Genomic DNA, 72,089 nt, shown 5'->3' with positions numbered 1-72,089 from the left:
ATAGAAGTGACTATCAGACCTCTGGTCACTTTGGCCTTCTTCCAGTTCCCAGAATGTACCATCCTCAGTCCTGCCTCAAGGTAGTTACATAGTGTTCTTTCTCCCCAACTTGACCTAGTTAATTCCTACTCCTGAAGATTTCAATTCAAATACCACTGTCTCAGGGAAGCATGCTCAGAACTACCAGCCTGGGTCAGAACCATCTTTTAGACATTATTATGGCCTCTTGTCTTTTTTCTTTCACATCACTTACCCTGGTTCAATATTCAAGTCAATATTTGATCAGTCTCTGTCTCCCCAACCAAACTGTAAACTCCATGAAATCAGAAACAGCATCAGTTTTTCCATCACCATTGTAGCCCCAGCACCTAGCACAGCAGTTGGCACAAAGTAGAGGCTGAATAAGTCAGTAATGGTGTTTTACTGTGCAAGGCAGGCAATAAGAGGTAAAGAAAGACATTAATTCTATGCCTCATATAATAAATGTAAAAGGACTCAGAGGAGGAAAAAATCAATATGAATAAAATTTCCAGTGACATATTTATGAACCTTTTAGGAACCAGACCAAAAGGTAGTTAGGAAAGGATAGATAACTCCATGCCATGTCCTCTGCAGTGCTGTCAGCTTTAACCTGAAAAGATAAACCTCCCAATAATAGATTCTATAAGAAAACTTTAAAAAATGGAACAAGAGAAGAATAGCAGTTTATATTAAAATGCTGTAGTTTCAACTGAATTGCCATTAGAGTTCTCTGTAAAATAGATCTACACCCCTCCTATACTACCCAAATACCTAGAAAAAATATATTAAAAAAATAATGAATCACAAAATAAAAAGCATGTATGATCAAATTGACAGAGAGAGTACAAGGTAGAAAAGCATGGTCCATATCATGCACAAGAGAAGATTATTCCAGATATACAAACAATTTTAGAGATGCTCTAAGCCAGGGGAATAATTGCAGTTAAGGGCCACATAGTAAATGTTTTAGGGCAGGGTGGGGAATAGAGTGAGGCTGGAGAAGTGGTAAGTGAGCAAAATTTAAGACGCTCATGCTCAGGGTCAAGCAAGTGCAAGGTCAGTCTTAAAAAGGAGCACCTCCTTAATATTGCACCCAAAGCACCTCTCTTTCCACACCTTAGTCCCGGCCCTGATTTTAGGTTTTGTGAGTCATGCAGTCTGTAACAATTTCTCAACTCTGCCATTGCAGGGTGAAAGCAGCCATGGATATGTGAATAAGTGAACATGGCTGTGTTACTATAAAACTTTATTGATAAGAACAAGTGACAGGATGAGTTTGGCCTGAGGGCCATAGTTTGCTGACCCCTGCCCCAAGCTCAGGAGCCACAAATACAAGGAACACAATTGGGCAAGAATAAAAAAGACCACAGGAGACCCTCCCTTTCAGGGTGGTTTTCCCTACTCCATACTGAGCAGTGGGCAGCAGTAGCATTTCCCAAGTCCTGCAGAATTCGTGACATGTTCCAAAATGTCTTTTTTGTTTTCTCTCACATTTGAATGTGGTCACATTTGGCTGACTGTAGAGTTTCGGTGTAAAAATAATTTCCCCTCAGAACTAGAGACACTGTCTGTTGTCTTTCAGTATCTTGTATTGATGATGGAAAATTCATTGATATTCTGCCTCATTTTTTTGTCAGTAACCTCTCTTTTTTCCTCTGGGAACTCTTAGGATTTTCTCTTGATCTTCAGAGGGAAGAGAAAAATCTGCAAGAAAGAATAGTGAATGGGAAACATAAAAAAAAAATGTCAGGACAGGATCCAATAATATGAGTGAATTAATAACTTCCTTTATCAACAAACAGAAAAAAACTATTTTTTAAAAAAATCCAGTCATATGCTTTTCAGAAGAGCCGTATCTAAAACAAAATGACCCCAAACAATTGAAATAAAGTTTTCCAAAAAAATTATCCAGGGTAAATACTAGTAAGAAGGAAGCAAGTATGGTGATGTTAATTTCACATGCAGTAAATTTCAAGATGAAAAATTTTGAATTTGGAAAAAGAGGAATATTTTATATTGATGAAAAGAACAAGCTACAAAAACAGCACAGTCAAAACTTTTACCTGACATAACTTGGAAAATATAAAATAAAAATATTAATACAAAAAGAATTTGACAAATGCCCAAACCCAGTGGGAAACTCATATATATCAGAAGTTGATAGATCAAGTAACAGAACTTAAGAAACAACGAAAAGAATTTGAATAATATAATTAACAAACTTGATTAAAAATATATTTTAACTCCCCTCAAAAAAAAGAGAGCATGCACACTGTTTTCAAACACCAATGAAATAGCTACAAACATAAACATAAACCCAGTCAAAGAGAAATATCTCCAATTCCAAGAAATTCTTAAAAGCAGAAATCATAATCTTGATTCTCTGATATCAATGAAAAAAAGTTAGAAGTTAAAAAGATGACAAAAATGCTTACAATGTTTCTGAAAAACTCTTAAAGAGGAAATTAAAACTAATATTAGAAACTGCTTCTAAATAAACTAAAAATGAGAAAAAAAGTTATCTAAAACTTAAGTAATATACCCAAAGTAATACTTAGGGGATAATGTATCAACTTAAATAATATATTAAAAATCAAGAACAATTAAAAATAAATTAACTCAAGACACTAGAAAAAGAAAAACAGAATAACTCAAAGAAAATAAAAGCAATTAATAAAGAACTAATATAAAACTTATTAAATAGACAGTACAACTTGTTCACTAAGATTACAAGTTATTTCCTTGAAAGAGCAATGAAGTAGATCTTTGGCAAGTGTGATGATGACAAGAGAGAAACACCAAATAAACCACATAAGGAAGGGAGACAGCTGTAGAGATGGAGGAGATTTGTTTTAACTTCTGGAGGTTATTGAAGACCAATATCTCTATGAAGTGAATGATCTTATTGGAAAATATACATAACAAAACTTTTAAAGGGAGACAGAGAGAGAAACTACATAGATGAAAAAAACCAAAGTTAGAAGGTGTCTAAAAATTTTATGCAAAAAGAAATGCTCTGGGGAAAGGTGACAGTGGCAGCATAGTTTTAAATCTCCACAAATCCCTCCCAAGAAACAGAGCAACTAGGATAGAGGTGAAATCTGCAGGAGGAGTAGAAATTAACTAGGTAAACTTGGGAAGAAGAATAATTTATGCAAATGCCCTGAGACAGGACAGATCGTGGCATATATTGGAAATTGAAAGAAAGCCAAAATGCCCTGTGTGATCCCCATCTCTTGAATATGGGTGGGAACTGGGCTTGCTTCCACCTAATAGAACATGGCAAAGGTAACAAAGATGGGCCTGATTACATGTGCCTGATTTCATTCCATAAAATTGCAACCCATTTTTTTTTTTAATCTTTATTTTTGGCTGTGCTGGGTCTTCGTTGCTTTGCATGGGCTTTCTCTAGTTGCAGCTTAAGGAGCTAATTCGGTTCTCAAAACAAATTGTTTTCCCCAAAAGAATTGTATGATTTGTATGACAAGAATACCCTATAATTGTAAAATAACTTGTTAAATTTCTGTTGTTTGACCTAATTTCACCAATTGTTTACTTAACAACTGATTATGCGGAATCTACGTGGAAAAAAGATGCTCATTGAATAACTCACATGCAAAAAAAATTGTGTAAAGAATTTCTCTATGTGAATAAATAATTCTGATTTTAAAAATTGTCCTAACTGGGAAAAAAGGAAACTGAAATCCTCGGTTCAACAGTCAGTCCAGGAAAATGGACAGCTGCCAACAGCAACATGTGCTTGAAAGTAGATCCTTCCTCACTCGAGACTCCTGTGAGACTGAAACCCTGACCAGTTCCTTGATTACAGTATCATGAGACCACAAACCTGAGTACCTGACTAAGCCATGTCCAGACTTCTAACCCACAAAAACTGTGAGCTAATAGACACGTGTTGTTTTCATCTGCTCACTTGTGGTAATATCATTATGCAATACATAAATAAGTCATGACCAGAAGGCTAATCATCACTCTCATGAGGGAGAGGACTGTGGAAGTGATGGTGTGTGACTGCCAAGGCTAGGTCTTAAAAGGCAATGCAGCTTTTCATCTCACTCACTAAAATACTCTCTCTGGAAGCCTTCAGCCACCACGTAGGCAGTCTGGTTGCCTTAAGGTTGACACATTGAGAGTTTTCCAACCTAGTGCATGTAGAGGGACCACATGAAAAGGTCCTGAGATACAGAAAAGGGAGAAAGCCCAGCCATCCTCAGTTGTGCCAGCCCTCCACTGATCCAGCTCCAGCCTCCATCTGAGACCCTAAACCGAGAGCACCAGCTAAGTCCTTCCTGAATTCCTGACCCACAGAAACTGAGAGAAAGAACATTTTTTTAAAGCTCGAGTGATTTATTTTTTTTATACAGCAATGGGATAACTAGAAGAGATAATAATAACAAAACGTATCGGTCTAAGTTGGAGAATACTAGAAAATCAACTCATTATTTTGAATATTAGTTAATAAAAAAGGCAGAATCAAGCATTTATTCTGCTTTTCTTGTATGAACTATATATCCAGATACCCAAATAGTTTATGATGGGCAGTTTCCCTCTACAGATGTATTTCTGCTAAGAGCTGAAAAAGAGTGATCGAATGAGTTAATAAAATGAATGACCCCCAACTGAATTAATAGATGTAAACATTAAGCTTCCATGGCTGTCAATATCACAAAAGGAGTGAACACAAGACATACGTGCCTCCTGATGGAAGAACATACCACCTATGACGTAGTCTTGCCAAGAGACTAAATAAAACATTTAAGGATCAAGCCTCTAGATTTAAAGGAACTACCAATTGACAGGAAATACAGAGTCTAGAGGAAGACGGGAACCTACATCACAGGGATGCATTCAGCAAAAGCCAGACCTGTGGTGTCCAGTACTTTTGCTATGAGTCACATGTGACACTTTGAGCAACTGAGTCCAAATTAAGAAGTGACATAACTGTAAAATACAACACTGGATTTGTGTCCCAAAAAATGTAAAACATCTCAATAATTTTTATATTGATTACATGTTGAAATGATAATATTTTGGACATACTAGATTAAATAAAATATATTATTTAAATATATTTTACCTGTCCCTTTTTACATTTCTTATTGTGGATACTGGAAAATTTAAAGTTACACATGTGGCTCTCATTTTATTTCTATTGGATAAAACTAATTCAGACCACAGGAAACTATATGGCAACCTAATTTCCTCAACAAGTAAGTTGAAAAGATAAAAACTATAAAAGAAAAACAAGATTAAAACAGACTTTAAAAATATATCAGACAGGGTTTCCCTGGTAGTGCAGTGGTTAAGAATCCACCTGCCAATGCAGGGGACATAGGTTCGAGCCCTGGTCCAGGAAGATCCCACATGCTGCGGAGCAACTAAACCCCCATGCCACAACTACTGAGCCTGTGCACCTAGAGCCCATGCTCCACAACAAGAGAAGCCACCACAGTGAGAAAGCCGCATGCCTCAGCAAACAGTAGCCCCCGCTTACCACAACTAGAGAAAGCCCACATGCAACACTGAAGACACAACACAGCCACAAATAAAATAAATTTTAAAAAATATATATCGGCAATTCCAATACATGGACCTTATTTGTTTTTTTAATGTTTGTTTTTTTTTAATTTTTAATTTTATATTGGAATGTAGTTGATTAACAATGTTGTGGTGGGAAAGTCTTCAGCCACAAATCAACTCTCACTGAGCATGAGCATTTTCATAATAGAGAGAAGCCTTTTGAATGTAATGAATGTGGAAAAGCATTCAGCCAAAAGCAGTATGTTATTAAACATCAAAATACCCATACTGGAGAGAAGCTTTTTGAATGTAATGAATGTGGAAAATCCTTCAGCCAGAAGGAAAACCTTCTTACCCATCAGAAAATTCACACTGGAGAGAAACCTTTTGAGTGTAAGGATTGTGGGAAAGCTTTCATTCAGAAGTCGAACCTCATCAGACACCAGAGAACTCACACAGGAGAGAAGCCCTTTGTATGTAAGGAGTGTGGGAAAACTTTCAGTGGCAAATCAAACCTTACTGAGCATGAGAAAATTCATATTGGAGAGAAACCCTTTAAGTGTAGTGAATGTGGAACAGCTTTTGGTCAGAAGAAGTACCTCATAAAACATCAAAATATTCACACTGGAGAGAAACCCTATGAATGTAATGAATGTGGAAAAGCCTTCTCTCAGCGAACGTCACTTATTGTACATGTGAGAATTCATTCAGGTGATAAGCCTTATGAATGCAATGTATGTGGAAAAGCCTTCTCTCAAAGTCCATCTCTTACGGTGCATGTGAGAAGCCATACTGGTGAGAAACCCTACGGTTGTAATGAGTGTGGGAAAGCTTTCTCTCAATTCTCAACCCTTGCTCTACATTTGAGAATACACACAGGTAAGAAGCCTTATCAATGTAGTGAATGTGGGAAAGCTTTCAGCCAGAAATCACACCATATTAGACACCAGAAAATTCATACTCATTAAAAACCTGTGGATATCATGAAAAGTGTTCATCAGGAATTTACATCTCATAACATATCAGAAATAATCATTCTGAAGGAAAGCTTCACAAATGAGAGAAACAAAAGCTAAAAACTTAAAGGATACCAGAGAATTCATCCTGAAGAGGAAGACATTTGTATGATAATATCCAGTAAAAAAAAAAAAAACAACATACAGCACAGTTAATGCTGAAACTTTAGATGCATTTCCACTAAAATTGGGAATGGAAAACATGTTTAACATTGCCATCTGCATGGATCTGGAGATCTTCACCAATGTAACAAAAAAAAAAAGTTGCAAGTATTAGAAAGGAAGAGACCTTTATGGTATTGATTTAGCAGGACAGAAGAGATTCTGGAAACACCTATGCATTTATTAGAATTTATAATATAGAAATGGCATCAGGAGATGAGAATATAATGGGACTATTTAAAAAAATGATTTGGAGGTAATTTGTTCTCCAAGGGACAAAAAAAAAAAAACACGAACTATACACAAAGGTAAGATCCAAGGGGGTTAGGTTAAAAACAGTAATATGAAAAAGCTATATACTAAAATGGTTATGACCTTGGGAATTGGGAAACATTCCTTATAGCAAGTTGAAAAACACCTAGCAATTCTACTCTGAGTTTGTATGCTCAGGATATGTGTACCAGGCTATTTACTGTGGCATGATATGTAGTAGTCATAAATTGGAAACAACTTAAATGCCCATCAGCAACAAAATGGAAAATACTTATGATGGAATACTGTATATCTGTAAAATGTAATAAATGAGATCTATATGTATTACAGAGAAAGATCTCAGAAATGTTGAGGGGGAAAGATAAAGTTGCAGAATGACATATAATATGCTGACAGTTTTGTAAATTTGAATAAAACTTCCCTCAAAATTTCAGTGCTGTATATTGGTGATGGATACATATATGTATGTATGTTTTTTTTTAATGTTTTTGAAATGGTTTGGAAGGATACAGACCAAACTCTTGATAGTGGTTGCCTGTGAAGAGTGGAGAAGGGAAGGTAATGCGTGTGGGAGAGGGAGGGATTGGATTGGTTAGAGGGGACTTCAGTTTTATATATAAACGTCCATTTCTCTTTAAAAAAAAAAAAAGACTGCAAGAAAATATATTGAAATACTGGTTAATTCTGGATTGTGGTATATGGATATCTTGTCTTATTTTTTGTACTTTTCTGTATTTTTAAATTTTCTCAAAATTAACAAGAATGGGGGTGAGGATGGGAACACTGTACCTATAGAAATCATGTTCTAATGGATTCATTCGCAATCAGCTACTAAACTTTTTATAGAAAATATTTCTAAAATTTTATCAACGAGTGGATGGACTTGCTCTCTATGTAGTATGAAATTATCTATTTTATTAAAATTTAAAATGACAGCAAAAAACAATGTTGTGTTAGTTTCAGGTATATAGCAAAGTGATTCAGTTAGACATATACATGTACTCTTTTTCAAATTCTTTTCCCATTTAAGTTATTACAGAATATTGAGCAGAGTTCCCTGTGCTATAGAGTAGGTCCTTGTTGGTTATCTATTTTAAATATAGCAGTGTGTATATGTCAATCCCAAACTCCCAATTTATCCCTCCCCATCTCCTTTCCCCTTTGGTAACCATAAATTTGTTTTCTAAGTCTGTGAGTCTGCTTCTGTTTTGTAAATATGTTCACTTGTACCATTTTTTTTAGATTCCTCATATATGCGATATCATGTGATAGGTATCTTTCTCCGACTGACTGACTTCACGTAGTATGATAATCTCCAGGTCCATCAATGTTGCTGCAAATTATTTCATTCCTTTTAATGGCTGAGTAATATTCCATTATATATATATACCACATCTTCTTTAACCATTCATCTGTCAGTGGACATTTAGGTTGCTTCCATGTCTTGACTATTGTAAACAGCGCTGCAGTGAACATAGGGGTATGTGTATCCTTTCGAACAATAGTTTTCTCTGGATATGTGCCCAGGAGTGGGATTGCTGGATCATATGGTAGCTCTATTTTTAGTTTTTTAAGGAACATTCATACTGTTCTCCATAGTGGCTGTACCAATTTACACTCCCACTAACAGTGTAGGAGGGTTCCCTTTTCTCCACACCCTCTCCCACATTTATTGTTTGTAGACATTTTCTTGATGGCCATTCTGACTGGTGTGAGGTGATATCTCATTGTAGTTTTGATTTGCACTTCTCTAATAATTAGCAATGTTGAGCGTCTTTCCATGTGCCTTTTGGCCATCTTATGTCTTTTTTGGAGAAATGTCTATTTAGGTCTTCTGCCCACTTTTTGGTTGGGTTGTTTGTTTTTTTGATATTGAGCTGCATGAGCTGTTTGTAGATTTTGGAAATTAATCCCTTGTCAGTCACCTCATTTGCATATATTTTCTCCCATTCTATGGGTTGTCTTCTCATTTTGTTTTTACTTTCCTTTGCTGTGCAAAAGCTTTTGTGTTTAATTAGGTCCCATTTGCTTATTCTTGTTTTTATTTCCATTACTCTAGGAGACAGATCAAAAAAGATATTGCTGTGATTTATGTCAAAGAGTGTTCTTCCTATGTTTTCCTCTAAGAGTTTTATAGTATTAGGTCTTACAGTTAGGTCTTTAATCCATTTTGAGTTTATTTTTGTGTATGGTGTTAGAGAATGTTCTAATTTTATTCTTTTACATGTCACTGTCCAGTTTTCCCAGCACCATTTATTGAAGAGACTGTCTTTCCTCCATTGTGTAGTCTTGCCTCCTTTGTCGTAGATTAATTGACCATAGGTGCATGGGTTTATTTCTGGGCTTTCTATCCTGCTCCATTGATCTATATTTCTGTTTTTGTGCCAGTACTATGCTGTTTTGATGATTGTAGATTTTTAGTATAAATGTGGACCTTATCTGTGATTCAAACAGACAAATTGTAAAATGTCATTTAGGAGACAATTGGAAATTTGAATACTGATTTGATTATAACAAGGAATATATTCAAATAGTCAAGGAATTATTGTTATTCAAAGAATAATATTCCCTGGAATATTCAGGGAATGTATTCAAGGAATTGATATATTTTGTTTGATAAATGTACTGTGGTATGTTTTCATAAAGAGTTTTTAATCTCTTAGCGATCCATATTGGATTATTTACACATGAAATCATGTAGCATCTAGAATTTGCTTTGAAATAATATTTAAAATTCAAGCATACCTCATTTTTTTGCCCTTTGCTTTACTGCACTTCACAAAACGTTTTACAAATCAAAGGTTCATGACAACCCTGTGTTGTCAAGTGATAATTAGCATTTTTTAGCAATTAAGTTTTTTTAAATTAAAGTACATACATTGTTTTTTTTAGATATAATGCTAATGCATACTTGAGAAACTACTGTGTAGTGTAAACATAACTGTTATATGTATTGGAAAACCAAAGTATTCATGTGACTTGCTTTATTGCAGTTTTTGCTTTATTGCAGTGGTCTGGAATGAAACCTACAGTATCCCTGAGGTATGCCCATACTAGATTTAACAATTGACTGTCAGTTGACAATTGTTAAGCTGGGTGATGGGAGCATCAAGTTGCATTATGTCATCCTCTCTATTTTTGTATATGTTTGAATTTCTCAATAATAGAAAAGTTATTTTAAAAGAAACAAACAATGCAAATGCACAAGGCCAAGTCCTTTCACAGAAGAATTCTAACAAGAAATTGTTATGTTGTATGAATTTTCCAGAACATTGGAAAAGATGCAAAGCTTCTGAACTCATTCTTGGAGATTAGTATAACTCTAATATTAGAAGCAGACAAGGGGGGCTTCCCTGATGGCACAGTGGTTGAGGGTTCACCTGCTGAGGCAGGGGACACGGGTTTGTGCCCTGGACCAGGAAGATCCCACATGCCACGGAGTGGCTAGGCCCGTGAGCCATGGCTGGGGAGCCTGCGCGTCTGGAGCCTGTTCCCCACAACAGGTGAGGCCACAACAGTGAGAGGCCAGCGTACCACATAAAAAAAAAAAAAAAAAGCAGACAAGGATATAGTATTAAAAAAGAAAAGAAAACTCTAGACTAATATCATTCCTGAACATACCTGTGAAAGTCCCACGTATAAGAGTAACAAATTGAATATGGAAATATATTAAAGAATAATCCAACATGAGCAAGGTAAGGTTTATTCTAGGTAAACAAGGTCAGTCCACTATTGGGTAATCACTCTGTGTAATTTACGGCACTGAAAGATTAAAGGAGAAAATAGTATTTTAGAAAAGTCAATGCTCATTCATGTTTAAGAAACAGATTTATCTCGATAGCAATCTAGAACATAAAAATCAACTTACACTTTTTACCCTACTTACTTCTGAATTCTATAAATGTTCTAGATAACTTATGTGTTCAATGCTTGTTTAATTTTAAAAAGTTTAAGTCATGTACAAAAGTTATATGATCAAATTTATGGCATAATTTTCCAGCTCTCCACTTTTATATTTCCAGCAGCACAGCCTTTGTTGCAAGATCAAAAATAATATAAACTTCTTCTAAGTGGGTAAAAACAAATAGGATAAATAAGTGTGAAATGTATAAATTTATTTCCTCTTTGATTTTGAACACATATCCATATTCTAATTGGAATTCAAGGCACCCATGGGGTATTTATCCCCTCCCAAATTATGTAAGTCATCACATTTCAGTAGATTCACACACATCATTAATTAGTTTGAATAATTTCATTGAGAAGAGCCTTGTGAATTCCTAGTAAATGTAATGATTGTGGCACACAGCTTTAAAGTCATTCTTTTTTTTTTTTTTAATTTTTGGCTACGTTGCGTCTTCGTTGCTTGCACGTCGGCTTTTTCTAGTTGCGGCGAGAGGGGGTTACTCTTTGTTGCAGTGCACGGGCTCTAGACATGTGGGCTTCAGTAGCTGTGGCATGTGGGCTCCATAGTTGTGGCTCATGGGCTCTAGAGCGCAGGCTCAGCAGTTGTGGCTCATGGGCTTAGTTGCTCCGTGCATGTGGGATCTTCCCCAACCAGGGCTCGAACCCGTGTCCCCTGCATTGGCAGGCAGATTCTTAACCACTGTGCCACCAGGGAAGTCCCTAAAGTCTTTCTTAAAACTTGAATGTTGTTGGCACATGAAGGACTACACTAGAATATCCAGAATGTGGGTGTAGAATAAGGAAAAAGTCATCATCTGTAAGTGAAAACAGAATGTAATCATAATACCAATAGCTGAAGAGACAACTTACAGATGTGTTGTTGGTAGAGTTGGAAAATGACCAATTCCTGTGTCAAGAAGACATGGCTCAAATGCCACTAATGTAAAATGAAACTGTTCCTTCTCTCCAACTGCACTGTAGCTTGCCTGGCACGTTGAAATGGTACCTGTGGAATTTGTCACTGTTTTCCAATACTCTCCAAGAGGAGGCTGCTTTGATTCTAGAAGACCAAGAGCTCTAATCTGGATAAAAGTATCCCCAGAATAAAGAAAGCTAATTTCCCAGACTTAGATGACTTAATGGAGATATCTTTTGAGAGCATCTAACACTCTATGTCCTATTCTGTATCTGTCAAGCAAATTATTAACATGCAAACTGGTTTTAGAGGGAACCTGCTGTACAGATAACAGGATCCCATTGTTAAGTCAGGTTTATTTCACATGGCAATTTATTAAATTTTCCCTTGAGGAGACCAGTCTATTGTTTGTCGGTTTAGTTAGTGTTTCACAGTCCCATATAGGTTGATCAGCTTTCAGCAACCTAATGGAACTACTTTTGGACCAGCTCTAGTACCATGGAGATACCCTTAAGCTATTTTTTTTTTTACATGAAGAACATAGTAGCTTCCCTTTTGCCTTTCTCTTCATTTGCAATAGATATTTATGCTCAAAATAAGAAAATATCAGTAGTAAATATCCAACTTACTAATATTTATTTAGCGTTTGGACATTTTCTAAAAATGCATTTTATTTCTTTGCGTATCCCAATAAATGAACAACACCAAAAGAAGAAAATTATAGATGACGAAATTTTGCAAGAATTGGAAAGAAATTGTTTCTTTTCAAAAAATGATTTGTCTATTTCCAGCAGCTTGATTTGTGTAGACTTGGTCTCAAGTTACCCTGTGACTATAGAAACAGGATCAGAACTCACTCTGGGGACAGGAAACCAGCACCAGGCAGAATGAAGCTGGGGAAACTGAGATCTACAAAGACTGGTCTGAAACAAATGGCCAGGAAACCCCAGAAACAAAACTGAAGAATGGATAGCGACACAATTTTTTCTAATTATGGAAGCATTTGGGGACCAGGTATCCTTGTAGGCATCAGGACACAGGAAGGAGAAATCCAGATAGTAGTCAAAACTCAGTAGGCAGGGCTTCCCTGTTGGTGCAGTGGTTGGGAGTCCGCCTGCCGATGCAGCGGACACGGGTTCGTGCCCCAGTCCGGGAAGATCCCACATGCCGTGGAGCGGCTGTGCCCATGAGCCATGGCCACTGAGCTTGCATGTCCGGAGCCTGTGCTCCACAGCGGGAGAGGCCACAACAGTGAGAGGCCTGCGTACTGCATAAAAAAAAAAAAAAAAAAAAAACTCAGTAGGCAAACAGGTCGTCTCATAATTGTCTAATAGAAATCTCAAGCTTTAACTGCCTAAATTGAACTCTTATTAATTTGATTCCCCTAAAATTTTTTCTGAAGTTGTCCACAACTCATTTAATGGAACCACCCAGCAGTTAAAGCCAAAGCCTAAGAATCATCATCAATTCCACTCTTCACACAGCCTTCAACAATCTCCTCCTCTCTTGCACACACATCTTATGTCTCAACAAGGCCTGTTAACTCTATTTCCAGATATCTCAGATCTGTCCATTTCTTTCTCTTTCCACTCCTGCGATCTTAGTCCAAGCCACTTCCATTTCTCATGTGGACTACAGTGGTCATTTAGCTGGGTTCCTCACTTACTCTCTTACCCCTTACAGTCTGTTCTGCATACAGCAGCCATCCAATGCAAAGTTGATGAGCAGAGCTGAAATAGCCAATTCAGACCACGGGATCAAAGCCTCATGTTAAGGATGACAAAACAAGACAGAGTGTGGATTCCTGAACCATTCTATCATCTCTGCACTGCTTATTCTCAGAGAAAGAAGTAAATTTAAATATTATTTAGGCCATTGTGTTTGTTTGTTTGTTTCTGTTACAGCCAACTAAGTGTAACTGCATCCTAATACAGATTTTATGTGGAATGATGTGCTCGACAAGGGACATGGATTTAAAAGAGGTAACGTCTGTCCAGTGTTTCTTTGCCTTCCATGGAGGACCCTGTAGACAGGGTACCATCAGCCCACAGGGGGCTGCAGCCTGTGTATCCTGGGCCCTAAGAACAGCAGGTAAGCAGTGGTTCAGGGTGGGATGTCAGCAGAGCAAGGCTAAAGTATGGTTTCTGAAGCGATGTGAAATGACCTTCAGAAGGAGGGAAAACTAATTCTTGGGTTTCCCCATAAGACTGTTTGCCCTTAGAAGGCAGAGATTCTATCATATCATTCTCTGTAAGCCCACGAAGATCTTGAGTATAGTAAGTACTCAGAAAATTGAATAAAGGTCTTTCTAAGATGCAGCCATCCCTTTGAGCCCAGGCTGAGCTTGGTCTCCCTCTTTATCAGTGAAAATTATGAATATTTATATTAACTAAATCAATTACAATTCCTGTGTTTACTATTCAACCTCTAGTCAAAAGGTATTGCCGTCTTTTGTTTATATACCAGCTAGAATAGTACCACATGGAATGAAATGCTTAATAAATGCTTTGGAATGATAGTGATAACAATTTATTGAACAGAAGCTCTTCTTAATTTTTTAAAGTCTAAGCATTAATACATTTAAAAGCATCCAGATGGTACCTGAAAACTATTATTGACAATATAAGAGCCAATACTGTATTAGATTCAGTATAATGATACAGTGAGCACATAATGTAAGATTATAAAGTAATGAGGGTAGTTGAATAAATATATATGAGAGTAGGTCATTGTTTAGTGATTACTCCTTAGAAATACTCGTGATCACTCTGGAAAAAAGTGTAAACATTTTTGCTAGCCAACACACATTTTTTCTGAGCCTGCATAGGGAATAAATGTGGCTTTGCTTGCTGTAAAGTAGCAAAACTGGGGAGGATGGGGGAAGGATGGGAGGATGGGTGGCAGAAACAGGCCTTTAACCTACATATCCTGCTTGGGTTGCTTCTGAGTACCAGGCAGGCCACTAGGAGTTCCATTGACGTTAAGATTGCCTCAGGCTGTTGGAAGAAATTATGACGAGAACTTTAGGAATGATGGAACTACCTGGAATGGTGAGATTATTACCCTCTAATAAGGAAGGAGACAGAAGAGGCAAAGTCTAGGTACAGATTCCTTCATGTAGAGAGAGAATGAATTCACTCTGAGACAGGAGACCCCTGAGGCACCTGGACTTCTAGCAGGTAGTGATAAGGAGATTATTGTCATTACCCACGCAACAGTCATTTCTTTTTTTATAATTTTATAGCAGTATAGTTGATTTACAATGCTGTGTTAGTTTCAGTTGTACAGCAGAGTGATTCAGTTATACATATAATACATATATCCACTCTTTTTGAGATTCTTTTCCCATATAGGTCATTATAGAGTATTGAGTAGAGTTCCCTGCACTATACAGTAGCTCCTTGTTGGTTTTCTGTTTTATATATAGTAGTATGTGTATGTTAATCCCAAACTCCTGATTTATCCCTCCCCCCACCCCCGTGTTTCCCCTTTGGTCACCGTAAGTTTGTTTTCAATATCTATAAGTCTGTTTCTGTTTTGTAAATAAGTTCATTTGTATCATTTTTTAAATTAGATTCCACATATGAATGATGTCATATTTGTCTTTCTCTGTCTGACTTACTTCACTTAGTATGATAATCTGTAAGTCTTAGTTCACTTAGTATGATAATCTAAGTCCATCCATGTTGCTGGAAATGGCATTATTTTGTTCCTTTTTATGGCTGAGTAATATTCCGTTGTCTATATGTAACGCATCTTCTTTATCTACTCCTCTGTTGATGGACATTTAGGTTGTTTCCATGTCTTGGCTATTGTAAATAGTGCTGCTATGAACATTGGGGTGCATGTGTCTTTTCAAATTATGGTTTTCTCTGGATATATGCCCAGGAGTGTGATTGCTGGATCATATGGTATTGATAGTTCCATTTCTAACCCCCTTCCTCCTTGATGGTGGAGTTTTCCTCCTATTCCAGAAACTGAATATGTCAACATTCTCACCTTTGCATTCTCCCTTGCATCTAGGGCATGGGCATACATCCAACTCTGGGCAGTAGGGCCCAAGGGAAGTCTGTTGGGGGCTTCTGGGAAAGATTTTTCCATCTAATAAAAAGAGAGACGTGCACATGAAACAAAACCCCACTTTCTTTTCTTGCTTCTGCATGTTTTTGTGTGAAGTCATGACACCTGGAGCTGTGGCAATCATCTTGTGACTTGTGTGACAAAGACACTTCTTTAATAACATTGAGGAGAACAGAGGGGGAAAAAAGAAAGAGCCAGGAATCTTGATATTTTTGAGTTACTGAACCCACCCTCGAAAAACCTACCCCAAGACTTCCTGTTGTTGATGAAATTAAGCCCCTATTCCTTAAGCCACCTTTAATAGCAATAGTATCACTCCTGCCACTGAAAGTATCCTATCTGAGAAAAGTGAGGGGAGGTCTGTTTATTGAAACAAGGTGGTACCATCCCAACACCCTCTAGGTAAGCCCTTGGAAAGTTGTCCCAAGTATCTGAGATGAGAGGACAATGAAAGCCAGAATTCTTTTTTGTTTGTTTGTTTTTTGTTTTGTTTTTTTTTGTGGTACGTGGGCCTCTCACTGCTGTGGCCTCTCCCGTTGCGGAGCACAGGCTCCGGACGCGCAGGCTCAGCGGCCATGGCTCATGGGCCCAGCCGCTCCGCAGCACGCGGGATCCTCCCGGACCGGGGCACGAACCCGCGTCCCCTGCATCGGCAGGCGGACTCCCAACCACTGCGCCACCAGGGAAGCCCCAGAATTCTTTTTAAAGGTGTATTACAAGCTCTAATCACTAGTGGTCCAAGAGCCTTACCCAGCACTACCATTTACAGAAGTACAAAGCCACTGCATGAGCACAACTGCAGGGCATGTGGCTGCAGAAGGATGACAAGCAGGCTAGAAGAGGCTACCATGCATCAGAGCAAAGAGCAGAGAGAATGACCCCCAATCCAAGAGTGGTCAATGCATTGAAATGAGTGTCTTAGAAACCTTGGGAAAGGAGGAGCTGTAATAATTTGGAAGGGGAAGAGAAGACTGTACATACTAAACCATTTTGTTTGTTTCCCAAGTTCTTGATTATCCCACAAGGTTGGTGTGACTTGGAGAAACAAAAGGAAATCTAGAACAATGACTTCTTATACGAGCGTCTAATGTATCATAGGTGTGGCTCAGCAGAACAGAACATTTAAAAAGCCTTGGCAAGAGCCATGGGCTTTAATTAAATCGGATTATTTTAACTAAATACTATGTAGAGACATGCTGCTCAGTTTTCAGGGTAGCACCCCTGTTCATTCTTACTGAGTCTGGATGAATTTATATGCAACTTAGAGTGTGAAATATCTCTGGGGAATTCAGCCCATGTGCCCAACTCCAGAATTCTAAATTTTAGAGCAGGCCACAATGAAAAATGGGGACAAGCTCTTTGGGACTGATAGTTGGCCCCAGGATTAACAGCCCTGGACAAGGATGGGATCCAAAATGTTCCCTAGCATCTGATTAACAGGTGCTATATGTGAATGGTAAACTCACCATTGGGAAAGAAAGAGGTAGCTAGCCCAGGCTCAGATAAATTTTAAGGTAGATAACAGGTGGTTTCTTCCTGTTCTATGGCAGATGGAACTGTGAAATAATAGGTTCAGACTTCCTTTGGAGAAAACACTCTCACCCTTATGTCACAGGCAGAAACAAGAGGGATAATGGTTAAATGAAGAAAAGAGATTATTTCTGTTTTTACTGGTGTTACTAGCCAACATCTGTGAAATATAACCATTGGGTCTTCCAGCTTATCTGGCCAAAGTGTCAGTGCCACACAGACTGAGGAAACAAAGTAGAGATGGGAGGTGCAGACCTCTTTTTCTGGAAAAGGAGAGAGAAACTGTGATATCTGGAAAAGGAAATTGGTCTTTCGGTTTTGTTTTAGGATGGGAGAGACTGAATTATGTTTGTACACCAGGGAGAAGTCAGCAGAAAGGGGGCATTTGAAGGTTCAGAAGAGAGAAGGGGTGATGACTAACAGGAATGGGACCTAAGGAGATGGCGGGGGGGAGGAGGCAGGAGGTGGATCCAGAGCATAGGTGAGGGAGATTAGCCCGGGCCAGAGAGAAAGGCACCTCTTTCCCTGAGCCTGGAGAAAGAAGAAAATGTGTGTAGAGGCTTCTATCTGTCAGGATAAACCTAGTTATGCTGTGGTAACAACCTCCAAAATCAAGACGGTTTACAACGAGAAAGGTTGATTTCTCACTCACATTACACGTCCAGTGCCTGTTGGCTCTGATTTGGTTCAGTGTCACCCACATTTCAGGATTTAGGCTCATGGCTCAGCCCCTATCTGGAACCCTGCAGTCTTGGTGGCAGAAAGAAAAGAGAGAATAGCAACCACGCCTGAGTTAAAGCTCCTGCAGGGAAGTGATGCATATCAGCTCAGTCCACATTTCATGGCTAAAGCAATTCCTGCGGTCATGCCTGAGTTTGATAGGATGGCGGTGTGGAAGAACGACTTTGAATACGGGTGAACAATGCAGAAGAGAGGGGCTTTGAACATGGGCAAATGATATAATCTACCACAGGGTCCATCCTGCTTTTGTTGGTGATAGAAATAGCTCCATTCAGCCAGTAAATATTTACTAAGCCCCTGCTGTGTGCCTTGCACTACAGGTGGCTCTGAGAATAAACTTCTAAAAAAGACAGACCACTGCTCTCATAGCTATTATAGTTTAGGGAGTTCCTATTGATGACCTTGGTTTTTCTTACATAGGGGACTCTATCATCTGCTAAGAGGAAGAGAGTTGTTTGAGGGTAAAGAGTTTGAGGAGAGAGGTAAACATTTCAAAAAACTGCTGAGCAACATGGGAAGGACTGATGAATGGGGGGAATAAAAGGACTTCCAGGCAGCACCGCATTGTCCCGCTGTGGATGACAGATTCATGGCTGTGTGATGTTTCCTACTGGTGCTCAGCAGCCTGGATACTCTAAGGGCCAAAAAGGTAAGGATCTGAGGGCCAACTAGGAAATAAGGGGCCCACAGATGATGCTGACACTAGAAGGAACAGGGCTAGGTCTAGATAAGGAGGAAAGTGAAGTCTTATGGGCAAATGCTGAGCAACAAAGTTCCAGGAGGAGAGTGAGTGAGTGAACGAGAAAAGCAGGATATGCTGACCAGAGGAAGCAAGGCTGCAATTTAAAGTTCCACAGGTGGAGCAGTTCTTGGTAGAGAAAAAGTCCAGGGTGTGGACGTTGGGTGCGAGGTGGTTGATCTTTATCCAGGCCTTGATTGTTCCTTACAAGTTGTTCCTGTATGTAAGGGTCATATCTATATGCAGTTTTATCTTGATTTTACAGTCTAATGCTGAATATACTGGGAATTATGAATGAGCTACCTGTATTGTTTTATTTCACCCAACTCCAGATCCCAGTCACTTCACAGCTGCTTTGGAAAAGAACAGAGGACAAATGTGACATTTCTTTCTGAAGTCTTCATGCTTCTTTGTACATTACTATGTATATACTAGGTGTTTTTATATTCCTATTGAACTTAATTGTATTCCTTTTCCTGCTTCCTCCTCAATAGCAAGAAACTCCTTTTGGGGCCTCCCTGGTGGCGCAGTGGTTGAGAGTCCGCCTGCCGATGCAGGGGATACGGGTTCGTGCCCCGGTCTGGGAGGATCCCATATGCCGCGGAGCGGCTGGGCCCGTGAGCCATGGCTGCTGAGCCTGCGCATCCGGAGCCTGTGCTCCGCAACGGGAGAGGCCACAACAGTGAGAGGCCCGCATACCACAAAAAAAAAAAAAAAAAAAAAAAAAAAAAAGAAACTCCTTTTGACATTGGGCTTCTATAAATGTTCAGCAACTTCAACAACTATCCTTTCTTGTTTTTTTTTAAATTTTTCTTGGAGTATAGTTGACTTACAATGTTCTGTTAATTTCCGATGTACAGCAAAGTGAATCAGTTATACATATACATATATCCACTCTTGCTTAGATTCTCTTCCCATATAGGTCATTACAGAATATTGAGTAGAGTTCCCTGTGCTATACAGTAGGTCCTTATTAGTTATCTATTTTATGTATAATAGTGTGCATATGTCAGTCCCAATCTCCCAATGTATCCCTCCCCCCCTTTGGCCCCTGGTCATCATAAGTTTGTTTTCTACATCTGTGACTCTATTTCTGTTTTCTAAATAAGTTCATTTGTACCACTTTTTTTAGATTCCACATATAAACAATATCATATGGTGTTTGTCTTTCTCTGTCTGACTTCACTCAATATGACAATCTCTAGGTCCATCCATGCTGTTGCAAATGGCATTATTTCATTATTTTTTACGGCTGAGTAGTGTTCCATTGTATATATGAAACACATCTTCTTTATCCACTCCTCTGTCCATGGACATTTAGGTTGCTTCTATGTCTTGGCTATTGTAAGTAGTGCTGCAATGAACATTGGGGTGCCTGTATCTTTTTGAATTATGATATATGCCCAGGAGTGGGATTGCTGGATCATATGGTAGTTCTATATTTAGTTTTTTGAGGAACCTCCTTACTGTTCTCCATAGTGGTTGTACCAATTTACATTCCCACCAAGAGTGTAGGAGGGTTCCCTTTTCTCCACACCCTCTCCAGCATTTATTGTTGATTTTTTTTTTGATGATGCCCGTTCTGACTGGTGTAACATTATACCTCACTGTAGTTTTGATTTGCATTTCCCTAGTAATTAGTGATATTGAGCATCTTTTCATGTGCTTTTTGGTCATCTGTATGTCTTCTTTGGAGAAGTTTCTATTTAGATCCTTCACCCATTTTTTGATTGGGTTTTTTTTTTATATTGAGCTGCATGAGCTATTTGTATATTTTGGAGATTAATCCCTTGTCTATCACTTCATTTGCAAATATTTTCTCCCATTCTGTGGGTTGTCTTTTCATTTTGTTTATGGTTTCCTTTGCTGTGCAAAAGTTTTCAAGTTTATTTAGGTGCCATTTGTTTAACTTTTTTATTTTCATTACTCTAGGAGGTGGATCAAAAAAGATCTTGCTGTGATTTATGTCAGAGACTGTTCTGCCTATGTTTTCGTCTAAGAGTCTTATAGTATCAGGTCTTACATTTAGGTCTTTAATCCATTTTGAGTTTACTTTTGTGTATGGTGTTAGAGAATGTTTTAATTTCATTCTTTTACATGTAGCTGTCCAGTTTTCCCAGCACCACTTATTGAAGAGGCTGTCTTTTCTCCATTGTCTATTCTTGCCTCTTTTGTCATAGATTTGTTGACCATAGGTGCATGGGTTTATCTCTGGACTTTCTATGTTCTTCCATTGATCTATATTTCTGTTTTTGTGCCAGTACCATACTGTTTTGATTACTATAGCTTTGTATCAGTAGTATAGCCTGAAGTCAGGGAGCCTGATTCCTCCAGCTTTGTTTTTCTTTCTGAAGATTGCTTTGGCTATTTGGGGTCTTTTGTGTTTCCATACAAATTGTAAGATTTTTTTCGTTCTAACAACTATCCTTTCTCTAAGGAGAGCAAAATGGTGCTCATCTCCAAATCCTGTAAAGTAAAATGGGAACATGGAAATGGAAACATAAAAAAACAGAATGGGAAAAGAGGGGGAAAATATTTTAAATGATTTCAAGAAAACCAGTCTTTAGTTTTCTTGAGATATAATTTATACACAATAAAATTCACCAATTTTAAGTATAGACTTCAATTAATTCTGACATATGTGAACAGTTGTATAATCACTATCACACATATCATTTCCTTTACCCCAAAAAGTTTCCTCATGCCCCTTTGCATTCAGTCAGCTTCCCTTAGCCTCAGCCTCTGACAATCACTTTCTTTCACACTAGTTTTGCCTTTCTAGAATTTTATATAAATGAGATCATACAGTATGTAGCCTTTTCTGTTTAGCTTCTTCAAGGAAACCAGTCTTCTGTTGAAGATATGAAAGTAGCTGACAGGTTAGGAGAGGCAAGGAAAATAACAAAGTTCACCAGTCCCAGTGCCCATCAACTTTGGCTTCATCCTAAGTAATGATTCCCAAGAAAAAAATTGAGTTTTGTGTGCTAGTTATATTTTTCTAAAACTCATTAAAAATAAATACATAGGGCTTCCCTGGTGGCACAGTGGTTGAGAGTCCGCCTGCCGATGCAGGGGACTTGGGTTCGTGCTCTGGTTTGGGAAGATCCCACATGCCGCAGAGCGGCTAGGCCCGTGAGCCATGGCCGCTGAGCCTGCGCGCTCCGCAACGGGAGAGGCCACAGCAGTGAGAGGCCCGTGTACCACAAAAAAATAAAATAAAAATAAATACATAATGATTGAAATAAAAATGCATATCTGTGTACCACTGATATATACCACATACTGCCATCAGTGATAAAAACTCTCTTAGGAAAACGCTGCATGGAAATATCTTGACAGTCTTTTATAGTCCTAACAGTCTCATTCTCTCAGTCATTGATTGTGGCCATTGAGTCTAAAAGTGGCCATCAGCAAAATTTATAAGTAATTATGACATCCAAATCCCCACTCATAACATCATAACATGCACACATTTTCCTTACTTTGCCCAGGAAAATAGTTGGTTAGAAGAGTGTAGCACAGTCAGACCACAACACCATAGAAAGTGTACCAGAACGTTTTGTAATGGAAGGTCTATGAACAATCCATGTATGTGTGCTAATTTTTCCTGTATGTGGGTTACATTTACTCTATCATTTCTATACTTTTAGACTAAGACTCAGCAGTTTTCTGTGGGTCTCTATGTGATTGTAGAGGACCCAGCAAACTGAGTCAGGGGTGGGCAGCGCTGATAATCAGATTCACAAAGACCCATGCCTTTCTGTAGATGAGACCTTTTCCTTACAAAATTAGAACTCTGGGGTGTCCCCAAAGGGCCATGGAAGTTTGAATAAGAAAAAGGTTGAAGTTTAATTTAAAAATTCCTCTTTTACATTTGTCTTCGTGACAGCTTTTGCTCCTTGGTAAAGCTAGAGAAAGTTATGTAGGGCAATGGATAGGACCGTTGTCAGGAGTTCCAGGTGGGGGAGTCCCACACCTACTTCTCCAGTGTTATTACTGAGGTGAACTCAGGTTTGATTAGAATATCTGAGGCAACTTTGAAATACCAAACTGTACCAAAGGCTGTCTGGAAGGGTGTGTGGAAACAGGATGGTGCAGGAAAACCCACTTTGATCAAATGTATGAGTCACAGGCCTTTCATAGCTCTCTGAGGAAAATAGACACGGAGCTGGATGCCCTATTCACCAAGCTTGACTGGCTGTTTGGTAGGAATGGCAGATTAATCCAGGACTTTGAACAAACTGAGGGGGCCCATTTGAGTGTTTGTTTTCGTCATTATTTGTCATGTTGCAGGGATCTATGAGTAACAGTTTCTCAGATCTTTTATATGCTACTAGATAAACATACTAAATGCTAGCTGTTAAATTGTCCTTCAGGGGAGGCCATTTCAAAATGAAACCTTGACTTTGTATTTGGTGATAATTTCATAGTTGTAAATCCTGACTAACTCAAAATTGTTCCTGCTTAACCATGTAGTTACATATAGAGTGTGTCTAATTCTACCTTAGACAAATGGTGATTTTTCTATTGGTAACATGACTTCATTTTCCTCTCTGGAGACTGCTGTGAGAGTTTAAGTTGCTAATATGGGTGCAGGCTTTATGAGTTTCTGCGTTTCACAAGCAATGCCAGTGTAATATTAACATTTTTACTTGCACTGATATTAAGGCTTTTCACCTTAAAACTGTAAATTCAGCTCAAAGAATGCAGTTCAAATTTTATTTGCTTTTTTAAAAAAATGCTACCATAAACAAAGCCCTCTTTGTAATCAGAATTTTTTTTCCCTGCATAAGGTGCATAGAACAATGGTCAGTTATATACATACATGGATTCCAGGAAGCTAAGCAAAATGCATTTGTCATTTAAGTAAAGTAGGTTATAGAAATTTTTAATGAATGAAGGAAAAAAAGTCCCAAATTAAGAGGAGCAAAAAGGATCAGTTTTCTTCTTTGAATGGCACTGCTTAAACTAATATAACAGAATCTCCCCTAATAAAATTTTTAATATTTTAATTATTTAAATAGTTTTAAAAGTAATTTCCCCTAGTAAACACACGTAAGGTTAACCAAAAAAGCCTCGTTTGTTTTAAACCTTGTTGTTGAAAATAATTCTAAATGCATTAGCATTTTTCACTACCTTGGTGAGTGCCTAGGGATATCTCACTACTTCTGTGATCTTTGCTTGTACTGCGTCTACCTATAGATGGAGGCATTTGTCAGGAATCTGTACTGACTCCGTGACATTGTCTGGACTGAAGTTGCTTTTAATTGAAGCGGTGTCAGTTTTCGGGCAATGAAACTCTCAATTCACAGCCTCCACCCCGACCCCCCACCCCCATAAAATGAGACTTTCACTAATTTGAATGACAATGTGTAAAGTTCCCGTACTGGTTTTCATTAAATCGCTTTTTCCCAGCTACTTGTATCTTGTAAAACCTAAATCTTAAAAAAAAAAAAAGCAGCTATTGACCATGGGGACAAAGGGAATCTTAGTTTTACGCAAAAATGCAACCACGTATGAGAACTGCGCAAATGGATGGTCCGCATTTGGCTGAAGTCATCCGACGTCGTTTCACTCGCTTTTCTATTTCCAGGTTGCCAACCCGTTTCCCAAGATTGAGCGATTACAACGATGACAAAAGTCAGTCTCACACCCTGTCAAAGACTTGGCTCGTTGCCGTTCACTTCTCGGCAATATTAGATTCAACTAGGTCTTGTCCTCTTATTATCTGTGAGGATTGAATTCAACCCCCGACTTTGGACGCAATCTATTTTCTCGGGTAAAGTCTAAACATCCTCAAAGGATCAAGAGCTCAGCCATAGAGCCGGAGGAAAGCGGAGTCGATGCGTCAGATTAAAGGGGACCCCCAGACCTATTCCTCACCGCAGCTCTTCAGATTTTAAAGCGCGGGTTAGGAGGACCAGGAGGGACACGAGGGATGGAGGCAAAAGGCTCGATCCTTAATCCGAGCCAGAGACAAAGGTGAGTAAGTGCGCAAGGGGGACGGGGAGACGGGCAGAGGGAGGCTCCTTGGTCCCTAGCCGGGTGGCGTGACTTCAAGAGGACTCACAAAACGGGCCAGGACTGGGTAGGATAGGAAGGTGCCAGCGGGGCGGGCGAACCGGCTAATCGCAGAGGTGGCGAGGCTGGGAACGCCCCCTCCAGGCCCCGCCCCACTGCGCCGGGCAGGGAAACGAAAGCCAAGCCGGCGCCCGGGTCAAAGGCCAGGTCGGCCCCGCAGCCTCAGGCTTCCCGGGATGGGCGTCTCCGAGAAGGGAGCGTGCCTCACGTCCTACCCGCCCCGCCCCCTGCGCGCTGCGCACGCGCGGCCGCGCCCCGCCCCTCGCGTCCCCGCCAGGGCGATGGGGCGGGGGCGGGGAGCCGGGGTGAGGAGGCCGCCGGAGTCCCTAGACTGCGAGCGCGCGCGCCGCCTCCCCCGCCGCGTCACGGCTCCCAGGCCTGCCCTCCTCTGGTCCCTCCTCCCGGCTCCGTTTCCCCCTCCTCTCACCCTCCCTCTCCGACAGAGCGGTGACTTAAGCAACGGAGCGCGGTGAAGCCCATTTTTCTCCTTCCTCGCAGCCGCGCCGGGCAGCCCGCGGCGCGCGGCCCCTACACTCCGGCCCGAAATGAATGCTGCGGCAGAAGCCGAGTTCAACATCCTCCTGGCCACCGACTCGTACAAGGTAGAAGCTCGGGGTGGGGGCAGGTGACGAAGGAAGAGAGGGCGCGTCGGGGACCAGCGCGAGGCTGCGGGGCAGGGGCGGCCGGGCTGGGGTCGTGGCGCGAGGCGGCCCCGAGGGAAGGCGCGGTGGCGGCGGCGACGGCGATTAGGGGCAGGTGAGGCTGGCGCCGCAGTGGGGAGGAGGCGGATGGAGGAGGGATGGAGGAAGGATGGAGGGATAGACGGCAGGAGGCGGGGCCTGGGGGTGCGTGGTTGGGGGGGCGCGGCGAGGGGCTGAGGCGGGCCCGGGCTGGTGCCGCGCGCCCGCTGCCCGGGGCTCGGGGCGGCTAAGCTCGGCTCAGCGGGCCGGCGGCCGGGGTGGCTGGGGCGTCACCGGCCGATCTCACGCCTTCCGCAGGAGCACGGCCTTTTGGCCCCGGGCCGGGCTGAGCGAGGGCTCGCCCGAGGAGCGGGTCAGTTAGGTAACGGCCCCTGGGGTTCCACGGTGGAAAGACTGAGCCGGGTTTGAGAAGTGGGGTTTCCCCCGCGGAGCTGAGTCGAGCGCGCTCACCCCTTAGCCGGCAGGTACGCCCCTTCCCGAGGAACGGGTGGGCGAAGTCCTAGTAGGGGTGCCAGAGCAGCCAGCCACGTTCCTGTGCCTGTGGCCCGGCTGCCCCTGGTGGCCCTGCTGGATCCCCCGTCCCACTCCCCTGGGCTCCGTTTCAGACTCCCTTGCTCCTGGTGATCACTCACGCTCCGTACCTCTTGTTGGAAAGGCCGATCTGCCCTTATTCCGTTAGGACCACTGTGAGGTTTTTGTGAAAAGGAAAGTGAAACACGAGGTGTTAAAGGAACTGTAGTTAACCTTGGAGAACTTGTTGAGAGAGAAGCGACACAACATTCTCTTACTATGGCTATTGGACGCTTGCATGTATAGCTGACCCGTTAATTTTATTTGAAACTCATACACATTAGTAAAGGGAAGAGTGATTAAAGAGAAATCCGGCAAATATCCTTTCCCCTAGTTTCCAAATTATATGAAATAAACTGGATTATACTTTGCTAACAAGCTTTGTTAGCCAGGACACCTAAAAGATGACATGTCAGACTGGAAACTCCACTTTCGCAGAATAATTTTTCGTTTTTACTTGAGCAGCATGGTAGTTTGGAATATAGTGATTAAAGCATAATGTTTTCAGATTTTGGGTTTTGTTGTGGTTTTTGTTGCTTTTTGTTTTTTCTTAAATATTCCAATGAAGTATTTTGGAGAATCCCATTTTACCTAAGTTCTCTGTTGAACTTTCCTTCCCAGCTGGTTTACGATTCTACTTATGATAATTTAGGTGGGTTATTATTTAAAGTAGTAGAACCAAGTTTCTTTAACAAGTGGTCTTTTAAATGTAATTTTAAAGTGGAAATCTACACAATTGCAAGGATATCATAGTGCTATCAAGGATATTTTTACTTGTGCTCCTCTTGTGGTCTCTTAGTTCAATTATAGTGTTTTGAGTACTTTTAATAGTGATTTTAGAATGGTCTCATGCATAGTTTTCTAGAACTTTATCCTTAACTAAATCTTTAAAATAATTTTCAGATTTTTTAATGTAGTAACTTATTTTATTGAAAATGGGAAATGTAAACGGAGGTTGATTGGTCCAACTTTTAAAAAAACAAAACAGACGTTTAAAGTATATATTCAGGGCTTCCCTGTTGGCACAGTGGTTAAGAATCCGCCTGCCAATGCAGGGGACATGGGTTCGAGCCCTGGTCCGGGAAGATCCCACGTGCAGCGGAGCAACTAATCCCGTGGGCCACAGCGGCTGACGCCCGTGTGCCTAGAGCCCGTTCTCTGCAGCAAGAGAAGCCACCGCAATAAGAAGCCCGCGCACCGCAAGGCCCAACACAGCTAAAAATAAATAAATACAATAAATAAATTTAAATAAATAAATAGATATTCATTTCTGTAATCTCATACTTTATTATACATAAAGATGAACTAAGGAAATAGGTAAATGGGGTTGTTTCTTCTGTTTTTATCCTGGGTTCTTGTTATAAATGAAAAGGACACTTAAGTGTTAACCATTTATATTTTCAAAATGGTTTAAACATTACAAAGCGGTGTGCAAGCTTCTTTCGTTTGTAGTTCCTCTAGCCATTATATATAAGGAATGTAAACTGCTTTAACATCAATTTCCTGGGATGAAAGGTAAGAGTGGTTACCTTAAAGTTTTCTCATCTGCTAGCAAGGCATACTTAACTGCACTAGCAGAATTTGCATCTATTTAATAAAGTTTATTCCTGTACATTTTCAAGTCAGACTGGTGTATTTTTTCCCCTTTCGAATGTAAAACCTTTTAAGATTATCATCTTCGTAAGATATTTCATTTCCCTCCCTCCCTCCCTCCCCCACAAAAAAAACCCTCAAGAGGATTCAGTCAGGATGATATGTTTTATACCAGTGGTTTACAGCAGTACAGTAAAATAAGTAGTGTATTGCACACTCACAATTTAGTCGTTTAAGTTTCATTTTCCTTACACTTTTAGTAGTCCTTATAGCCTCTTTAGCATTTTCGGCTTTTTATCTTCTTAGATGAAGAGGAGACAGAAATGGTAATCTTGAGTCTAGAAGTAGTGAAATTACACTTTTATTAGGAAATTACATGAGAATGTTACATGCATATCCTTATCAGTACTTGCATACTGTTGGCCAGTTAAAGTAGGGAGCTAACAGCTTTAGATGTATTGGTGGAAGAGAGCAGAATATTGTTGATTTATTTTTTCTAGAACTGAAGCAAGTATAATTGGCTGTCTAGGCACTAGAGAAAGGTGTTTTGCAAGTAGATGGGATAGTGTCCAAGCGCATGACAACATGTGGGAATTTTGTTTTCACTTGTATCCTTTCCAGAGGGATCAGGACAATTTGGGCCAAAGGAGAGGCATTTAAGATACATACTCATTTCTGTAATCTCATACTTTATTATACATATTGATGAACTAAGGAAATAGGTGAATGTGGTTGTTTCTTTTATTCTTATCCTGGGTTCTTGTTACAAATGAAAAGGACACTTAATCTTAAGTGTTAACCATTTATGTTTTCAAAATGGTTTAAAGGAAAATTATCTACTGTGTTACATTTACATTGTGCTAAGCCAGCTAGAGAAAGGTGCGTTTGGGCTGGCCTTAGCCATTGCAGTGCTTAAAAAGTATTTGGAACGTTTTTTTGTAAAAGAGACAGGTCATTTTTTTCACTTATTTCTGGGATAGCCATTGATCAGTTTCTGAATAACCGGATCATTAAAAGATTCATTTCTGTTGCATTGTTCCTTCCCCTCCTATGTAGATAATGTTTGTAACAAACTACAGCAGAGAATCATTTTAACACTTCTGAACATTTTACCTGTTAGCAGATTAAAATGGATGATGTTGTCAATTGAGCCCTAGTTGGAAAAAAATAATGTATAGCACAAGAAAGTAAACCCTAAGCAATTTACAGTTTAAACCACATCACATGTGAGTTATGAAATGTGCTGTCCAGTGTGGGTTGCTTCTCAAAAGGTCATTTAAAAATGGTTATCTAGAACTCAGCACATTTTCATGCATTAATTTAATAAATATTGGAGGCCTACTAGATATTATAAAGTACGAAAGATGTCCCTTACAATCTAAGATGGGTGAAAGTTGATTTTAGAAAAGTTAAAAGAAGCTATATAATTCATGTATGATGATTAAGCACCCAAGTTAGCTTTTTTTTAAAAAAGAGCTTGCTTCCTCATTAGTAGCGGAATAACAAATCTTAATTTGGGGCTTTTTGGAGGAAAAGATTTGGGGATAGATGAAAATCTTATGGGCAAGTTAGTCCTGCCTTGGACTTTTAGCTACGCAGTGTCTTCCTCTGAGCTGTTCCTATTTTTCATAGTTGCTTCTCTTTCACTGCTTCTGAACAGGCACTTAAGTATGGTCACAGCAGCAGCCTAAGCCTTGTGAGACACGTGGTCCTGCTGCAGTTTGTATGTCAGAGAGTAGCTGTTCATTCTTAGGATAGAGTTTTTCCAGTAAGTTTTATATTATAAATTATAGGAAAAACCCAGGCAACAGAAATAAAATCATGTATGTAAATCATGAACATACCTCATAGGAAGATTGGATTAGGTCAGTAATGATTGTAGAGTATCTTGCAAAACAAAAATACCAGAAACTGGCATCCTTTTTGTCAGTTTATGAAATCTCTCTTAAAGGTGTGGCAAAAAAGGTACAAGTTGCCAGGAACTCTGCCCGATTTAAGGGAAGAGGCAGCATAATGATAATGGCTGGTTTTACAATTTATCCCCTTCACCAAAATAATGTAATCCCAAAATCCTTAAGTTGTATTTTGAAGTTATTATTGCTTCAAAAGCCAAATAGCAATGAATTATTTTCTGGGGCAACAGAAGTCCAGGGCTTGACAAATCTTGAATAATATTGAAAAGAGGAAGGAATCAGTTATGATTTTTGCTGTTTCTGGCACATTACCTTTGAAGAGGCAGAGAGTCTTAGCCAATGTACGTGCCTCTTACGAGTGCCCTTAGAGATTACATAGGTAACATAGCTTAGTTTGTGACTTTGGGTCTGTTATTCCATGTGCTCTTCCGTACACATGGTGCTGTTAAAATGTCGGCTTGTGATTATTTCTTAGTGATTAACTGTAAAAGGAGGTTAGTAGTAGTTGCCTTTGGTCATGTGATCCCGTTGTGGGAGGAAAGCTCTTGGAAATATATCGCGTCACCCTTATGGGAAATCTAGAGAAGCTCAGGAGAAAATTATACTTTGCTTTCACAGAAAGATTCTATGCAACTTAAATATTTCTCATACCTCTCTTGAACTGTTATACAGGGATATCTGGGATTGCAGTTTTTAGAAGCTTATTTTTTCATGAAGTAAATCAACCACATAACTAACTGTGAAACTAAGTTTTATTAGAAGAGCTACATTTTCCTGCGTGCCTCTGTTCTTTACCACACATATATTTATGTACTGGCAGTACTCCGTTAGTTGCAGGAAGGCTATGCCACTTGAGGAAACATTTTTAGGGGTAATGTTTGCTAGGGATATTATGAGAAATTTGTTTTCTTCTCTTCATCTTATAAGTAATTTTAAATTTATTGTACAACTATTTTCTCTAGTGATGTAAGTCAAAGCAGTGCTGAAAAACAACATGATTTAAGGGCTCCCTTTTGGCAGGTCACTTTAATTTTGAATATTATGAAACTTTTTGTTAGTGTTTACTTAACATATTTAAAACTAAGCTCTTGATTTCCCTACCCAGTCCTCCCATGGCTTTCCCCATCTCAGTAAATGGCACCATTATTCACTCAGTTGCTCAAGCCAAAAATCTAGGAGACATCCTTAATTCCTTCCCCTCTTTATTCCCAAATCTAATCCATCAGCCTACTTCTCCAAAGATACTGAGCCAGTCTCTCACCTAACCTTGTCTTTGGCAGTAGCCTCTTAATGCTCTGTGTCCCCTCTGGTCACCCCGTAATCCATTCTCCATCTCTGCCAAGCTGATCCTTGTCAAATGTGAATCAGATCATATTCACTCCAGCTTAAAGCATGCCAATGGCTTCCCACTGCACTTCAGGTAAAATTCAAGCTCCTTGGTAGCCTGTGAGCCTTACATGATCTTGTCCCTGCATCTCTCTCTCTCTCTGACCTTACCATGTGCCTCCTCCCCATTCTCTAAGCACCAACCACAGTGGTCTTCATTCTCTCCTGTCCCTGAAGTCAAGATATTTCCTATTTCCTCGTCATTTAGATCTTGTTCACATGTTACTATCTCAGAGAAGCCTTCTTGGCCTCCTCTTTAGTCTCCCAGGCCCCTTCTAGTCCATCATTTTCTTTTAATTTTTCATAGCATCCATCTAGCTCAAATTATTTTGTTTATGATCTCTCAGCCCTCCTAGCCCTATGAGAGTAAGGACCAGTCAGTCTGTTTTACTTCCCCATCCTCAGCATCTGAAACAGTGCCTGATACACAGTTGGTACAGAGTATATATTTGTAAATGCATGAACTATTTATAAAATAACAATTTATTGATTTGTATTTCTGCTATATCATCTCATTTTCTGGTGAAAGTTCCAAGGGGCTCAGGGTGATAAGTTTAGCAGAAAGTAAAATGAAGAGGACAGTAAACCTAGCAAAACTAGAATTATCTATTGGCTATATTCTTAGAAAGTATTTACTAAGAAGCTCTGTTTAAAAATTTTTCCCATTAAAACAATGTATATATGCCAATATAAATAGATTTGAATAATACTGTTTTCTTCCTCTTTAAACATATTGGGTGTGAGTAGGTGGTTGATAGTAAATTATGTTTCATAGTTAATTGCCAGAGAGTTTGCCTTACGTGACTTAGATTCTTTAGCTAAATTCTGAAACAGTTTTAAGTTTCTCCAAAGAAGATTTTAGAAGTCATACTTCATTTCTAATTAAGCCTAGACAATTTTGTATTTTTAATAACGTTTGTTTTCAGAGAGGCATTCTGAATATTTATGCAAGGGTTTTAAGTACCATAATTAAAGAATACAACTGAAGTAAAGCTTTAAAATTATAAACATATTTAATTATTGTCCTGAACAGGAACTGTATCTGTACGGTGGAAAACTTTTAATATACTTTTAGACAAAGATGGAGTTAAATAGCTTAGGGACCGTTCCCATTCACCTTTTGACTGCTTAATCTACTCAGAAGATGAAAATAATTCATTTGCCTTCTAATATTTTTAAATCTGATAGAGGAAAAGTAAACTTATAAAGATGCACCATTAAGTATCTGAACTGTAAAGAAGGTCAAACGTAACTGTTGAGACACAGCTATGAATCTGACTTTATTCAAATTTTACTTCATCGTGGTTGACTTTTCTTCCACCTCACTGCTTATTCCCACTAAGGGAATTGGAGTTATTTAGATTATAAACTGGACATTTTCATTTTTATATACATCTTGGTTACATTTTCAAGTGGTGATATCTTTTTCTAATCAGTTTCTTAAGTAGCTAAAAGTAGTAGTCATTTATTACTATGGTATCGTTCATATATATACATGTTTTTGCATTTTAGTGAATCGGCTAGTGGACTTAAGTGCTCTGGATTCTGTGTTAGCTATTTCACTTAGCTACTTCTTAAATCTTAAACTTACACTGCTATCAGTCCCTGGGTTCTGACTTTAAAAAAACTGACATACACTTGTAGGTTTTGATGAGGCCTCCTTATACCTTGTAGTGTATAGATATGTGTACCTGAGCGAAACAGAAAGTTCCAGCTCTCTTACCTGACTTAGGCAGTCAGACCACATATTAACATAAAGATTCACCTCCAGGATTATCTATGAGCTGCATCAGGGTGCTATTTTTATAGAGTTGCAGTTTGCTTCTATTAGAAAGGAAACATATTTTAAACACTTGTGACTTTTTTTCTCTCTCTCTGTATTCATTTTAGAATTTTTGTGCAAAGCCACAAAGTTTCTTTAGGTTAAGACCAAGTTTTTCTAGGATTGAGATTGTGCAGCCAAACAAGGAACACATTTGTTTTCCTAAACTTGAGATCAGAGCTAAACAGAAAAAAATGGTTTACGTTCACAGTGGTCATCCATGAAACTTGGTCTGCAAAGATTTATTCCACCATTACCCTGGCTCACCACCCTATCCTTAAGCTTTAAGGCATTATTATTCCTCTTCTTTCAAATGGGAAAATACACACTATTCTTCCAGTTATTTTTTATTGGTAAAATGTTGTAACCATATTAAAATATAATAAAATTCAAATTATAATGAACACTTTTTTTTTCTTAAAACAAAAATAGAAAGATTTTCAACAGTGGCTCGTACCCAAATTCATGGAAAAGAAAGTTGTGATAATGCCTCTTTGTATCTTTTAATTCATAAGGATTTGATGTTGCATTGGATAGGCATTTATTTCCCAATTCAGAGATAATTTGAGAAAAAGATTACAAAACAGGATATTTTTTCCACTGCTGCTGCTATTGCTTTCATTCAGGTTTTCACAGTGTCGTTATGAAGACTAGAAGGGGTCATTTTCAGTACCTCGTTATACAGATGAAGCAGAGTCGTGAGAAGTCATTGACTGTTGACTTGTCAAGGGTTCCACACTTAAAGAGTAACAGTACCAAATTCTGCTTTCAGTTCATTCTTTTATATCACGTGTTTGTCCCTCAGGCAGCTGCTTTTCTTTCCCGAATGAAGGCTGTTCCCCAAGAGTAAATGAGATCTTTCTTGGTATTTTTTTTCCAAGTGTCCAGCTTAGAGGCCTTGTACTTCCTTAAGTTCAGTCCGTTTGTTTATAAAATTTAATACTCTCCTGCGGTTTTGAATTTAAGATACTGAACTATTAAAAGTATCTTAATAAGCATGATACTTTTTATTCCTTATAGCCAGGAGAAGAAGCTGATCAGCAGCAAATAAGTATAGTTTCTCTGGTTTTAAATAATTTCAAGCTCTTTTTATCATAATTTACATTCTATTCTTCCAGTATTTTCTAATTCAGGTATTTTCTCTTTCATATAGGTTACTCACTATAAACAGTACCCACCCAACACAAGCAAAGTTTATTCCTACTTTGAATGCCGTGAAAAGAAGACAGAAAACTCCAAAATAAGGAAGGTGAAATATGAGGAAACAGTATTTTATGGGTTGCAGTACATTCTTAATAAGTACTTAAAAGGTATTGTTTTTCCTAATATGTTTAAAACACTGCTTTTATATACCTCATCATAGTTTTCCTCCTATATTATTGTATTATTTTAAGTACATTTTTGAGTAGTCTAATTTTGATTTTTTTTTTTAATTCATTTTTGGCTGCATCGGGTCTTCATTGCTGCACGCGGGCTTTCTCTAGTTGCGGTGAGCGGGGGCTACTCTTTGTTGCCATGCGCGGGCTTCTCATTGCTGTGGCTTCTCTTGTTGTGGAGCACGGGCTCTAGGCACGCGGGCTTCAGTAGTTGTGGCTCCCGGGCTCTAGAGCGCAGGCTCAGTAGTTGTGGCGCACGGGCTTTTTTTGCTCCGCAGCATGTGGGATCTTCCCGGTTCAGGGCTTGAACCTGTGCCCCCTGCCTTGGCAGGCGGGTTCTTAACCACTGCACCACCAGGGAAGCCCTAGTTTGATATTTATTTAATTACCCTAACTATTTTAGGGGTTTTGGAATTTTTAGAAATCTGTTAATTTGAAAACATTAAATTTTATAATTTGATGTATGTGCTTGGTATTCTAAATATGACAAAGATTTTCTGAAACTAGTAAGATTGGGAATAAATTTAGAAAAGTGAATAATTTTCTGAGGCTAATCTGGTTTGTTAATAGACTTTCGTCATTAATTCAAAATAAAGGATTTGTTACTGACCTGGGAACTCATTTTGAATTGTGGTAGCAATTATAATTAGAATATGTTTTGCTAGTCAGTTTTACCTTAAAGGCCTATTTTTCAAAACTACCTGTAACGGTGGACTTAGTCTCAAATGCATTTTTTTATAAGTTTTTGGGCGCACCCCACGGCATGTGGGATCTTAGTTCCCAGAACAGGGGTCGAACCCTTGTGTCCTGCATTGGAAGGCAGAGTCTTAACCACTGGACCACTGGGGAAGTCCCTCAAATGCATTTTAAAGAAGAAAAAAATCCCTGAAATAATTTCTGTGCTTTCTTATTTGAAAGTCCATTTCTAGTCTTATTTTGTAATGGTATTTGGGGGGAGAAACAGTTCCCAAGGTTTTTATACATTTTGGAAAATTTCATTTCTAACCTTTTCAAATAAAAGTAATCTCAGAATTGAATACAGAATAACTTGAATTTTATGCAGATAATGACGTTTTTCTGTAACCTTGGCAATTTTAAGATCAGATAGTTCAGATATGTTATACTATTGAAAATCTACTTGGATATCCAAAGTACTTCATTGCAAGAAGATTACCCAAGATATTTTAAATGAGTTTACTAGCGATCTTATTTAGAGAAAGTTACCAAAGACTAATGTCACACTTCAATTTTCTACAGCTTAAAAACTTTATAAAGTGTTATTTATTATTAATTACAGCTAAAATATATTGTGTTATAGGCCAGCGTTATTCTAAGTGCTTTAATTCAGATGTCTTAACTCATTTCGTCCTCACAACCGCTCTAAAAGTAGGTACTCTACTATTATCTTCATTTTACAGATGAAGTTAGCAAAAAGTGTACTTGGGGGGCAGAAACTTAGGCATTGTAAAAATTATTGGATTATCAGCCCCAAAGACATCCTTTATGAATAAAGTGAGCAGATTCACCTGGAAAGCCACCTATCAAAAGCTTACTCTCAAGTCTGAAGACTGTATAAATTAATAGAGATTTTTTTTAAATCTCCCAAAAGTTAATTTATTACTGTGATTTTTAAAAAATACTATACATGTAATAATCTCTTCTATTGCAAATTTGCTTTTCAAATAAGAAATTAACATTTATGCTTAGAGCGAGTGGTTAGAAGTGCAAATTCCTTTTCTGACTCTGCTGTTGACTCTGGGTGAATCATTTAACCTCAGTTCTAGTTGTTTTAATCCACAGAATGGGCAAAATAGCTAGAGACATTAATCCTATGACAACTCAGCAACTCACAGCATGCCTCTAGAAATGTAAACAGGAGATGTTTATTTTTTTAGGTAAAGTAGTGACCAAAGAGAAGATCCAGGAAGCCAAAGAGGTGTACAAAGAGCATTTCCAAGACGATGTCTTTAATGAAAAGGGATGGAACTACATTCTCGAGGTAAAAAATGGTTTCATGTTTTGACCTATGTATTTTGGTTTTGCTTTTAGTTCAGCATTTCTTGCCATGGAATTTGAATAGATTAGACTATACACAACACAGGTATTCAAACCTTGAACAACACAGGTTTGAATTGCGTGGGTCCACATACCTGTGGAGTTTTGTCAGTAGTAGATACTGCAGTACTACACAGTCTGCAGTTGGTAGAATCCACAGATGCAGAATCACAGATACAGAGGAACCATAGTTACAGAGGGCTGACCGTAAGTTATACATGGAGTTTTGACTGTGCAGAGGAGGGCGGGTGCCTCTAACACACGCATTGTACTAGGGTCAACTGTAATTATAACTCTTTTCTGTCTGTGACCCTATAAATTTAATGGCTATTTAAACATTCTTGTGAAAAGTTAATGGTAATGTTTAATTTTTTTTTTCCTGGTAACACATCATTAGTATCTAAAATCTATAGCATATCTAAGTAATTTGTTGTAATATGTATTACAATTTAAATAACATTTTTCAGAAAGGTAATTTAATCCTTTCTTTGAAAATACATTATAGTTAAGAAAGAGCATGATTATTTGGCAATTTGAAAATTTAAGCCTATTTTCTGGACTGTACATTATCTAGGAAAATAGATACTGTGAGTCTGTCACTGTGCAATACTTCTAGGACGTTTCCCTTACTGAATAGTTAGAAGAATGGTTTGGTGCAAATCTATGAAGTTAATTTTCATTCTTTACTGTACTGTAATATTCCTACCTAACATGTTTGGATTCCTTGCTTAAACTTTTGGGCATCCAAAGACATGGGAATTGAGTCGTAAGTGTTGAATGTCCCCTGGTGGTTTTCTCTGTTACAAAGATAGGTTGGGAATGGGATCTGTTGGCATCTTGCTATGTTAAGTGTTCATTATCTTTAAAATGAATGTCTTTTTCATTGTAAACGATCAAACACAAAGTAATTAGAAATACTTTAACTTTCCTGCCTGTATCGTAATATTGAATTTTACTGTTTGGTAATTATTGGTCTTTGAAGAAGTTGAGTAAGCACGCTGCTAGTTTTCCCATATCTTGAGTAAGGTCAGTAAAATATGTTGGCTAACATATTTTGGTTATGTTGGCTAACTCATTTGGTTGGCACTTAACCCATTTGGTTTGTTGTGAGGATTATAGTTATAGGTAAGTTAAGTGCTATGCTTAGTAATAGAATTCTCAGTGGTCAGGGTGGTAAACCTTTTTATTTTATATTCAGAGAATCTTAGGGATTCATAGATTCCCTAGAGATAATCTTGTGTAACCCCTTTTACAAGCATGGAGTCTGAGACCTTGAGATTCTAAATGACTTGCCCACAGTTTCCTACCTGCTTTTGCACCCAAGCTAGGATTTTAAGGCATTATTCTTTCTGCTCTAACATGACTTTTTTGTTTTATCTAGTTACCTTGTCCCAAATCACATAAATAAACCTTACTAGCCAAAAGTTAGCCACAGCTTTTAACTTTAAAAGGGGGGAGGCGTAATTAAATATCTAGTAACATACCATATAGCCACTATATCCTCAGCCTAATTTGGGAGAGAATTGTTGCACTTGGATATCGACTGCCAAAGCTCTAGAAAGTATACTTATGATTGGTCTCTCTACTACCAAAATGGTATCAGGTCCACTACCAGGATAGAGAAAACCTATTTAAGATTCTTCTACTGGCAAGGAGTGCTCTCTTTTTCTTTTTGTTTGTTCATTTTGTTGTGCTCTCTAATAGCAGTCCATTATTTTATCTTTCAGTCTTTAGCCTTTCTTTTATGAAAATGACCTACTTAGAAGAAAGATAGTGCTCTTAGAATATGTTGGAATAAACTCTTGTCTTTTTTTTGGAAAGAATAGGAAAACAACTTTTTTGTTTTGAAATCAGTTTGAAATTCTCTTCAAGTGACAAATTTGCTTAGCAGAAGTACTTTTACAGCATAAAATTTAAAAATTAATGCTAGTACTAAACTGTTAATCATTTTAGCTAATTTTATTTCAGGAGGATAAGGATATTCTGACCAGATTACTAGCAATATAATAAGATCTACAATTGCAATTTCTATGACAGTAAGTTTAGCTTCTGTAAAATATAAAGAACCTTATTTAAACAGGTAATGGCATACCACCTGTTGAATTAATAATTTCATTATTGTCTCTTACCAGAAATATGATGGGCATCTTCCAATAGAAGTAAAAGCTGTTCCTGAGGGCTCTGTCATTCCCAGAGGAAATGTTCTCTTCACAGTGGAAAACACAGATCCAGAGTGTTACTGGCTTACAAATTGGATTGAGGTGAATTGTTTTGTTTTGTTTTGCTTTTCACTTTTACTTAACATTAATTGTAGATGTAAAAACCATTCAACTGGGATTCTAGTTTTAAAAATGCTACCAATAAAGTTATGTAACCTCCTACAATTTACTAAGCCTTTCCAGGCCTCAATTTCCTCACCTATAAAATGACAGTTGGACTAAATAATCTTTAAGTTTCCTTCCAGTATAATCTAGTCTTCTGAGATTTTAAAATCAAATTGTAAAGAATTATTACTGTTAAAGCTCAGTTGGCCTCCATCTTATTTGTTGTAATCCTAAATATATACCATCATAGAGAAAGATTACGAAAACAGCACAGGTGTATTTTTAGTAACTTAAGACATTTTATGGCTGTTCTGTTCCAGTTAGACTAAAAGAATTTTGTTCAACTTCTTAGTAGCTGTTTTCTTTATTCTTATCTAATCAGTTTAGGGCCTAGACTCTACCACCTGGTATTTCTCATTTAAATATATTCAAGATTCACTGATGGTTTTAATTTCTAATCTCAAAAGGAGAGTACATTATAGGCTGTGAGTTTATATTACAAGGCTTTGTTTGTTTTCCTGGTATCTATACTTAAGCAGTCATGTTTTCACAGCCTCATCGCTTTGATATTAATAATCTAATTCGATTATCAATAGCTTAGATTTTTATCTATAAGAGGAAATATCCTAGGAAGTGACCATAGAATAATGTCACCCCACTATCTGAGAGGTGTTTACTTAGTGCTTGATACTCTTTGTCTTATTAATGTATTGGTTAAACTAATTTGTTGTTCTATTATAAAAAAAGTACATTTGAGGTTCATTTATAAAGACTGGAAAAAGTTTAGAAAAAGTAAGAGGTCAGGAATATTTTTGAAATACATTTTTGCTAAGTCAACAGGAAATTCAAAACTTTCTTTTTAGACTCTGGGTGGGCAATCAATTAATAATAGCCTAACAGGCTCTGAAACTGAACAATTAACTAAAGTAAAGATTTAAAATAGTTTACTGCTATGTCTTAAAACTTTGAATTAACTCATGAACTCAGAGTAAAAAGGAAACGTATTATTAACAGTTCTCATGCTATTTTACTGGCAGATATTTTATTTTGAGGGGAAGGCATTATAAAACGAGTAGAAGCGTTCTGAACTGCATCACCTAGTGTATCCTTTAGGTTCAGTGCCAGAAGATCCCAAACAGATAAATCTTATTTGGAAAATCACCTGTGAATCACCTTTCTTCACTTTTTTTTCTTTTTAGTTTTCTGATTGAGGATTTAGTCAATAAGTACTCTTCCCCTGTGTTGAACTGGAGTTTCATAAAGCAGATGTTCAGCAGAGAACTAGTTCCAAGTCTGCCTTGCTTTTCATGTATGTTTTTCTTTATCCTCTTAAGAAAGTGAAAAACACTAGCCTTAAAAAAAATGTTTTTTTAACTACCTGTTTTAATAATCGTTATTTTGGTGTATTTCACTAAAAAAAACTGTAAAGTAAAAAAGTTTATATATGGCCATCTTAGCAGTAGTTTCTTAGTAAATATAAAAATATTTTTAGTTTAAAAATTATTAAACATAAAATCCAATATGAGACTGTTAGATTTTGAAGAAAACAAAATTCCCTGTTTTCATTTGCTTATTGAGTTTACCTCCTATTCTCATGTATATTATTTAAATAATTTCATTCCTTGGTAGGTATTTTTATCTAAGGCACAAAAATATATGTTCTGAAACAATCCCTTTGTGATAGATCCTATGTTTTATAAAAAACTGTGTAATCTAAATACCAAGTCTCCAGAAGCTGCTTTCTCAGAGTCACTTTTCCTCTTTCATGGGTTTCTGTGTGGGGTTAGAGGAAGTTCATCTTCCTCTTATCCATCTCCAGCCCAAGTTTACCACCTTATAAATGGAATCTGTTACCAAATCCAACAAACTTGTTATTTAAAAACTTGAGATTTTCTTCAGGAAATCCTTGATTTAAAACATTTTAAATAACAGTACTAAGTAGTATTCCTTCCAGTTCCCTTTGCCAGTATGTGTAAAGTTTGTGTGTGTGTGTGTGTGTGGTGTTTTTTTGTTTTTTGTTTTTGGCCACACTGCGCAGCTTGCTGCATCTTAGTTCCTTGACCAGGGATTGAACCCGGGCAGTGAAAGCGCTGAGTCCTAATCACTGGACCGCCAGGGAATTCCCAGTGCAAAGTTATTAATAACATTCTTTGATTCACTGTATACTGAATTTTAAAATCCACTAAAATTATTGAATTGCTTTATCAATTTCGGTATCGGTGCTAGAAGAAACCTTAGTCCTCAAATCAGATTTCAAAACATGTTTAAGAGAGCCTAAGTGTTCTTCAGAGGTGTCTCAGACTTATGAGGGGCTGAAGAATGAGCATATTGGGCTAAACTTAACCATTTCTTCCAACCAAAAAAAAAACAAAACAATACCTTTTTGCTGTTAAAAAGAAAAGATGACTTTGAAACTATTACATTGATCAAATGCCCTCATTTCACAGATGAGGAAATTGAGCCCTGAGAGGTGAACGGGCTAGTTAACAGTGTAGGTCCAGTCCCCTTTCTACTATACCACACCATTTCTTATTCTTTAAAATTCCTCATCCTGGACAGTAACGTTATAATGAACACTTCTTAAATAAAACTTGCAGGTTCGTTTACTTTAGTCTTAGTTTTCAGCTAAAAATTTTATCTTGATTTGTGTGGGCAAATTGCTGTTTTTGCAGAAGTTTCCAACAAGGCCACTTTGTTAGACCTTGGATTAACCCAAACTAACTTGCCTTTTTTTCCCTTGCTTACACCTACAGTGATCTTTTTTAAAGGGGAGTGATTTTATTAAGAGTATAATTTAAGCTGATTTTGTTGGACTATGAAAAGGAAATGGTGATGTGAAGGATCACTGTGTCTCATAGTTATTTCTCTCCTTCCCTGGCATTTTTCGAGGGGTAAGGTCAATCTTCTACCTTTATAACTCAACTAGAGTTTTTCACATTATGTTTTCTATCTTTCTCATACTCCTAGATAATATCAATCTAAGTTAAATTAAAAATGTGAGAGTTGATTGAATTAAATTCAAATGAGTATTGATTACAGTTATATACCCAAAAAATGCTGGGCACAGAAATTAGAGTAACATATGTCTTACTTAAGGGCCTTTGGAGGAGGAGCAATTTATTCTTAACTAACCACTAATATAAGTAAGAATGCTGAATTGGTAGCAAAAATAGGGAATTCTGTCTAAGATATCATGAAGTGGAAAATAAGCTTTTAATAAGGGACAGGAAAAGGTGAGGTATTCTTAGAATGGCAAGTAGCCCAAGGGAGACTATAGCATAAAAGTGGAAAATACCGTAACGGATAAATCTTTAGATGGTAAACAAGGCAAGTTTGTAAAAGCCCTCAAATTTCAACATGAATTGGCCTTCTTCCTCTGTGGACAATAGATAGCCATTAAAGGATTTTAAGGAATGACAAAACCTGAATAAATCTCGTAACATTAGAAGGATAACCAGTGCAGTATAAAGAGTATGTCAGAGAAGCTAAAGATTAGAAGTAGGATAATCATGGGCACTGGCAGTGGAAACACTGAAATTACGAAAGAAGAATGTCCGGAGCGGAATGCTTAGATAGAGGTGATTTATCATAGAGTTCAAGTTAGGAGTTGCGTCAGTTTTCTACTGTTATGTAACAAACTACCCCAAGATAAAACAACTGCTATTTCTTATGATTCTGTGGTTGACTGGATGGTTCTTTGCTGGTCTTGCTTGGACTTACATGAGTCTGCATTCAGCTGAGGGTTCAGCTCGGATAAAACAGCCTGAAATGGCCTCACTCCCATGTCTGGGCCTCAGCTCAGGTAACTGGGACTGCTGGACCTCTTTTCATGACTTAGGCTCCTTTATAACACAGCAGTCTCGAGGTTCTAAGAAAATGAGAGTAGAAGCTATAAAACCTCTTGAAACAGAAGCTTGGAAGTCATAAATATGGCTTCTGCTACATTTCTGTTGGTCAAAAGCAAATCAAAAGGACAGCTCGGAATCAAGGGATGAAGAGATAGATTCCATCTCTTGATGGGAGGAGCTGCAAAGAATTTGGAGCCACAGTTAATCAATCATAGGAATCCAATGCTGCAGTTTTTCTTAGGTGACTGAGTTGGGAAGTCCAAGGTTAAATAATCTTTTTGTTTGTTTTTACTTATTTATTGGTCACTTAGCTGGTATTCAGTAAAAGATTGTTTTGTAAAATTTAATTAAGGAAGTAAATAGCTTTTTGAGTGAGCACAGATGTTGTTGTCGTCTTAGCAGCTCTTTCTAAAACAAATTTGAAGCTGCTTGTAATAGCAGACTATCTGGTTTACAAAATAAAAGATAGAAAATTATGATCCTAGAATGGAGGAGTGAATTCCTAAGCTATAATAATTAGTATAGTTGCTGTAATTAAGCATCAGACTTCCTTTGGAGTTTCCTGGCAGCCAAGGAAAAAGGGGAAACCAAGGGACAGTTCTTAGCAGAAAGTAGGAACCCAGCAATTCTTTCATTTCCTCATTTGGGAACCTGTGTAATAGGAACTGAGTTACAAAATAGACAGCGACCTCACAAGTTTATAGCATATGCAGAAATGTTTCATGTGGCTCTCTTATAATGACTTTTGATAAAAGCCAAGGACATAAAGCATAGCTCAATGAATAGAATTGTCTAGTGCTACACAAAAATACCTCAAGTACATAACCTACCAGTAGTCATGTTAGATCCAAGGAAAAATTAGATCCAGTACTACCTAGAGGAGTAAATAAATAACTTCTTTAGATGTAGACTATTTAAGATGTAGTCCAAGGACCAGTGCTGGTCCATGAACTCTTGGATGCAGGTCCACATTAAATACAGAAATCAAGGATAAGCGTTTAGAAACGTTTATGGCAATTGCCTCAACATCTAAGTGTGAGTATATTTTATAAAACTATTGGTCCACAATAGATTGAAAATAAAAAAATACATTGGTCCTTCATCACAGATAGTCTTTCTAAATATTATTTGCTTCTTTGGAGCTTTGGATGGAAAATAGGTAATTTGACGTTCTCTACTGTTAAGGACTGAGTTTGCTTATCCTTTGTGTTGCGGATTTGAGAGTTGAGCTCGGCACTGTATCTGAAATGCATGTGGTAGGCGTCCTGCCATACAGTTGAAATGTCCAATTGGTATTTCTAGTAGTATGGAAGTCCAGGACATACCTCCAGAGAAAGCTAGGATTTTCCTTAGAAAGAACCCAATTTTTTATGTATTAATGTTTGTGGTTGATTTTATTACTACAGACTATTCTTGTTCAGTCCTGGTATCCAATCACAGTGGCCACAAATTCTAGAGAGCAGAAGAAAATATTGGCCAAATATTTGTTAGAAACGTCTGGTAACTTAGATGGTCTGGAGTACAAGTTACATGATTTTGGCTACAGAGGAGTCTCCTCCCAAGAGGTAAGAAACTGAAGTGAACCTCAATTAATAAAATGTGGATTGTCGGTTAGGTTACGGTTACCACTGTAAAGTTTTGGGAAAGTTACTGGGATTGATCTTGCTTCTAAGTCGGCCACATTTTGAAATTCCAGAGATTTAGTCAGAGATATACATTAAATACCTAAGATGTGTTAGCCTATTTTAGAAATACCTGAAATAAAGCCTTCAGTAAACATCCTTGTCCTTTATATATTGGATGGATGGATGGACAGATGGATAAACAGATAAAATAAATATTAGCAGATGTCAGATAATGCTACAGGGAAGCCAAGGCAGAGTAAGGGAAAAGGAGGTGATGGGAAGTGGGGGTGGATCACTATTAAATAGGTCTCTTTGAGGAGGTAACAGTTGAATCCTTAAATATTTAGGAAAAACTGGATCTTTGCAATAAGAAACTATTATCTCTGATAATAGTTAAAAATCTCTTTAAGAATAACTGAAGACAATAATTGCTTTGGGGGCTATGCTCTATACCTCAAGTGTGGGTCTTTTTCTTTTTTTGGATTTTGGTTTATGGTTTATTTTCCAGACTGCTGGCATAGGAGCATCTGCTCATTTGGTTAACTTCAAAGGAACAGATACAGTAGCAGGAATTGCTTTAATTAAAAAATACTATGGAACGAAAGATCCTGTTCCAGGCTATTCTGTTCCAGCGGCAGAACACAGGTAAAATTCTGTTTTCATCCTCCTATTATCTAACCTTGGTTTTCTATAACTAAATTTTTTCATTCTTGTAACTCAGTGATGTTTTGTTTAACTACAGAGCCAGGTAGTACAGTAAATCTTCATGAATTTAAGCAATACTAATTCAGTATTCATACTCTGTATAAAGACTGGTCTCGGGGAGGTAGAGAACTTGTAACTGTCCTAATAGAAACAATTTAGGAGCTTTTTTCCAGCTCTTATATATATTGCTCTGTAGGTTTTATTTTAAGGATTTTTTTAGCTTCTCTATTGCCGTGTGCAGATAGGTTGTATTCATTAAGTCTAGAAGCACTCACTGTGAAACCTGGTCACTGTTTTCCCTTTCCCTGCTTTCTACATGACTTCACTTATCTTTGTTCTGGAAGTTATCTTCTGAACGCTCACTGTGAAACCTGGTCAGTTTTCCCTTTCCCTGCTTTCTACATGACTTCACTTATCTTTGTTCTGGAAGTTATCTTCTGAACCCAGTACCCTCAATTGTAGATGAGCAAGTTAGCCCTTTTGATGAAAGGAAGAGTGTTAGAGTCTTCTTACGCTTCCTTATCTGATTTTACTAAAACATCTCAAGTTAAACTAGAAGACAAAATTATAATCTAGGCTACAGCTGCTCTGGTCCTAGAGTTAATTTTATTGAAAGTTAGTGGAGTTTTTTAAATGTATGCCAAACCTTATTTCTGGCTCTTATAACAAAAATTATTTAATGTAATTAGTTCAGGGCAGTTTATTAAATTCTACTCGTACTTGAATATTGCAGGGTGCTAAAACCAGCAGTGAATAAAGCTGAGCTTTGATCCCAGGCAGTCTACTGGGTGCTACAGGGGATAGAAAGATATAAAGAATTAATCCTATCTTTTGGATTAAAACTAGTACACCAGCAGCCCTGTGCTCTGTTAAGTGCTTTTAAAGAGGTACAATTAAAGTGCTCTAGCAGTGCAAAGGAAGGCGAAGTAGGCTCATGTTCCACTGGTAGGGTTGGATCAGGAAAGGTTTTATAGAGATGGTACGCAAACCTTGACTTCTTGAATGATTGGTAAAACTTAATGGCAGACATTAGGAGATTATTGATTCTCTAAGTATTTATTACACGCCTACCATGTGTTAAGCATTGTCCTGAAAGAGCAAGGACGAAAGAGGCAAATATGGATGTGTTTAGGGAATAAGGGAGATTTTGTAGGGAACGTAGGGTAGAGTGGAAAGACAGGTTAGTAAACACCCTCAAATTTATTTTGATATTGAATGTTAACTTATTTGCTCATCATGCTAGATTATTCTAAGTCCATGTTCAAATGGGAGTGGGCATTGAAGTTTTTGAGCAAAGAAGTGATGTCATCAGAGCACTATTGTAGAAAGATTAATAGTGGGCTCTCTTATGAATTGAAAAATAGAAATGAAAAGGAGGATTTACAGGAAGCTGTTGCAGTAGTTTTGAGAGATGATGAGGTTCAGAACCAAGTGGCTAAATAAATGGAAAGAAGGGGATAAACATGAGCATTGGCTTTGGGAGGTGAAACTGCTGGAGCGTGATGATCTGAATTGGGGCTCAGCAGAGGGTAGATTCAGCTAACGTATATTAGCATTGCTTTGTTAGTAGGGACTTGAATACTTTCACATGTAAGTTTCAAGACTGGTGAAACTGGGAAAATAAGAGTGACATTAACAGACCAGGATTTTAGGGTTGCAGTATTTTTATTTTTGGTCTTAGATATATGTACACCTTTAAAAAAACTTCTTGTAGTACCCATATATTAGACTCTTCATTGATGCTTTTGTTTCAAAGTAATAACATCATGAGTATGATACTATACATCTGAGAATAAAGATGATATCTTCCTTAGGGCATTCATGTTAAAACAGGTTGAAAATCTATTGTATTTTTGTAGTCTCGTAATATTTACTACATCAGCAAATTTGACTCCTTAATGTGTCAGATGTTCTTAAAATAGACAAGTCGTTTAAACAACAGCAAAGTATAGTGAAAAGAGCTCTAGACTGAAAGTTGGGAAATCTGAGTGACCTTACAGCTGACATACTGGGTGGCCTTGGGCAAGTCATTTATCTCTGTTCTTCAGTTCCTCCATCCAACGCAACAAAAGGAGGAGCTAAAATGTTACATCTCCTACATCAGAAGGTCATTGAGGGAAAATGAACTAACACCCAAGATAACTTTAAAATAAGAAAACGCTAAAATTTAGAACATTGCCATTATTGTTATAAATATTTTCTTAAAGAATATATGAATCTGGACTTGAAAATATTCAATTACATAACTCTTCCTCAAACTTTGGAAAGGTATCAAATTAAATTAATTAAGTAGAATTCATTGAACAAATACTTATGATCTCCATATACCAAATATTATACTAGATGTTATTATGATTAGATTATGTGGAGGGTGCTATGGGAAATGTCTGTGGGACGATGAGACGAAAAAACTCATTTTCCTCCCTAACAAAATGGATCTGTAGTCCAGAAAAAAAAAAACCTGGGCTAAGGTACAGATTTTGGAAACTCACTACAAAGGTATTTTTTAAAAGCTTTGAGTGTTTTTCACACAGGGAGGTGTAGAGAGAGACCAGAGTCCCAGGTCATATTGAGAAAGGAGAGCATCTAGGGGAGACTGAAGAGGACCCATAGAAGAATGGGGGAAAAAATCAAAACATGGGATATGTCACTGAAGTCATTGGGAAAGAAAGCTTCAGGAAAGTTCACATGCCAAAGAGAAAGCAAGTAAGATAAAGACTAAAAATGAACCATTAAGTTTGCTAGACGTGATACACACAAACAGCAGAGTTAGTTGACTGTATTGATAACAATGCTAGTAAAAAATAAGTGCATAAACAGTGACCTCTCAACTCTAAGAGTTTGTTCTTACATTGCAAAGCTCTCCAGTGTTGGTACTCTTTGAGCTTAATTCTCTCCCTTATAAAGGGGACCATAGCAATTCTTGATATGAGGGAGGGGCTTCTCTTTATCCATGTCTTAATTTTCCCTTTAGCCTGCAGTTACTTGCATTAAGTGGAGAGTTGGCATCATAGCTACTTTGTTCACTGTAAAATGAGTTTTATATAAATATGCTCTCTCTCCATTTCAGATGAGAGTAGTTCTGGGTAGCTAAGTCTTTATACCCCTGAAATGTGCATGCTCTGCCATCCCCAGCATAAGAAAAGTTGTTTACTTCAGTCCTTTAGAAAAAAAAATAAGAATAAAACAACAATTTCAAAAATAAATTAGTATGACTTTTCAAACAGTTTTGAGATAATCTTATATCTGCATGGGGTTAAATGAATGGGTTGTTTTACTTGCCATTATTTTTCTTTGGAAAATGGGGTAGAGGCAAAGACTAGCAACTTAGGGAGAAAGAAAAATTACTTGGCATGAGAAAATGGTAACAATTCTAAAATTCATTATGAAGTTTTCTTTAAGAATTTTTAAAATTATTGATATTATACATTGGTTAACCAGCAAGTACTTAGGTTACATGTCATTAATCTCTTCAAAAAGAACCACCATTATTGAGGACAGTGTAAAAATCACTATAATCATTCTTGCCTAATAGAAACTCACACGCTTTATTTCCCATCTTAATTACGTTTTGCTGAAACTAAATATTATAATTCTTATTCCCGGAGCATATATTAAGTACTAGTGGATAATCTGTAAGTGAAATAAATGACTACCTGTTACTGGCCAATTGGAGATATAACAGGTAAAGAGTTAGTTTACTATATCTATGCATGGTATAGTATAAATAATTGCCTAAGTAATTGCTTTTAAGTGTAAGATTTTGAAATGTAAGAAAGATAAAATGTGTCCCTACTATTATTGGTATATGGTTTTGAAAATGCACAGAAGGGAGCCAAGTGCTTGCATGGCCTAGCAGAATAATGGGAGTATGTTCATTCCTTCTAACATCTCAGGATAATGTAGAAAGTGTCTGCAGCAGGTACTTTTTAGCTCACTCATTTTAAGTGGGTAGGTTCAGGAATACTAAAAACGAACATAACGTAGTTTATAGTTGGTTGAACATGACTTCAGAGTTTAAATAACTATTGGAGAGGAATGAGATTACTTATAGTCTTCAAAATTGGCCAAGGAATGGTTTGGCTCAGATATTCCGTTAACCTTTTGATGTGCATTTATTAAACTAAATCACTCACCTTCTCTGCAGTGTTGAAGGTGTAGTATAGTAAACATGAGATATGATTCAGGAACATATAATGTGTATGCCTAAGTAAATCTGTATTTTCATTTTGTTTTCTAGTACCATAACAGCTTGGGGGAAGGACCATGAAAAAGATGCTTTTGAACATATAGTAACACAATTTTCATCAGTGCCTGTATCTGTGGTCAGCGATAGCTATGACATTTATAATGCGTGTGAGAAAATCTGGGGTGAAGATCTAAGACATTTAATAGTATCAAGAAGTACAGAGGCACCACTAATAATCAGACCTGATTCTGGAAATCCTCTTGACACTGTATTAAAGGTAAATTTTAATACGTAAGTTGACTATAAAGTGCCTATAGACCAGCAGCATCGACACTACTTTTAATTTCATTTATACACACACTATTTCAGAACTCTCTGGACTAGTCCCCTTATTGTAGAGTTGCAACCCAGAGAGTAATAGATTTGCCCAAGGTCACGCATTAATAACAGAGAAAGGATATCCAGAGTTATGGATTATTTATATGCTGTCAGAGAAACAGTTAAGTACTGTTGAATAGATATTTTCTTTTTACCTTCAAAATTAATTAATAGTGTTACCATTTTAACCAGTCCTGTGATTTGGTTACCAAGTTTGTGGTTTCTTTCTTTTTCCTTTATCATTGCTGTACCTTTGAAGGTTTTTAGTGCAAAAGAAATATGTGCAATGTACTGTGGAATAAAAATAATTTGAAAATAGTTTTCAAGTAGAGATTCTTTAGAGATACTGTTGATTCTCAATATAGCCTTGTTGCATTTTTTTTAGTGTTTAGGACTTGGTTTACCTTCTTTGAAAAGCACTAATAAGAGCAGGTTATTGATGCTTACAACTAGAAAAATACAGTGCTGTGTGTGCTTTGCTTTAGCTGTGTCATTATTTAATCTATGAAAATCCTATGATCAGTATTACAATCTCTTTTTTATAGACAAAGAAACCAGCTTAGAGAGGTTAAAATAAACTTGCTCAAGGTCACATGGCATGTAAAATAAGCCAAGTATCCAATGTAGGTCTTTGTGGCTATCACCTTCCCTCTTTACCACACTGTTTCCCAGCTGATGATTAGGTGATGAATTACCCCTTAAGAAAGTGAGGTGTAGAATCAAGGAGTTCTTTTCCTATCCTGTTAAGTAAATAGGCCATCTGAAGGTCTGATCTTAGCCTGAAATATGAACAAGAATCAACGAAGTTTCAAGAATCAACGAAGTTATCAGTATGGAATGTTTTCATTGTTAGAATTTTAAACCAATTTATTTAGGAAAAGGGAGTGATTGTTGGGTAGATCTTTGGAATCTCTGACCAAGCTTTCTGAGGAATTTTCAGTCAGTGTTGAGGTATTTCAGCTGCTCCCAAACTTGCAGTAGTTAATGAATAAGTGGGACAACTTGGCATATTAAGCAATTTGGTTTAAAAAATGGGTGTCATTGTTAAGTGAGAGGCACCTCAGAGAAACTATGGGTTATATATGCTTCATTTCCAGCTTTATCTGCATATCATGATTTCTTTGAACTTTGTAATTCAGGTGGATTCGTGTTTGAGTTATGTCAGACAAATTAAATTATTGGGCACAAGCAGAAAAAAATCCAAATCAAAAGTATAATCATGTTTTTTAAATGATGTTTTATATACCTTTGAAAAATATATTTACCATTGTAAGCTCCTAATGTTAAAGGGTTTTTTTTCCTGAATCTAATTTGAAAAATGTGAGGGAAAACTACTTGTGTTCTGAGCCACTTTGCAGTATAAGTTGACTTGGTAGAAAATTGCATGCCTGTTTCTAACATAATCAAAAGGAATTGAGACAAAAGTTTAGAAGGCTTATACATAGTATTGTAAAACTTAATTTGATTAATTTTTATATTCTTGACCTTGCTTTGCTAACAATCTTGTTTTTTTTTTTTAAACTTTGGAAAGCTTTAACACTTGTTTTTCAGTATTAGTTATTTTGTGTTTGGGTGTGTATTTTTCCATACAGGTTTTGGATATTTTAGGTAAGAAGTTCCCTGTTACTGAGAACTCAAAGGGCTACAAGTTGCTGCCACCTTATCTTAGAGTTATTCAAGGGGATGGAGTAGATATTAATACCTTACAAGAGGTACGTATTTTATATTAAAAGTTTCAATAAAGCAATCCTTATAATTAAACTCCTTTTTATTAGTTTGATAAAGAACACATTAATAATTTAAGTACAGTTGTGATTATTTTAATAAGTGTTTAAGATGGTTTATGCCGTTTCTGTTACTTGCTTAAAATTTAAAATATAGAAGTATATTTAAAATATATTAACTTAAAATACAGAAGTACCGGCCAAACCATACTGCCAGTCCTCATTGGCTACCCTGGATGGTGAGCCCAAAGAAGTGTCACTAGAAAACAAGAAAATGCCAGTCAAGGAATATTTTTTGTATAGAAAACAAAAAGTCTTGACACTGTACAAATAGGTCTCAGTTTTAATAGAATGGAGCTTCCATATTACTCTAACAGTGTGAAACTTGAATGATATTCATCTGTGCTTTTTCAAAAATTATTGAATGGTTTGTCACCTCTTCTAAATTTAGCATTGACTGTTACCACTATTACTGTTAGATTTATTAGCCAAATAGCATAAGTTTTATGCTATCTTAAAACTTTTCCTCTTTTGTTTCTCGGATAAGCTTCTAAGGAGCTCAGTTTTTTTGGAGTATTTTAGGTATTAAAATTAAAGACTATCAGCGATACCACGCTGTAGACTGTCAGCTACTATAAAGCACTGAAATTTTAATGCATATAGTTTCAGATGGAATCTTCTGTTTGAAAGACTTCAGTATGGTTAGATTAAGGTCAGTACCCAAATTATAAATAGTTTGTTTTCCAAAGATTCATTTAGAAGTAAGAACTATTGGGACCTCCCCAGCAGTCTAGTGCTTACGACTCCATGTTTCCACTGCAGGGGCCAAGGGTTCCACCCCTGGTCGGGGACATTGCACATGCCACACAGGGTGGCCAAAAACAAAAAAAATTAAACTAAATAAATAAAAGTAAGAACTATTGCATATAACTATCAGTACTTCTGTGGCGATATGCATTTAGAGTTCGAAAATGATGTCTGGAATAGATGTCTTGCAATAACAGAAATGAGGTTTCTTCTACCAACTCTCCCAAACTGCCTTGCCTAAGAAAAGTGGAAACTTCCCCCAGCTCTTCTAAGGCTTTGATGTGACAAGGAAGGAAGAAACAGAAGAAAAATCTGCAGCAAGGAGGAGGACCTGAGCATAGAAATCTCAGCTGACATGTTTAATTGCTGTTGTCCTGTCGCTCAGCTGAATTGAAGGTTTCTCACCTTGGTATCAGTTAAGAACTAGTACGCATACCTCCATTGTAGCAGGTACCCTCACACATACTTATGCCCCTTTCAGATGAAGAAATGTGGGCAGGGTACTGTATATCAGAATACGCATTAGCCCAGTGCGCTTCCCATTGCTTATACCTACCCTTCCTTGTTCTTAGGGGCAGCTCTTTAAGTTCGGTTGTTCCATCAGGTATTTGAACTTCCCTTTAAAAACTGAAGCTCTTTGGCTTTCCTTTTTTTCTTTTTTTTTTTCTTTTTGTTTTTCTAAATAAACTTTGGAAATGTGTATGCATTTTTAAGGTTGAGAATCAGTTCAGAACTTGAACTTTTTTTTTTTTTTTAAACTCCATGAGCAAGAAGTTAAATATTGAGACAGATATTCTCTGGCATTGGTGAAACCTTAAACAGAATGGTCAGAGAATGAATAGTTGGTGTTCATGCGGATGCGCTCGTTACCTAAAGGGTAATAATACCTGCTTTCCTCATACTGGAGGTGGGTCAAAGTCAGTCTTTAGAAGCAAGAAAAGGAATTCATATAGCATTTTTGCTATGTCTAGTCAGATTTCCTTCTGATTGTGCAAGTATTTTTAAAAAGTAAGTTTTACTCCAATTCCATAATTTCCTGTAACATTAATAGAAAAATTCACTTAAACTTTAAATTGTCTAAATTTCACAACTTTTGGCAACGCTATATGGGAAGGATATCTTAAAGAAATTGGTCCTAAAATACAGAGATATGACATTAGGTGATACTGTTCTTTGTGATTTACTCCTTCCTGTGCTTCTGAGCCTTACCTAAAATCAGGTGACAGTTCTGAAACTATTTTCTCTATATATTTTACCCAGATCTCCTTACCCTCCATCTTTATCTGTTTCCATTTCTTCTCCTCTATTTTTTTGTCCTACGCCTTGTATTTCTTCCGTATTGAAATCCACTTTTTAGAACATGCCTTAATTTTGTGTTTTATAAGGTTTTTATTATTATTTTAGTTATACTTAGTTTACAGTTCAGTGAAAAATAAATCTGAATTCAGGGCCCTTGAGTACTTTTGGGTTCAGGTATAATAATAAAAGACATGAGACTGGGTTTATGTACAGCCTAAGGAATCATTTTAAAATAAATTGTATGTGTTTCCATCTTGATTCCTGACATATACCAGGAAAATGAGATGGCTGAGGTTTTTTTTTTTTTTAAATGTGGGCTTGTTAAAAATGGAAGGTCCTTGGAGTTTATCTATTTGTGTCTTGCAAGGTTGAAAATAAGGCCTAGATAAAAGGTCAGTTTGAGACTTTTGGTATTGGGAGGAATATGGCAAATTTATATTAATGATTCACTTAAAACTATTAAACTTGCTTATGATTTTCTGATCACTTCTGAAAGTTCTGTTTAAATAAAATGAAACGGGACTTTCCAGTTACTTCCTTTCGACTACTCTTACGAAATTAAAAATGGTTATTAAATTTTATTTGCCACCTTCTACCATAAAAGTGATGGAATATATTAAATAAGAAGACAGATGCTAGATAAGTAAGTCCTGCTTAGGAAAAAGAAATACAAATGATATTGATAATAATGTAGATTAATAAATTAATGTAACTTTTAAATTATGTGTCCCTTGAAAGAACTATTCTAGTTGCTGGAACTCTGTGTTCATATAGGTCTCTCTTTCTGGCTTTTAGATGATCATTCTCCCAAAACATGATCCAATGATAAATCGTAACACCCAGTCAGTTCATAATTTTGCTTACGGCACTGGAGTACCAGCCAGAGTAAGATGACTGCCAGTGTCTCAACTGTTACGCAGGAGAGGGTGTTTTATACTGTTTTACCACCAATATCCGTTGACTTTTAAATGCCCCATTACATATGACATGCACTGACATGTGATAACATGTATTGAGATTTATTAATGATGAGGAGTGTCATTTCTAGAATCTAGTAATTTGGGGCAAACGTCCATGCCCCATTGCTTGTGCTACTGGCATCTGGGCAGTAACTGCAAGAGGTAGATGACAGTTTACTCAAGTAACCTTAGGTATTTATAGCTATTTTTTTTCTCCCTCTCATTTCCTCCATTCCCCCAACCTAAACCACAATCACTGTGACTACAACACAAATTCAGGAACTTTGAATGAAATCCCCTCCTTCTACACTTATTCCTTGCACTGCCCTTTTTGGGGTTGGTGGGTCTTTTTAAAAGAAAAGAGTGGAATGTAACTTTGTGTAGACCTTATTCTTATCTCATTATTTACTGTGTTATAAAACAGCTTTGGATGGTTTATTCATCAATATGGCTCATGGAAAATTAGCTTCTTCCTCTTCCAAATTACTTGGCTTAAATTTATTTATTTATTTATATCTTATTTTTAATCTAGATTGTGGAAGGCATGAAGCAAAAAAAATGGAGTATAGAAAATGTTTCCTTCGGTTCTGGTGGAGCTTTGCTACAGAAGTTAACAAGAGATCTCCTGAATTGTTCCTTTAAATGTAGTTATGTTGTAACCAATGGCCTTGGGGTATGTCATTGAACTTTTACTCTTGTGTTGTTAATATTTATGTATGTATGTTGAATGTACTTATTGAACACAATAGTCCAAGGATAATATGGTCCTGAACTGTTACTGTATTGTCAGGTACCCCTGACCTTGAGGCAGAAACAAAGAATGAAAAGAGACGGGGTGATAACTTGACTTCAGAAAAAAATGGAGATTTGGGAAAATGAGAGATTATTTAAGAGAGATGATGCAGGTCAATTCATTTCCACTACTTCAGTATATACCTTTGAATCAAAAAGTTGACCATATTTGAATGAGAAGGTCAGCTAACCTAGCCATCACGTATGTAAACACTGCAAATATGTAAACACTGTCAAAGAATGTTTTAGGAAGGTGAACTATGACGTTTGAGTTGTGTTACTAGAATCATGTTCTGGTAGCCTTAAAACAAGGGAACCCAAGCTGCAAGCAGCTGAACAGCAGTCTCCCTAGCTCTTCATAAGCTCTTGAGAGTCTGTGTATTAAAGGGTGTGTGTAGGGGATCCTAAGAAAACATGGGTTGGTTCCCTACCTTAGTTCACCACCATCTTTCTTTGGCGAGTTCTGGGATTGCCTCTTCTTCTCTTTTTATAGCCATCTCCAGTTGCTGCTTCCTTTCTGATCCTGAAACTGTGCTCTAGGTCTCTAGGTTCTCTAGGTCTTCTTTGCTTCTGACAGTAACAAGGTAATAGAATAAAAAGTAATGAAAGGGAAAAGGTTATGAAATACGAAAGGCTTTATCATAGTAAACTCCTCGTTCCCTTGCCACAGATTATATAATTGAGTTGACATAGATTGATTTTTTCAGTAACACACGTGTGCTATACTTAGATCAGTTTAAGGGCAAGGCATAATACAAAAGGAGATACCTTAAGGGTCCCATTGTTAACCTCAAAGACTTACTACAGATGGAGTATTAGTATTCTACACTGGTAAGAAAGGATATCCAAGATGTGGATTTTGTTCATACCTTTTTCATCACAGAGGACTCTGTCCTCCAAAACAGGCTAGAATCTCTAAAAGTCAGGTGTGGATTGGTTTAATTATACGTACAAAGTGCCTTAAAATGTATATAAATTATGTACACACTTTTTTTTTTAAATGGGAGTTGAGTGAACATTTCTGATGATTAGTCTTCTATTTCTCCAACTTTCTTAATTTGGATTCCAGATTAATGTCTTCAAGGACCCGGTTGCTGATCCCAACAAAAGGTCCAAAAAGGGCCGATTATCTTTGCATAGGACACCAGCAGGGAATTTTGTTACACTTGAGGAAGGAAAAGGAGACCTTGAAGAATATGGTCATGTATGTATCTATGCTGATTTGGGGGTTTTTTTGTTTGTTTTGGTTTGTTTTTTAAACAGTAGTAGGTTGACTCTTCAAATTAAGAAAGGAAGCTTTTATGTTCTATTTTATTTAAAGTGTTTACAGTTGCTGACCTAGCCTTCCAAAATACGATGAAAAACAAGAAATGGCTAGATAGTAAATATGAGACTTTTACATACATTGGGTGAAATATTTTGTAACATTCCAAAAAAATATGGTTTTCTACATAGTGAGCAGCAGGGAGTGATTGATGAGCTTCAGTAAGTTTGCATATATTTGATCTTACTCTTATTGCCAATTAGCAGTGAATCGTTTCTGAACAGGAATAGTTAAGAATACTTAAAGGATGCTGTTCTTAGACTACTCATAGCTATTTATGTTATAGTAAAACTTTGGTAATTTTATTAGATAAAAGAAGGGCTATCCAAATTCTAAAATGTTGTTAAAGATAATTCCCTTTTTCAAAACAATAGAATCCAGTTCAGATGGTTTTCTTTAGTCTGATTTGTTTCTCCCAGCAGCTCTAATGACTAAAAAAGGCAAATTACATTATCTTAGTAGTGTAAGATGTGAAAACAATGAGACTTGATTCAGATTATATAACTAATAAATGGTGAAACCTAGACTTAACCAAGTTTTCTGATTTTAGTCAACCAAACTAGAAACATGTATAGTAATGCTAAAGTAGTCTCTATGCTCGTTAACATACAAAAGTACACTTATATTCCTGAACTCAATAGTTATAAAATTTCTGTTTTTAAGCCACCAGATTGAAAAGGAAAATACTCTTTAGAGGAGAATTACTCATGAATATTCATATTCTCAGAGGAGGGTTTACACTAAACATAAACACACTAACTTATTACTTCAGATGTTTTTAACTTTTGATCCTTTATACCACATCACATATTTTGCTTATGTTACTTTTATTACATTCTTTTAAGATTTTGAGCCAGAATTAATACAATATGATTTTCTGTTTAATGAAAAATATGTATAAGTCCCTAAAACTTTTAGAATTAGATTCCTTTATATAGCCTGTTACGCAGTTCTTTGCATAGCCTTCACTTAACTCTCGTACTACCAAGACTTTGCTGAATTGGTTTATCACACGTGGACAAAAGTCACTTTAGACATGGTCATAACTATGAGTAAAACAAGGCATTGATTTTAAGTTAAGAGTATGTGAATGATACTTGAGAACATTTGAGTCACTAATCAATTTATGATCATCTAGACCTTTTGATTTAATAGGAACCACCTTTCCTCAATAGATTAAAGTTAAATTCATAAAGAAAATGTCACAGCAAGAGCAGTGTGATTTGAAGCAACACAAGGACAGAGAAGATTGTTTCAAGATGGTGGAGTGGGAAGACCCTGAGCTCACCTCCTCTCATGGGCACACCAAAATTACAGCTATTTACAGAGCAAATACTGACGAGGAAGACCAGAATCTACCAGAAAAGATCTACAACTAAAGCTATAAGGAAGGAACTAGGACGAGGCAGGTGAGAGGGCAGAGTCACAGTATAGTCAAGACCCACACCTGCAAGTGGGCAGCCCATCACCAGGAGAAGAATATAATTTCAGAGGTTCCTCCAAAGAAGTGAGGGGTCTGAGCTCCACCTCAGCCTCGCCAGCCTGGGGCAGGTCCTGCACCAGGAAGATAAGCCAGCAGGGCTTATTTCGGGACACCCAGGGGGCTGTGGGAAATAGAGACTCTACTCTTAAAGGGCACACACAAACTTACACATGCTCTGAGACCCAGGGCAGAAGCAGTAGTCTGAAAGGAGCCTGAGTCAGACCCAGTAGCTGACCTTGGAGACACCTTGGGCCCCTCAGCTAGCTGCTCTTGGATCCAGCCCCACTTACTAGCAAGCCAACACAAGGTTCAGGACACCCTGGGCCCCACAGCCAGCTGTTAGCAACCGGCCCTACCTACCAGCAGTCTGACACCAGCCCTCAGGACTTGGCTCTGCCCAGCAGTGGGCTGACACTAGCCCCAGGACCCCCCAGGGTTCCACAGCTAGCAGCCTTATAACTCAGCCCCACCGACCAGCTGCGAGCAGTCTACACACAAGGCCTGGCAACCAACGAGACTGGGGGCCAGCCGCATCTACCAGACTGCCTGCTGTAGTCAGTCTGCCACAACAGAAGGACCCAAGCAACCTACATAGGAGGAGCCCTAGAGCAGCATATAGCTCTGGTGACCAGAAGGGATTCACTGCTGGGACACAGAGGACTTCTACAAAAGGCAACTTCTCAAAGGTCAGAAAACATAACCAGCCTACCACGTACAAGAGTTCAAGATAATGATCTTAAAAATAATCAAAGAACTCATGAAAAGACCGGCTAACCAGAGTGAGAGTTTAGAAGTTTGTAACAAAAAGTCAGAAAATATAAAGAACCAGAGATTAAGAATACAATAACTGAAATTAAAAATACACTAGAAGGAATCAACAGATAAAATGATACAGAGGAATGGATCAGTGAACTGGAAGACAGAGTAATGGAAATCACTGAAGCTAAAGAGAATAAAGAATTTTAAAAATGAGAACAGTTTAAGACACCTCTAGTACAACATCAAGCAACTAACGTTTGCATTGTAGTAGTCCCAGAAGGAAGAGAGAGAAAGGGGCAGAGAACATATTTGAAGACACAATAGCTGAAAAGTTCCCTAACCTGGGAAGGGGAAGCACAGAGAGCCCCAAAAGGATCAGATCCAAAGAGGACCACACCAAGAAACATTGTAATTAGATTGGCAAAAATTAGAGAGAATATTAAAAGCAGCAAGGGAAAAGCAACAACTTACAAGGGAACTCTAATAAGCCTATATAATCTGCCTTTTCAGCAGAAAGTCTGCTGGCCAGAGGGATGGCACAATATATTTAAAGTGCTGACAGCAACCAAGAATACTCTCTTCCTACAAGCAAGAGCACTCTCTACCTGGCAAGGTTTTCATTCAGATTTGAAGATATCAAAAGTTTTACAGACAACCAAAAGCTAAACATTCAGCATCACCAAGCCAGCTTTACAAGAAATGTTAATAGGAGTAATCTAAACAGGGGAGAAAAATGCTGTAACTAGAAACATGATAATTACAAAAGGAAATACCTCATCAGTAAACACAGATATATAGTAAAGGGAGCAAATCAAGCATATACTAAGGAAGTTTAAAAGACATACAGTAAAATCACCTATATCTGCAATAAGTAGTTCAGGGATACACAAAACAAAAAAGATATAAAATGTGTCAAAAGCAGTAATGAGCCTAAATGTAAGACATGATACCGTGAAACTCCTAGAAAAGAACATAGGCGAAGCACTCTGACATAAATCATAGTCGTATTTTCTTAGATCAGTCTCCCAAGGCAAAAAAATAAAAGCAAAAATAAACAAATGGGACCTAATTAAAAGTTTTTGCACAGCAAAGGAAACCATCAACAAAACAAAAAGACAGCCTGCATGATGGGAAAAGTATTTACAAATGATATGACCAGCAAGGGGTTAATATCCAAAATATCCAAAAAGCTAATATAACGTAATATCAAAAAAGTCAGTCCAATCTAAAAATGGGCAGAAGGACTGAATAGACATTTTTCCACAGAAGACATCCAGATGGCTAACAGGCACATGAAAAGATGCTCAGCATTGCTAATTATTAGAGAAATGCACATCAAAACCACAATGAGGTTTCACCTCACATCTGTCAGAATAAATGGCCATCATCAAAAAGTCTACAAATAACAAATGCTGGAGAGGGTGTGGAGAAAAGAAAACCATCTTACACTGTTGGTGGGAGTGTAAATTGATACAGCCACTATGGAGGACAGTATGGAGACTTCTCAAAAAACTAAATATAGAGTTGCCATACGACCCAGCAATGCCACTCCTGGGTGTATATCCAAAGAAAACGAAAACATTAATTTGAAACCTATATACACCCCAGTGTTCATAGCAGCATTATTTACAATAGCCAAGATACGGAAGCAACCTAAGTGTCCATCAACAGATGAATGGATAAAGAAAATGTGGCACATACATACAATGTAATATTACTCAGCCATTAAAAAAAAAAATGAAATTTTGCCATTTGCAACAACATGGATGGACCTGGAGGGTATTATGCTATGTGAAATAAGTCAGACAGAGAAAGACAAATACTGTATGTTATTACTTGTATGTGGAATCTAAAAAATAAAACAAATGAATATAACAAAACAGAAACAGTCTTACAGATACAGACAACAAATTAGTGTTTACCAGTGGGGAGAGGGAAGCAAGGAGGGCAGGGTAGGGGAGTAAGAGGTACAAACTACTGTGTATGAAATAAATAAGCTACATGGGCTTCCCTGGTGGCGCAGTGGTTGAGAGTCCGACTGCCGAGGCAGGGGACACGGGTTCGTGCCCCAGTACGGGAAGATCCCACATGCCGCGGAGCGGCTGGGCCTGTGAGCCATGGCTGCTGAGTCTGCGCGTCCAGAGCCTGTGCTCCGCAACGGGAGAGGCCACAGCAGTGACAGGCCTGCGTACCGCGAAAAAAAAAAAAAAAAGCTACAAAGACATACTGTACATCACAGGGAATATAGCCAATATTTTATAATAACTTTAACTGGATTATAATCTAAAAATATTAAATAATTATGTTGTACACCTGAAACTAATATTGTAAATCAACTATACCTCAATAAAAAAAATTTTTTTAAATCGTAGGATAAAAAGGAAACAACATAATGACAAAAATGTTAGATAACGTTGTATGCTCCTCACCTTCAGATGAGATGGAAAACTTCAGCACAGTAGATTACTTCTATGGATTTTTCAAGAGAAGCTAGAGGCAGATAACTCCTTAGTGAGACAGGAATGGCTTTACCAGACTCGAAAGGGAATTTGGTCCTAATTCTCTTCATTTGTCTTTGTTTTATCCTTGTGTGGATCAAATGGATTACACGTATCAATGACTTTTGGAATATACACAGAGTTTTTAAAATCAGTGGCTATGCATTAGTCAAGAAATCAATATTTATGTTTCTGTTTTGGGTTCGGTTGCTTGTTTTTAGTGTTGGCTTTGTTTGTTTGCTTGCTTGTTTCTTTAAGGCCAAAACTCGTGATTAGAAAGTTTAGTAAATTCCAAATTGAGAAGTTTAATCAGTGTTGAGTCTTGGTTAGGAACGAGGGAAGGTCTGGCAGGCTTTCCTTGCTGATCTGTCAGTCATGATGATCAGTGACAGCCATAGTTCTTCTGGGCAACCAAAGCAGTAAGCATCTTCCACCTGAAACAAAAGAGATGGGTCAACTAGGTTTTTTCATTTTTCCTTTAAGGAGAACTGTTTTAAGAATGTACAACTCAGATCATTCCTTTCCATAAAAGTTAGATATCTCTACATCCCATTTTAGATCATGCCTGCTCTACCAGCATTCTTTGTGAATAAAATCATTTCATAATTTGAACACTATCAACATCTCTGTGTATTTGACTAACCTAATTCATCAAAGCATTACTTAAGAATTTTGTTTGATAGTCTAATATCATTAAATTTTAATATTGTTATATTTGTGCAGGATCTTCTCCATACTGTCTTCAAGAATGGGAAGGTGACAAAAAGCTATTCATTTGATGAAGTAAGAAAAAATGCACAGCTGAATATCGAACTGGAAGCAGCACCTCATTAGGCTTTGTTTTATGACTGGGTATGTGTGTGTGCGCCTGCGTGTGCGTGTGTGTGTGTTTACGTGCATGCACACACGTATACACCTGTGTGTGTGAGTATGTAATACATAATGTTTATTGTACAGATGTGTGGGGTTTCTTTGTGTTTTATGATACATTACAGCCACATTATTTGTTGGTTTATGGACATTCTGCCCTTTTCATTTTTTCTTTTTTCCAGTGTTTAGGTGATCTCAAATTAGGAAATGCTCTTAACCATGTAAAAGATAATTGCTAAAGTAAGCTTTTTAGGGCCCTTTGCCAATAGATAGTAATTCAATCTGGTATTGATCTTTTCACAAACAGAACCAAGAAACTTTTATATATAACTGAAGATCACATAAAACAGATTTGCATAAAATTACCATGATTGCTTTATGTTTATATTTAACTTGTATTTTTGTACAAACAAGATTGTGTAAGATATATTTAAAGTTTCAGTGATTTAACAGTCTTTCCAACTTTTCATGATTTTTATGAGCACAGACTTTCAAGAAAATACTTGAAAATAAATTACATTGCCTTTTGTCCATTAATCAGCAAATAAAACATGGCCTTAACAAGGTTGTTTGTGTTATTGTACAATTTGAAAATTATGTCAGGACACACCCAATAGAATTACTAAACCTCACTGCCCCTTGTAGAATATGTATTAATCATTCTACATTAAAGAAAATAATGGTTCTTACTGGAATGTCTAGGCACTGTACAGTGATTATACACGTTGGTCATTGTATTGTACCAGTGAAATGCCAAATTTGAAAGGCCTGTACTGCAATTTTATATGTCAGATATTGCCTGTGGCTCTAATATGCACCTCAAGATTTTAAGGAGATTTTTAGAGAGAATTTCTGCTTACACTCTAGAATATATACATAAATGTAAAATATTGACAGAAATGGAAGTAGTGTATTTTAAAGTAATTACACTTCTGAATTTATTTTTCCTATTCTATAGTTGATACAACTTAAATGAATTACTGGAATGGGTAGTGAGTGTACTTATTTTTAATGTTTTGATTCTGTTATATTTTTCATTTTTTTCAAAAATTAAATTGGATATTCAATTTTATGGACATCATTTATTAATTTTAAACTGAATCCCTCAATAAATAATGCTCAGGCAAGTTCTTAAATGAAGATAAATTATCCCAAATGAAAAGCACGATGACATGAGTTTGAACCAGAAGCGGAAAGTTGGCTAAATTCGGTGTTCAACATCAACATGTTCTAGAGTGATTAAACTGCTAGATTCTGAGTCAGTCAGTCATCACATTTGACTAGAGACCAGGATTTTTTAGATGTCCTTTCTGTTCTAAGGCAGAGGTTGGCCAGCTGTGGCCTGCAGGCCAAATTTGGACTACTCTTTCTATAAATACATATTGTCTATGGCTGCTTTCTCACAAGAACAGCAGAAATTGAGTCATTGCAATAGTGACCCTGTGACCCACAAAGCCTGAAATGTTTATTATCTGGCCCTTTACAGAAAAGTGTGTCAACCCTGTTGTAAGAAAAGGAGTGTGCCTTGAGACGGAGTTTTTCGATCTTTTGTCTTTTCTCATTTAAGAATCTGATATTAGAAGAGTATTTAGAAAACCTTTAACAACATGACATTAAAAGTGAAATTTTAAAAATGGAAAAGCCATAAATCATTTGGCCTAAACAGTTACATGAGAAAATATTTTATCACTAATCTAATTAGAAGTGAGTTATCTTTATTAAACATCTTTTATAAGCATTACTATTAAGAATAGGGGATTTTGCAGATGATTCTAAACACCTGTCTAATGAGAACAGTAGGCATCATTCACACTTCTAGCAAGAGTTTTCATCCTGTAATCACTGATAGAAAATAATTTTAAGCTGATTTATTATTTTTTAAATCTAAGTAAAAAGTAGGAGTATTAAGAACACACTTTTCTTCACAAAATATGCTAAGGGGCTTATAGAGAAGAAAAAGAAACTATTACCAACAACAACTTTGATAACCACCCGTAATTTTGATTTTGCTTAAACACTGCAATTATACTACAGATAACAGTCTTTATACACTGTGAATTTCAGCCATTTCAGAGTATCTAGAGGAGTTTTATTTTAAAACTTTCAGTGAATGCTAAAATCTGTACATTTGTACATGGCCATAGATTGGGGGATGGAATGATTAACTTTGTTAGCTCTTAGCCACTTGGAATTGATTAATCCTGAATCTCCATCACGTAAGCACTTAGTATTTGGCCATCCCCATTCTGAGTAGCAACTGGGTGACATAGATATCAAATAGAACTCTGTTGTGTCACCCTTAAATTAGCCTGACTCTTGCAGACAAAAGCAAATGGCATGTGTGGGTTTGCTCAAGTCATTAGATTTGCAATTTACAACAGTCAGTCCCCCTCAGTTCATAATATCTTGAAGTATTATTTGTATTTTAAATAGGAGGTAGGAGTTCTGCGTTAAGACTCTTTATTTGTACTCTATACTTAAAGTAAAATGGTTTTAATGATTATCCCTTATTTCCTTTCTTGAAATAAATTGTTATGAAAAACATTTTATAATGAAATCCATCTTGGAAAACTAGAAAGAGAAAAATGGCAAGGTAATTATTGTTCTGTTTGCCATAATTTAGAATTCAAACTTAAACAAGTATTTTGTAGTTTTACATTCCTTTTTAACCCATCTAGTGGAGAATGTCAGCTTTTCTCCCAAGTTGTATGTTAAATCAATCTAATATGTATTCAACATCAAAGATAAACATGTAATAAACATGGAAATAAAGTTTAGCTCTATTAGTGAAATGTTAAATTTGACTGTGTGCTTCAAATAATGGCATTTACAGAGTTACCTTTTTTAGGTATTCTTCCAGTTCAAAGAATTAGAGAATGAAAGAGGGAGAAACATCTAGGATGCCTTACTTTCTGCCTTGTGCACTCTATGGCAGTGCCTTTTAATAAGGACACTGGAGGAAGATCAGATTTGGGGGCAAAGAGCACAATTCCTCAGGTAAGATTTGAGATGCCTTTGAGACATTTAAATGTGGATTTTAGGTAGCTGGAGATACCGATTTGGATATGAATGTGATGTATAGATGGTCATTGGAGACACGAGAGGATGCTTCTCTAGGCAGAGTATAGAGTATGGCATGGCAAACCACAGGCTACAGGCCAAATCCAACCCACCATCTGTTTTTGTAAATAAAGTTTTATTGGAACACAGCCATGTCGATTAGTTAAACTACTGTTCATGGCTTTCATGTCACAGTGGCAGAGTTGAGTAGTTGTGACAGGCCTTATGGCCTGCAAAGCCTAGAATAATTTATTATATGACCCTTTAAGGAAAAAAAAAGGTGCGGATCTCTGCTATAAAGAAAAGAGGTCCCAGGGCAACACCATAGGCACTCTCAAAAGTTTTGAGTGGCAGATGAGCAGGCAAAGGAGACTGACAAGCAGTAGCTAAAGAAATGAAAGGAAAACCAGGAGGAGGAAAGTCATAGAAGCCCAGGAAAGGGCTTTTCTTTTTTGCACAGGTGTTGAATACTGCTGAGAAATCAAGTAGAGTGAGGGATTCAAAAGCATCTATTGGATTTGACCTCCTGGAAATAACTGGCAGCTTAGAGACATGCCCTTCCAGGTAGTAGAGGAGGTAGACATCAGAAAGAAGCTACCTTGCACAGCTCCCAAATGTTGGAAGTGTGAAGGAGGAGAGAATGAGGCAACAGTGTGTCTCCCTTTCCCTTTTTAGGTACTGCTTTATCTCTGAGAAGGACCCAGGAAAAAGGGAGAAGTGGAAGACCAGAGAGTCAAAGGAATCAGCATGGTATTGGGTTCCAAAGAAGGTGGAGGAGGATGGGGTCCAAAGGATTGGCTTCCGATGGACAGAGTGCTTTTAATCTAGAAGAAAGGAGAAGCTAGTGCGTATGCAGGCTTTGGTTGTCTCTGTGAAATTTGAGACCAGGGCAGATGGTTGAAAATGCAAGTTTTAAAACAGTTATTGTGGAGAGTAAAGTGCCCAGAGATGTTGGGTCCTCCACACCATGCTGTAGTTCCCCAGCTAGTTGGTGATTGAGAACTTATACTGAAAATTTGCCTCTTGTGGTTTTATTTTTGTTGCCCTCCCTAGTAACACCCTGATGCCTAGGTACAGACGCACAGAAAATAGAGATAACTTGGAGTTTTGCCAGATAAGCCTGAATAGAACAAAGGACAATAACTGAATAATTATTAAAATTGAGTTGTTGAAAAAGGGTCCTACGGTACTTAAACTGAATAGGTAAGGACGTGAAGGCAACACACAGTGTTGGGAAGACGGTAGACAGCCCAATGGACAGTCTGACGACAGCTCTGATCTACTGGGAGTTGTTGAACAAGCAGCTTGGGAAGGACAGAAAATGCTAGCCTGAGACCAGGATGCTTGGATTAGTGATCTGAGAAGAGCAAGTTCATGGTGTAGTACGATCCAAGGCATGACCTTGCAGTGGCTACGTGAAGTTAAGGAAGATCATTGGAGACAAAACAAGATCACAAAACCTAAAAAGACAAGTGGGTTGGACGGGTGGACATTAAAATCATCCAGAGTCGTAGTGGAGAGGAAAACTTAAGTCAGGTGGCAGTGTGTTCAGTGAATGAAGGGAAGGGAACGGGACAGCAACAGGAGGGGTGTGAGCCTCAAAGGGACCAGGCAGTGGAGACCGCTGACGCAGGCAAGCCTGCAAGAGGAGGAGCTCCGTCTCCTGGATGGGTCCAAACATGCGTGGACGAGTACCAAACTGATTAAAAAGTGCTTTGTGTATTACCAAAGGCTTGATGTCCTTTACCAGATGCTTAAGCAATATTTGTTGAGTTAATGAATAGACGGAAGGAAGGAATAATCTCGGTTTAAAATTTCTTGGTTTTGCTAGCTTGCTGCAGCATCCCGTTTCAACTGACATAGGCCCAAGTTCCAGCCTTTAAATACATTTTTGAATTTTTGTTTTTAATGTTTTAGGAGTCACATTTTCTTTTTTAAAGAAACCAGCCAAAGCATTCTGTGCCCGTGAAAATCGGTCACCTCTTACTCAGGTTATTCCCACCTCAAATTATTTTATTTTATTCAAAAGTTTCTGATTATTATTTACTCCCCCCAGAGACAACTCTATCTTAATTGGTTCACAGTTCTTCATTCCATTAAAACTTATTTATTTGTTATTCCAGCAAAGAGAAATATATTCTTGAATGGAATTTTAGACTCACTCAAATTACCAACTTCACCAAAATTTTTTTTAACTAACATGAAAATGGGTCCTTGGTAATCAAGAATTTTGCCTGCATGCTCTCACATGGGCTGACTGACCCCTCACCTTATTGGTATATAGGACTCTTGGTGACTTAGTTGGTATATTCACAAGGGATCTTTTTACCACTTTTCAGGGCTCATACTGTTCTCCTGGCGAGTAGAATAAGCTGTCAATTGACTTTTCTACCAGTTTTATAGCGTAATCTCTGCAGAAAAATACCATTTTGGTTTACATTGATTTACATTCATCCCAAAGAAGCATCTTTCTTTGGTTGGCAGCAAAATACTATTAAAAATACAGTTATCCTGACTTACTTTATTTTCTTGTCTAATTTTGTAATTGCCTACTGAGCTGTTATTTCTTTGAGGTAAACTAGGGAAGACGTTCTGTAGTTTTTATTAATATGGATGGATCAGCTGTTGGGCTGAGGAGCCCTCCTGATGGACTGACTACGAATTTAATTCTTTTTAGGTCTTCCTAAGTAGCCTGAACTCTGAGCCTGGGAAAAAAACAACTCTTACCTTCAACCTCTCCCTTTCTAGTCCTTCCTCCTCAGCCAACAAACAAACAGGTTCCTGTTTCTCCAGTCCTTAAAAAAAAAAGTCACTCCCTTGATAGCACCAGCTTAGTCGCCCTTCTCCCTTTCATATCCAAACTCTGTGTACACTTCCTCTCCATCTACTGCCTCACTTGCTGTTCATCTCCCATCTGGTTCTCATCCCTCATTAAACAAAGCAGAGGCCTCTTGATTGTCAAACGAATATGTTTAGTTCTTATCTTACCGGAGGATCTCCCCTGTATTTGCCACTGTTAGTAATTCAGTCCTTGAAACTGCTTCATCTTGTGCTGGAACAGTTCGGGTGCCTTCTCTCTCTGGGGCTCTTCCTCACACATTTACCTTTTCAATTTTGGCGTGTCCTACTCATCTCCATATTTATCTCGGCTGATCTCAGCCACTCGCATGCTCTCAGCAATCACCTGTTTACTCAAGCCTCCACGCATTTCTCTCTTTAGCCCAGACTTTTCTACCTGTGATGCATTTCCACCCAGATACCTACTCACATACGACAAGGCCAAACTTATCATATTCCTCCTGATTCTCTACCTCATTTGGGGGTTCAGCCAACCGGCCGAGCGAGAGTTCCCTCTCCATTACCCTACACATGTCCTCAATTACACATTCCTATTGATTTACCTACTAAATAATGTTATAATCTATCTTCTCTCCCACTCCCACTTGAGGCGCACAAATCTCTTCCTGAGACAATACAAAAAATATCTAACTAGATTTTCCATCCTTAGCCCCCTCCCCCTGCTGCTGTGTACTACCAAAAAAGTGTTCTAACAAAATCGAATCATTTCAGTCCCCTGCTTAAAGCATTTGGTGTTGTCTTTAGCCCACAATAATGCTCAGAATCCAACCTAACCCACAAGACCCTCCCTGCTCTGGCCCCTACCACACACGCAGCCTCGTGTCTTGCCCTGTGTTTTCCGTGCCAGCATCACCTACTTGCTCTGCCTACACACACTCCTGCACGTGCACACACATCACACCATTTCCCCACTCCTCTCCTTACTTATGCTGCCTTTGGCTAACTCATTTTAGGTGTTAGGTGGTAACACCCCCAAGAATCATGCAACAGCTCGCTCATCTGCCATCCCCACCCCACATGCCCTTCCTCTCGCCTCCATAGGTACTGAGTGTATTTCTAAAAGAGCTCTTACAATCCATGGTTCTGGGTCCTGCATGAGGCAGTATAGCATGGTGTTTTATTCATCTGTATCTCCTGCATTCAGTACATTTAAATGTTTGTTGAATAAGTGTCATTAAGATGAACACTGTTCCACAGTGTTTTGGTACCCTTTGTAGTACCCTGAACACTTTAATAAGTGTTAAAAAAAAAAAAAAAAAAAACGAGTAGAACGTTTTACTAGGTTGTTTTTTTAAACACGGATAACTTTTTCAAAGCATGTTCACATCTTACTGTCTTTTTGGAAAACCCTTAGAGTAAATTCATGAAGTGTTTGTTTCATCAAAATATAGGTTAGAAAACTAACATATAAAGAGGATAAATTATTTGCCTAAGATTTCCTTGTATGTACTTAAGTGGTGCATAACTTTCCTTGGACCTTAGACCTCTGAGACTGTGCTTACAGCTGTGGGCCTTCTTCAGAGAAAAACTCTCATTTGCAAATAAAACAATTTGCATATAACTTAAGGGGGTTGCTACACAGACTCCACCATGAGAACTCCTAGTTACGGGCAGACGTCAGAGATATTGCGGGTTCTCTTCTAGACCACCTCAAAAAAGCAAACGTCACAATAAAACGAGTCACATGAACTTTCGGCTTTCCCAGTGCCTTTAAAAGTTATGTTCACACTATACTGCAGTCAGTTAAGTGCGCAGTAGCATGTCTAAAAAGACAATGTACGTACCTTAATTAAAAAATATTTTATCGCTAAATTCTAACCATCATCTGACCATGCAGGGTTGCCACAAACCTTCAATTTGTAAAGAAACAAGCGCAGTAAAACAAAGTGCAGTAAAATAATGATGTATGCCTGTAACTGCAGAGCAGAGATTAAGGGTGCTCCCAAATGCCCTTCCCTCTTTATTTGAACGTCTAGTGGTGCTCTTAGAAATTTTAAGGTTTTAATCACCTTAAATTGTTTTTGGAACAAGGCAAAGTAAGTAAATATGATTTTAATTCAACTCGCAAGGGGTTCTGCAGACTTTGTTGATGCAGATTCCAAAATTGGTGGCTATTTTAAATGTCTCTTTTACAGGTGGAGAAACAGAATCTTCTCTGTAAACCAAGCAACACCAAACTTTTGACAAAAGCTTTCTCTGTATTTTTATAACTAGACGATTCTGTTTCCAGAAATGTAAACAGACTAGGTAATTCTGACTGCCTTCCACTAAAAACCAACAAAAACTAATGGATAACTTTTTTTTTTTTTTGTATTGAACTAACAAACAGATCAGGAAGACTAGGTCAAAATCCAAGTGAAAATGGGATGTGGAATAGAGAACCAAGTACTGAAGGTACTTTTGTCCTGGGGTATCTACCAAACCTGAGGACTATGAGCTTCAGTTTCTAGGGCCTGACAGGACATGTGAACAGAAATCAAAGACCCTTTATAAAGCAGGTCCTGCAAAGGGCTACTTCAGGATGACGGTGAACCAGTAGTAAACCTTTACCCCAGCACCACTAGGGCACTGCAAGAAAAGTTGCTTTAGCTCTGGGCAGACCAAGTTAAGAAAAACCTCTGACAAGTTGTCACTGCAAGCTAGCCCTTGCACCTAGTTGCAACCCAAATTCACACCCCGTACATGTTACAAAAACCTCAAGCTGTAAATTTAGATTAAACTGGACTGGGAGAATTCCCTAAATGCTTGACAGAATGCAGATCTTCTCTGAAAGGATACTGTTTCATCCTAAACCTCAAAGAATTCCCAAAATAATATTCTAAGGAAAATGAGCAACTCAAAAAGTAATCACACAAGGAAACAGGACACCATGAATGAGAGTGACAAAATCCAAAAGTTTCAGATACGGAAATTATGAGACATTATAAAATGTGCATCATATTTTTGTAAATGAAATAGCTTGAAGCTACATGGAATAGGAAATCTTTTTAATAACGGATTTGAAAAAGGGATTAATGGAATTTGTATAAATAAAAAATACAGAAACATTATCAGATTAGACAGCCGTAGAGGGAACCAAAGGGAAGACAGGTCAGAAGGAATTATTCCAAACGCAACACAAAACAAATGGATAAAATCAAAAAGAAGGTAAGCAACATGGGAGAGAGGAAGGGCCTAACGTATGTCTAATCAGAGCTCTAGAAGAAGAAGAAAGAAAATGGGGTAGAAGCTATATTTCAAGATCTGAGGGTTCAGGATTTACCTGAACTGATAAAAAGCAACAAGTGAAAGATTAAAGGAACTCAGTGAATCACAAGCAAGATAAATCTTTAAAGGCCACACCCAGCATGTTATAGTGAAACTGCAAATCAACAATAGTACAGAAAGTGTCTTAAGACCAGCCAGAGAACAAGAGGTTGTGGGAATTCCCTGGCAATCCAGTGGTCAGGACTCTGTGCTCTCATTGCTGAGGGCTCAGGTTTGATCCCTGGTCAGGGAGCTAAGATCCCACAAGCTGCAGTGGAAGCCAGGAGACAACGCAATGACCTAAGAGGAAATAATTACCAACGTAGAACCCTATTCCCATGAAAAATAATTTTCAAGAATGAAAATACATTTTCAGATCACCAAACTCAAAGGTTGTCACTAGCATATCTTCACTAAAGAAAATTCTAAGAGATGGATGAAGAGCAATAGAAGTAATGTATATGGGGCAACTAAACAAAATTGACTATATGAAACAACAATGATGTCTTATGGATTTAAATTAAACAATATTTAAAATCTACAGGTATAGCATAACTCAGGAGCAAGGTAAATGGAATTCGGAGTGTTGTACGGCACTTGAATCGTCAGAAGGAGGTTAAACTTATTGGTCAATTTTAGACTTTGGTTAAGTATGTATGTTGAATTAATAGGAATAGGAACAGAGTATGTTACTTTCAAACTAACAGGAAAAGATCAAAATTTTTCAAAAGGTGGCCAAAAGAGAGAAAATGTAACAAAAACAAGGGGGACAGAAACAGCAAAAGAATAATAATAGGATGCATGCTACATACATTCAATATATATAACATATATGTCAATAATACATAAACATATCCTATGCAAACACACAATCAGTTAAAAGAATGTTTTTTTAATCCAACTATTTGCTGCTTACAAGAG

At 37.6% G+C, this 72,089-nt stretch overlaps 1 protein-coding gene across 1 annotated transcript; it reads left to right on the top strand.

Annotated features, from left to right (window-relative positions):
* Positions 1 to 25,548: 25,548 nt before the first annotated feature.
* NAMPT (nicotinamide phosphoribosyltransferase) lies at positions 25,549 to 61,967 on the top strand (the record flags this gene model as incomplete). Its single annotated transcript, XM_079711067.1, has 11 exons — positions 25,549 to 25,605; positions 34,142 to 34,298; positions 36,260 to 36,363; positions 38,552 to 38,680; positions 43,998 to 44,156; positions 44,725 to 44,861; positions 49,162 to 49,387; positions 51,081 to 51,200; positions 54,810 to 54,950; positions 56,139 to 56,273; positions 61,857 to 61,967. 11 exons carry the CDS (start codon positions 25,549 to 25,551, stop codon positions 61,965 to 61,967), a joined length of 1,476 nt encoding a protein of 491 aa, XP_079567193.1.
* Between the last annotated feature and the right edge of the window lie 10,122 nt (positions 61,968 to 72,089).

The sequence above is a fragment of the Hyperoodon ampullatus genome (genome assembly GCF_949752795.1).
Source record: "Hyperoodon ampullatus genome assembly, chromosome: 9".
NCBI classification, from domain to species: Eukaryota; Metazoa; Chordata; class Mammalia; order Artiodactyla; family Ziphiidae; genus Hyperoodon; species Hyperoodon ampullatus.
This window is presented reverse-complemented; position numbering and strand designations above follow the sequence as displayed.